Here is a 72089-nt window from a genome sequence, read left to right on the forward strand (position 1 = left end):
TCCACATTTCCACCAATCACTTTCTCCTCTATGTGAGGGGAACCCCTTAGATCTAGATCTTGGAGTTCTTGGTGTTCTCCTTCTTGTTCTTCCTCTCATTTCCCTCCCTAGCATTAGTTGCTTCGGTGGGATTTGAGAGAGAAGGACTTGGGCACTCCGTGTGCCCTTGCCATTGCATTTGGTGCATCGGTTTGAGTTCTCCATGGTGATACGTTGAAGTTACAAGTTGAGAAGCTTATTACTCTTGGGTGCTTGGTACCCTTGAGCTTGTTCCTCTTGGGTGCTTGGGCGCCCTAGACGGTTTTTGGTGTTCGGAGCTCAATCATTGTGGTGTAAAGCTCTGGGCAAGCGTCGGGGTCTCCAATTAGGTTGTGGAGATCGCCCCGAGCAATTTGACGGGTTCCGGTGACCGCCTCCAAGGGTTGCCAAAGTGTACGGGTTCGGTGACCGCCCCCAAGGGTTGCCATTTGTACGGGTTCGGTGACCGCCCTCAAGGGTCCCTTAGTGGATTCACGGCATCTTGCATTGTGCGAGGGTGTGAGGAGATTACGGTGGCCCTAGTGGCTTCTTGGGGAGCATTGTGCCTCCACACCGCTCCAAACGGAGATTAGCATCCGCAAGGGTGTGAACTTCGGGATACATCGTCGTCTCCGCGTGCCTCGGTTATCTCTTACCCGAACCCTTTACTTATGCACTTTACTTTGTGATAGCCATATTGTTTCTTGTCATATATCTTGCTATCACTTAGTTGTTTATCTTGCTTAGCATAAGTTGTTGGTGCACATAGGTGAGCCTAGTTGTTGTAGGTTTTGTGCTTGTCAAATTAACCGCTAGGTTTATTCTGCATTTGTTCAAGCCTAAACCATAATTATTTTAAAGCGCCTATTCACCCCCCCCCTCTCTAGGCGACATCCACGATCTTTCAGCTAAGCAACCTCGCAAGTCCCATAAGACTGCAGAGGCAAGAGACTTGGCGCCACTAGAGCTTATACATTCTGATCTTTGTGAGATGAATGGCGTGTTGACAAAAGGTGGAAAGAGATACTTCATGACGTTGATTGATGACTCCACTAGATATTGTTATGTGTATCTTCTGAAATCAAAAGATGAGGCTTTAACTTTCTGCAAAAACTATAAAGCTGAAGCAGAGAACCAACTTGATCTAAAAATTAAATGGCTTAGGTCTGATCGTGGTGGGGAGTATTTTTCCAATGAATTTGATTTGTTTTGTGCGGAACATGGTATAATCCATGAGAGGACGCCTCCCTACTCACCCCAGTCAAATGGGGTAGCCGAAAGAAAGAACCGAACTCTAACTGATATGGTTAACACCATGTTAGACACTTCGGGTCTCTCCAAGGAATGGTGGGGGGAGGCGCTAATGACTGCGTGTCATGTCCTAAACCGAGTTCCCACAAAGCATAAGACCATGACTCCATTTGAGGAATGGGAAAGGAAAAGGTTGAAACTCTCTTACCTACGTACTTGGGATTGTTTGGCGAAAGTCAATATACCAATTTCCAAGAAGCGCAAGCTTGGACCAAAAACCGTGGATTGTGTTCTTCTGGGCTATGCTTTTCATAGCATTGGTTATAGATTTTTGATAATAAAATCTAAGGTATCCGACATGCATGTTGGTACAATTATGGAGTCGAATGATGCAACTTTCTTTGAGGACATATTCCTATGAAGGATATGTCAAGTTCATCAAATCAGGAGATACCTACTCCATCTAGTGAGGAATCCGCTGTAATTCCTGAACCCACCATTGCGATGGAACACGTTGAGAATCCTGTTGAGGGTGACAATGGAACTTGTTGGGGATATAACTACTGGTATGACCCTCCCAGGAGGGGCCGGGTTATACCTATAAGTGTTCTCGAAGCCCAAGACCAAGGTTGAAGATGGCGGCTCAGTTAAGGGCCCAAAGCCCAGAGGCGACTTATGGCCCGTAGTGATAAAACCGCCATATGTACGTGACTTGTATTGTAAGGCAAGAATAGTTAAGAAACCCAGCCAGACACTGTTTATGAGCCGGCCGGGATTCTGAGAGCCGCTGGGCGTCAACCTCTGTATATAAAGGGACGACCCGGCGGCGGTTCAGGATAGGTAACATCAGATCGAGAGCTAGGTCAAGCGATTCACTCCCTGGTTATCGAGACATAAGCAACCCCACTCCAAACTGGATCGTAGGCTTTTACCTTCACCGTAAGGGGCCGAACTAGTATAATCCTCGTGTCCTTTGTCCCGATTTAACCCCTTTAAGCTTCCTAGCTGCGATGGCTCCACGACTAAGTCCTTTCATGAGGACTTCTGCCGTGACTATTCCACGACAGTTGGCGCCCACCATGGGGATGGCGCACGGTGGATTTGAGTTCTTGAAGGGCATCTTCGAAGGGCTCAAGGGATATGTTGTGGGCCGGATGACCAAGAGTCGTCGCGGCAAGCTTTACATCGACGACGCAGGCTGGGGCCCCGACGCCGACTCAATTGAGTATGGGTACCGGGTCCCCTTCGGCGGAATCCACGTTTTCATCGGCAAGATCGGTGAGTCGGGCCCTGAGCCGGACATCTGCACCGACCTCGTCGAGACGGCTCAGCGTGCGAGACCCGCCCGGACTTTGCCTGCTGTGAAGCGTGCCTTCGTGGGGTGCATCCATGGAGGACTCTCTGAAGGATCTGCATCTGGCGGTGAGACGGCCATCTATTCTGATGGTGAGTCGTCCACAGGTGAGACGGATTCGTTATATCAACTTCAAGACGGCGGGCTTGGGGGCTGTTCCGACGGCAACAGTATTCCGGATCCCTTTGAGCCGCCGAGCCGGGTTGGAATCTTCATGGCCGGCACGCAACCTATTCAAGACTCCACAGCCGTGGCAGCAATGATCTCCGGGTCTGTAGCAGCCGGGGCAGGAGGCCCTGTGCGCTTGCCAGCTCAGGTGCTGATGGATCTTACGGATAAGATGACCACCCTGTTAACTGCCGCGGTCAACCCGGCGGATCAAGCTCAACATGATGCGGAAGTGGCACAGTTAAAAATGGATATAGTGCAGGCCAAGGGAGATCTGGCAGCGGAAGGGGTCAGGATGGCCGCAGAGCGGGCGGCTCTGGACGCCCAGACTCAGCTGATTCAGGCGCAGACTTTCCGGCTTACGATGGATCAGAATGCGTCTAATAAGGTCATGAGAAGGAGATACCAGAAGGCTCAGTCCCGGCTCCCGCCGGCTTATGATCCTCGAAACCTATTCAATACGCCCGGTGCAGGGCCCAGTAACCCGCCAGAGATGAATCGGGTCGCGGCACCTGCGGTTGGAACCCTGGTTCAGCCACAAGTGATGGGGCCTCCCCGTGTGAATACTGCTCCACCTCAATATGTATCAACACCACCGGGTCATTATTCTAACCCATTGGAGAACATGATCGCTGCGGCGGCACGACTGGCGGCTCTCCCGGTCGAGGGCGACTCTCCAACAGCGGTTGAAACCCGCAGGGTCAGAGAACTTCTTCAGACGGCTTTGGCGCAACAGGAGGCATATTCATATAGCCGGGACAGGATTCATTCAACCCCTCGTCGAAGCCGGAGTCCGAGTTATAGCAGGCATATGGTTTCGGTGGCCGGCTCAAGCAACGCCCAGCGCCGTGACCAGACGGGTGGGCATGGCCCGGTGCACAATGGAGCTTTTAACGCGGTGGATCCGGACAGAGCACGTCAAGAGGCTGAACAGGCGGCTCAGCTGACAGCTTACCAGCCTCTTCCGGTTTACCCGACGGCTTCTATCGAGGCAGGCATAGCTATGAGGACCGGAGGTGTCCCCTGTCTGGTGCCGGCTCTCCGTAACGAACGTTTGCCCAAAGATTTCAAAGGACCTAGGAAGGTGCCTAACTATACGGCCGACTTACAGCCCGGAGCATGGATTGAAAGCTACGAGATGGCTATGGAGTTGCTGGAGGTCAGTGACGCTGCGATGGCCAAATACTTCACCATGATGTTGGATGGGACTGCTCGCACTTGGTTGAAGGGACTGCCGCCTAATTCCATCGGATCATGGGCAGAGCTGAAAGCCCGGTTCATTCAAAACTTCAAGGATACGTGCAAGCAGCCTATGTCAATTGTGGATTTGACTAGTTGCAAGCAGGAGGAAGGCGAGTCTACAACCCATTGGGTGCACCGGGTCAAGGAAATAATACATTCGTCTGATAAGATGGACGCCGGCTCTGCAGTCTTAATGTTGGAGAAAAATTACCGTTTTTTTCCCCTAAAGATGAAGCTTGGGCGGCTCAAGCGTGATTGCAATGATATGGGTACGCTGATGGCGGCTCTGGTGAAGTACGCCGACTCTGATAGTACCAAGGATCCCGCGTCTGATGATGAAAAGACAGGGAAGGGAAAGAAGAATGGCAATGGCAAGGGCCCTCAGCATAACCCGGCGAATCAAGGAGGTAACAAACGTAAGGCCGATGATAGTTTGGAATTTGTGGCTAACACCAATGGGCAGGGTAACAATCAACGATGTAAGGGGAGACCACCTCCCCGGTCTGGCGGGTCTGGCCCAACGCTTGAGCAGCTATTGAATGAGCCCTGTCCAAGGCATGGCACTAGGGAGAAGCCGGCCACTCATCTTTGGAAAGACTGTACGATCATGAAGGCTTTCAAGAATTCCTACATGTTCGACGGTAATAATGGGCAGGGCGGCGGCTCGGGTGGCGGCGGTTTTCATGGCCCGAGCGGCGATTCAAATTCCAATTTTCAGAATTCTCAAGGTAATCAAGGTGGTTTTAACCAGCAATCTGGCCAGGGCAATCGGCAGCAGCAGGGGGGATACCAGACCCATCCAAAGCAGCTCAATAGTGGACAATATCATGTGTTTACTACCAGTTTGTGCAAGCGAGACCAGAAGCTTCATAAGAGGGCTGTGAACGCTGTTGAGCCGGCGGTTCCACGTTACTTGTGATGGTCTGAGCAGCCTATTGTATGGAGTAGGGAAGATCACCCTCCCCGGGTTGACAATCCGGGTCACCTGGCCTTGGTGGTGGCTCCTCGGGTTGGTGGGTATAAATTCACTAAAGTGCTCATGGATGGAGGCAGTAGCATCAACATTCTCTATTATGAGACCTTCCGCCACATGGGGTTAATGGATAAAAACCTTAAGCAGTCCAGTACTGTTTTCCATGGCGTGGTGCCCGGTAAGTCGGCGTATCCAGTGGGCAAGATCGAGCTGGAGGTAGCCTTTAGAGATGAGTACAACTCCAGGGCGGAAAAATTGACTTTTGAGGTGGTCAAGATCAAAAGCCCGTACCATGCTCTGTTTGGGCGGCCGGCTTACGCCAAGTTCATGGCACGGCCGTGTTATGTGTATTTACAGCTCAAAATGCCGGGTCACAAAGGGACCATTACGGTTCATGGCAGCTGAAACATAGCTTTGGAATGCGAGGAAGGTGACGCGGCTTACGCTGAATCTGTTTGTGCAGCAGAGGAATTGAAGTTTTACAAGGATAATGTTGACCCGGCAGATATGACGTCTTTGAAAAAACCGACCACAGAGCATGAGCCGGTAATGAAATTTAAGTCGGTCGATGAGACTAAGCTTGTTGACTTTGTTCCAGGCGATTCATCTAAGCAGTTCATCATCAGTGCCAATCTGGATCCTAAATAGGAAAGCGCGCTCATCGAGTTCATCCATGAGAACCGGGACATCTTTGCATGGAAGCCTTCTAACATGCCGGGTGTACCGAGAGAACTCGCTGAGCACACTCTTAATTTTGATCCAAAATTTAAGCCAGTGAAGCAGTTTCTTCAGCGGTTTAATGAGGAGAGGCGTAAAGCCATTGGTGAGGAAGTAGCCCGGCTCTTGGCAGCTAGGTTCATCGTTGAAGTCTTTCATCCAGAGTGGTTGGCTAACCCGGTGCTCGTGCTCAAGAAGAACGGCACTTGGCATATGTGTGTGGATTATACGGATTTAAACAAAGCTTGTCCGGCTGATCCCTTCGCTCTTCCTCGTATCGATCAAATTATTGATGCTACGGCGGGTTGTGAGCGTTTGAGTTTTTTGGATGCTTACTCTGGTTATCATCAGATCAAAATGGCAGTTAAGGACCAGGAGAAGACGGCGTTCATTACTCCGTTTGGAGCCTTTTGCTATGTGTCTATGCCTTTTGGGCTCAAGAGTGCCCAGGCGACTTACCAGCGGTGTGTGCAGAATTGTCTTCATGATCAGATCGGGCGCAATGTTCATGCCTATGTGGATGATATTGTGGTGAAATCCAGAGAGAAGGAGACCTTAATAGATGATCTGAAGGAGACCTTTGATAATCTCCGGGTCTACAAGATGATGCTTAACCCGGCCAAGTGTGTTTTTGGCGTTCCTGCAGGTAAGCTCTTGGGTTTTCTGGTTTCTAACAGGGGTATTGAAGCTAACCCGGAGAAGATCAAGGCAATCACCTCTCTAGCTAAACCGGCATGCATAAATGATGTTCAGCGTCTGCCGGGTCGTATCGCTGCTTTAAGCCGGTTGGGCGAGAAGGCCATACCACTGTATCAGATGATGAAGAAAACAGATCACTTCGTCTGGAGTGATGCTGCCAATGCTGCTTTTGAAGATTTGAAGAGACAGTTAGTTGAGCCGCCAGTTCTTGCTGCTCCCATTGATAAGGAGCCCTTATTGTTATATGTGGCTGCTAACACACGTGCCGTCAGCATGGCCATTGTGGTGGAGCGCAAGGAGGCGGGTAAGGAACATCCGGTCCAGCGGCCGGTTTACTACGTCAGCGAAGTACTTATTGAGTCCAAACAACGGTATCCACATTGGCAGAAGCTCGTTTATGGGGTATTCATGGCAAGCCGGAAGCTTAAGCAATATTTCCAAGGCCACCCTATTACTATGGTCAGTTCTGCTCCTTTAGGAGATATCATCCAAAACAGAGAAGCCACAGGACGAATAGCCAAGTGGGCCATTGAACTTGGGCCTCATGGTCTAAAGTATGTGCCACGCACTGCTATCAAATCTCAAGCACTGGTGGACTTCATCAACGATTGGACAGAGCTGCAGATGCCTGAAGAGAAGCCAGATAAGACATATTGGACTATTCACTTCGACGGGTCCAGGCAATTGGAGGGCTCGGGGGCTGGAATCGTGTTAGCTTCCCCTCGAGGTGACAAATTTTGTTATGTGCTACGGTTGATGTTTCCCTGTACTAACAATGCAGCTGAGTATGAGGCCTTGCTCCATGGTCTTCGGATAGCTAAGGAGATGAGCTTAAGCCGGGTAAGGTGCTTTGACGACTCAGATTTGGTGGCTCAACAAGTATCAGGCAAGTGGGATTCCAAGGATCCCCTCATGGCGGCTTATCGCCGTGAAGTTGATGCCATTGCTGGACATTTCAAGGCTTACCAAGTGGAGCACATTGACCGCAGAAAGAACGAGGCGGCTAATGCTTTAAGCCGGCTGGGCTCTCAGCGTAAGCCGGTGCCGCCTAATACTTTCTTGGATATTCTGCATAACCCTTCTGTCAAGTTACCTACAGAGGAGGACTTGGCTGTTCCTGACCCGGAGGTGCAGTTGGTGGCGACTCTTCACGTCATCCCAGATTGGACAGTGCCATACTTGGCTTATATGACCCGGGGAGAATTTCCTGAGGATGAAACTTTGGCGAGGCAAATAACCCGGCGGTCTAAGTCAATGACAATTGCTAATGGCGAGTTGCATCATCGCAGTGTCACTGGGGCGTTTCAGCGTTGTGTTTCCCCTGAAGAAGGTCAAGAAATTTTGCGCGAGATTCACGAGGGGGATTGTGGCCATCATGCCGGCTCAAAATCCCTTGTGGCCAAGGCTTTCCGTCATGGTTTTTATTGGCTGACGGCTCATGCTGATGCAGAGGACTTAGTCAGTAAATGTGACGGTTGTCATAACTTCTCAAGACGTGCTCACGTGCCGGCTCAAGAGTTGAGGATGATTCCAATTACTTGGCCGTTTGCAGTCTGGGGGCTGGATATGGTTGGGCCTTTCAAAAGGTCCAAAGATAAGAAGACCCACCTCTTGGTGGCGGTTGACAAGTTCACAAAATGGGTTGAGGCAGAGCTAGTTAGTAAGTGTGATGCGACCAAGGCGGTTCAGTTCATGAAAAAGGTGATATTTCGCTTTGGTTTTCCACACAGCATTATAACTGACAATGGTACTAATCTGTCTAAAGGCGCCATGGAAGAATTTTGTCAACGGGAGCATATTCGGCTTGATGTGTCATCAGTGGCTCACCCCCAATCCAATGGTCAAGCTGAGAGAGCCAATCAGAAAATCTTGAAAGGCATCAAGCCCCGGCTTTTGGCCCCCTTGCAGCGGACGCCGGGTTGTTGGGTGGAGGAATTACCCTCTGTGATATGGAGCATCAATACTACTCCTAACAGGTCTACGGGTTATACGCCCTTCTTCCTGGTTTATGGAGCCGAGGCGGTTCTCCCTAGTGATATCCGTCATGACTCGCCCCGCGTGGCGGCTTATGTTGAGGCGGACAATGAACAAGCGCATCAGGATGCACTTGACTTGTTGGATGAACAACGTGATGTAGCAGCAGCTCGCTCGGCGATTTACCAACAAGACCTGCGCCGCTATCACAGCCGACGGGTTAGGTCCAGAACCTTTCAGGAAGGTGATTTGGTGCTCCGGCTCATCCAGGATCAAACTGATGCACACAAGTTATCCCCACCTTGGGAAGGGCCTTTTGTGGTTAGTAAGAACTTGAACAAAGGGTCATACTACCTTATCGATGTTCGAGAGCACAAAGACTCACGTAAGTCGGAGGAGGAGACCCGCCGGCCGTGGAATATCGCTCATCTTCGGCCTTACTATACTTGAGCCGCCGGCTCTCATGATGTACATATTTTTGACAATGTATATATTATGATAAATAATAAAGCAGGACCTCTGTCCTTTTTCCCCCTCAAAGGTAAATGTGTTATTGTTATTATCATTGTCATCTCACATGATCACTTGGGGGCTGATTGTATTCGAATCTCGCTTGACCCGTCTGATCCGGCTTATGATCGTATTCGAATCTAGCCGTTAAACATTATGATCACTAGGGGGCTTCTTGTCCAAACATAGGTCATATTCGAACCAAAGAGAACATAGCTGTCGGTACCCTTTTGATTGGCACACTGCCGAGCTCACTGGGGGGCTTCTTGATCGTATTCGAATCATAGCTCAACCCCTTTTGGGAACCGACTTTGATCGTATTCGAATCAGAGTCGTTAAAAAACTCTCAAGGTCATTAGGGGGCTTCCTGTTCAAACATAGGTCATATTTGAACCAAAGAGAACATAGCTGTCGGTACCCTCTTGATCGGTGCAACGCCAAGGCCACTGGGGGCTACATGATCGTATTCGAATCCTAGCTTAACTCCTTTGGAACGGTTTACTGATCGTATTCGAATCAGAAGCCTTGATTAGTCTATGTTCTATTTGGTTTCAAATTTTCTTTGCAAGCCGCTTTTATTTGACTTGAGACTTTTGAGGTTTCAAAAGTACAAGTGTGGTTAATTTTAACCCGGCTTGATGTTGGCTGATAAATCGCCAAAATATAAGAATCATCATACCTTTGGAAATATAGGTTTCCGAAGCTTGGGTTTTCACCCTCATTATCCGGGTTATATAGGCCGGTACTACAAATTTAGAAAGATTACAGATATACGATTACAGCTATGTTTCAGCATCATATGTTACAACAGGCTCATTCGTGTTGTATTTTTTCTATCTTAATGTTTCAAGTTATTATGACCCGCCTTGCGGTTAAGCCGTCAAGGGATCTGGTGATCTATTTTTCTATGCAGGACAGTTGAAAGATTTGGTCGAAGCATCAGGAAAGCAGATGACAAGTATAACACGGGTTAATATAACATGGCGGCTTAATAGTGCTCAGCGCCAAAAACGTGCACGATGGCACCGCCAAATCAAAGTTATTTCTATTCTATTACATGACTCCCCGAGTCCCAAAAATTCATATTGTTTTTCAGCACACCACAGGTATGAGCCGCCACGGCAAACTAGCTCTCATGATTGGCCTGAAGCATCCGGGTTAGCCCTCTCCGCTTCTTCGCCTTGTTCCCTTTCCTGGAAGGTTGACGATGACCAGTCAATGTTGTTCAAAGCTTCAAATTCAGCTTCATCATCAACTAGAGCCAGGTCAACGTCAGGGGCAAAGGTATGCTTACGAATTGGGGGGGTCAGGCTGATCACTTTATAATGCGGCGTTGGAATTCTCCGGTTCTCTTCGTCATAGCCCGCCTGGTACTTGGAGAGATCCACTTCGTCAGCTATCAGGGTGGCCACGGGGCGTACTTCTTTCACACAAGCGGTAAAGTCTTCTTGTTCAAACGAAGTACCATCCTCCTTTAGGCTTGGATAACCGATAGCGATGTCGGCCGGGTCTAACTCTGGTAGCCAAGCTTTGGCCTGGCTTAAAGCATTTACCGCCCCGGCTCTCGCCGCTGACCGCCTTAGTTCATTGAACCGTTCGGGCAGCACAGAAAGCTTCTTCAGTACATCCACCAAAAGGGTAGGCACTTCATTTGATAAAGCCACTGTGGCTAAGGCACGCTGAGAGCCGGTATACAGTTGCTCCACCAGTGTATAGACTGCCTTCAGCTTGATCAGCATATCTTGGTTCAGATTTGAACTCCTGGGGCCTGCATAGACATTATAAGGTGAGTCAAATCCAATTTATATGATAAGTTTAAAGTTGCAAGAATTTAACATTTACAGGGCGACTTACCAAAGATCGTTGAGACCATCTGAGAGATGTGGCGTTTTAAGCCGGATAGTTCATCAGTTGCTTCCTTAAGAGCCGCCTCTGCCTTCTCAGCTCGGTTCATCAGTGCAGTTCTTTCATCAGCCCAGGCGTTCCTCTCTTTTTCAAGTTCTTTCTTCAGCTTTTCTTGTTCAGAAACGCTGAATTTAAACTTGGAATCAGCTCTTTGAGTTTCCGTCTCTTGGACCTCAAGGCGGTTCTTCAGATCAGACACTTTTGATTCAAGCTGACTTACGGTGACCTGTACAAAGACCGGGTCAAAAATTAGGTCATTCATGATGCAATATTAAGTCCCAAGCCTTTTGCAAGCAACAACACTTGGCACTTGGGGGCTAATGCTTACTGAAGAGTTTTATTTAATATGGTGGTTAATGACAAGTAAGTCCCAAGCACTTTGCAGGCAACAATACTTGGCACTTGGGGGCTAATGCATATTGCAGTTCAAAGTCTTACAAGCATTTTTATAAACATATGAAGGACCGGTTCAACCATGCTGGTTAAGCCGCCCCTTGGGGACTACAGTGTAAGCCGGATTTCTTACATATTTTAGCCATTTAAGTTGCTAATGTTGTTAAGTTGTCTTCTAAGTCTACAGCATATTTATCATAAGCAATAGGCTTGGGGGCTGGCATGAGTAAAGATAAGTGCAGAGAAAGGGTTGTACCTCAAATTTCTGGTGCATCTACTTTACCAGATTAAATTCAGTGTCACGGCTGCTGTGCACTTGACTCATATAGCCGGAAAACACCTCGTCAACGCTCAGGTGACTATAGTCAGTGACATCAAGTTTGACCCGGCGGTGTTGCAGAAGTTCTTCCTTGGCAGAGCACTTGGCCAGTATGTTTGGTCTTCCCGGCTCAACAAAGCTGGTTCCGGTGATTTCAACATCAGCATTTTAAGGATCGTCCGTCCTGACCGGGCTAGGAGCCTCAAGGTTTTCTGAGCCATCAGCGGCTTGTTCAGTAGGCGGATCAGCAGTTGGAGTTGGCATGTCTTGAGCCGGTTCAGGCGGCGGCTCATGAGTTGATGATTCAGGCGCGGTTGTTCCAAGTACTGGCTCAGTCATGATGGTATCTTCAGCCGGCTTATTCTTCTTGCCCCTTTTACTGGGTTTGGCTTGGCCACTACATAAAATCATAAAAGTTAGGGCAAATGCAATGAATTGCAATGAATACAGGATAAACAGGTCATTATTACCCTGGCGCGGTCTTGAAAGCCGGCAAGTTAGACTACATTGAGTCGCCGGAAGAAGGGGAAGTTTCCTGATAATCCGAGTCAGAGGAATTGAGAGGTTGACGAGTGAGACCCGCCAAAGGATAAAGGAGATTTAAGTCAGAAATGACCTTGTTCCGACGCTTCTTTGGGGTGTTTGGCAAGCCGGAGGAGAGCTCTACGTCCTTGCTGGTCCGGGTTTGCCTCCGGTTCTCGAGTATCTGTCGCTTCAAAAGAAATTGAGGGTCTTGATAAGGTAAGGGATGAGAAAATCTTACTTTCCGGGTTACTCTGCGGATTTTCTGTGGCAAAGGCTCGGAGACGGAGGAAAGGATAGTTACCTCTTCAGTCTTGTTTTGGCTGGCTCCTGTGTCCTCCTGCTGAGAATCAGTGTCAATAAGATAGTTAAAAAAGGAGCCAAGAGAATCAAGGGCTACCTCCGACTCAGAAGAGTCTTCTAGCCGAAGTAAGTCAGAGGCGGTAGCTTTCTTGCCCTTCCTCTTAGCAGCCTCTTTCCTGGCGGCTTTCTTGGTTTTCCTGGCTTTCTTTGCAGCTTCGTGGTCATATTTGACCTTCCAGAATTTATCACCCACCTGAGAGAGTAACAGAGGCATGAGTATGGATAAAAATATTGAAAGACTTAAGTAATTTGTTCAGATGGGCGGTTTACCTTTGGAGCCGGGTTAGCTTCGCAGAAGGGGGCCAGGCCCACCCTACCGCAATCTGCCAAGCTCACGTTCAAAAGGGACTTTGTCATCTCATCGATAACATCTTCAGGCACGTCATCAGGGCTGTGCCGTAGAGGATCATCTTTCTTGCCTGAGTAGGTGCACATCAAGCCGGGGCGGCGGCTCAATGGAATAACTCGCCAGGCGAGCCAGACCCGGACCAGATCGATGCCAGTTAACCCGTTCCCCAGAAGAGCTTTGATCTTAGCTAAGGTGGGAGCTGAAGGAAATATGCCCTAGATGCAATAATAAAGTTATTATTTATTTCCTTATATCATGATAAATGTTTATTATTCATGCTAGAATTGTATTAACCGGAAACATAATACATGTGTGAATACATAGACAAACAGAGTGTCACTAGTATGCCTCTACTTGACTAGCTCGTTGATCAAAGATGGTTATGTTTCCTAGCCATAGACATGAGTTGTCATTTGATTAACGGGATCACATCATTAGGAGAATGATGTGATTGACTTGACCCATTCCGTTAGCTTAGCACTCGATCGTTTAGTATGTTGCTATTGCTTTCTTCATGACTTATACATGTTCCTATGACTATGAGATTATGCAACTCCCGTTTACCGGAGGAACACTTTGTGTGCTACCAAACGTCACAACGTAACTGGGTGATTATAAAGGTGCTCTACAGGTGTCTCCAAAGGTACTTGTTGGGTTGGCGTATTTCGAGATTAGGATTTGTCACTCCGATTGTCGGAGAGGTATCTCTGGGCCCACTCAGTAATACACATCACTATAAGCCTTGCAAGCATTGTGACTAATGAGTTAGTGCGGGATGATGTATTACGAAACGAGTAAAGAGACTTGCCGGTAACGAGATTGAACTAGGTATCGAGATACCGACGATCGAATCCCGGGCAAGTAACATATCGATGACAAAGGGAACAACGTATGTTGTTATGCGGTCTGACCGATAAAGATCTTCTTAGAATATGTGGGAACCAATATGAGCATCCAGGTTCCGCTATTGGTTATTGACCGGAGAGGTGTCTCGGTCATGTCTACATAGTTCTCGAACCCGTAGGGTCCGCACGCTTAACGTTACGATGAGAGTTATATTATGAGTTTATATGTTTTGATGTACCGAAGGTTGTTCGGAGTCCCGGATGTGATCACGGACATGAAGAGGATTCTCGAAATGGTCGAGACATAAAGATTGATATATTGGAAGCCTATGTTTGGACATCGGAAGTGTTCCGGGTGAAATCGGGATTTTTCCGGAGTACCGGGAGGTTACCGGAACCCCCCGGTAATTTAATGGGCTTTAGTTGGCCTAGGTGGAAGAGAGGAGAGGAGGCCAGGGCAGGGCTGCACGCCGCTCCCCCCCCCCCCAATCCGAATAGGACAATGAGAGGGGGGCGGCGCCCCCCCTTTCCTTCCTCCCCTCCACCTCTTCCCCCTCTCTCTCCTAGTCCAACATGGAAAAGGGGGGAGTCCTACTCCCGGTAGGAGTAGGACTCCTCCTGGCGCGCCTCTCCCCTTGGCTGGCCGAACCCCCCCCCCCCTTGCTCCTTTATATACGGGGGCAGGGGGCACCTCTAGACACACAATTGATCATTGATCTCTTAGCCGTGTGCGGTGCCCCCCTCCACCATATTACACCTCGATAATATCGTAGCGGTGCTTAGGCGAAGCCCTGCGTCGGTAGAACATCATCATTGTCACCACGCCGTCGTGCTGACGAAACTCTCCCTCAACACTCGGCTGGATCGGAGTTCGAGGGACGTCATCGAGCTGAACGTGTGCTGAACTCGGAGGTGCCGTGCGTTCGGTACTTGATCGGTCGGATCATGAAGACGTACGACTACATCAACCGTGTTGTGTTAACGCTTCCGCTTTCGGTCTACGAGGGTACGTGGACAACACTCTCTCCTCTCGTTGCTATACATCACCATGATCTTGCGTGTGCATAGAATTTTTTTGAAATTACTACGTTCCCCAACAGTGGCATACGAGCCTGGTTTTATGCGCTGATGTTATATGCACGAGTAGAACACAAGTGAGTTGTGGGCGATATAAGTCATACTGCTTACCAGCATGTCATATTTTGGTTCAGCGGTATTGTGAGATGAAGCGGCCCGGACCGACATTACGCGTACGCTTACGCGAGACTGGTTTCACCGTTGCGAGCACTCGTTGCTTAAAGGTGACTGGCGGGTGTCTGTCTCTCTCACTTTAGTTGAACCGAGTGTGGCTACGCCCGGTCCTTGCAAAGGTTAAAACAGCACCAACTTGACAAACTATCATTGTGGTTTTGATGCGTAGGTAAGAACGGTTCTTGCTAAGCCCGTAGCAGCCACGTAAAACTTGCAACAACAAAGTAGAGGACGTCTAACTTGTTTTTGCAGGGCATGTTGTGATGTGATATGGTCAAGACATGATGCTATATTTTATTGTATGAGATGATCATGTTTTGTAACCGAGTTATCAGCAACTGGCAGGAGCCATATGGTTGTTGCTTTATTGTATGCAATGCAATCGCCATGTAATTGTTTTACTTTATCACTAAGCGGTAGCGATAGCCGTAAAAGCAATAGTTGGCGAGACGACAACGATGCTACGATGGAGATCAAGGTGTCGCGCCGGTGACGATGGTGATCATGACGGTGCTTCGGAGATGGAGATCACAAGCACAAGATGATGATGGCCATATCATATCACTTATATTGATTGCATGTGATATTTATCTTTTATGCATCTTATCTTGCTTTGATTGACGGTAGCATTATAAGATGATCTCTCACTAAAATTTCAAGATAAAAGTGTTCTCCCTGAGTATGCACCGTTGCGAAAGTTCTTCGTGCTGAGACACCACGTGATGATCGGGTGTGATAGGCTCTACGTTCAAATACTACAGGTGCAAAACAGTTGCACACGCGGAATACTCAGGTTAAACTTGACGAGCCTAGCATATGCAGATATGGCCTCGGAACACTGAGACCAAAAGGTTGAGCGTGAATCATATAGTAGATATGATCAACATAGTGATGTTCACCATTGAAAACTACTCCATTTCACGTGATGATCGGTTATGGTTTAGTTGATTTGGATCACGTAATCACTTAGATGATTAGAGGGATGTCTATCTAAGTGGGAGTTCTTAAGTAATATGATTAATAGAACTTAAATTTATCATGAACTTAGTACCTTATAGTATCTTGCTTTTCTATGTTAATTGTAGATAGATGGCCCGTGCTGTTGTTCCGTTGAATTTTAATGCGTTCCAGAAAGCAAAGTTGAAAGATGATGGTAGCAATTACACGGACTGGGTCCGTAACTTGAGGATTATCCTCATTGCTGCACAGAAAAATTACGTCCTGGAAGCACCGCTGGGTGCCAGGCCTGCTGCAAGAGCAACACCAGAAGTTATGAACGTCTGGCAGAGCAAAGCTGATGACTACTCGATAGTTCAGTGTGCCATGCTTTACGGCTTAGAACCGGGTCTTCAACGACGTTTTGAACGTCATGGAGCATATGAGATGTTCCAGGAGTTGAAGTTAATATTTCAAGCAAATGCCCGGATTGAGAGATATGAAGTCTCCAATAAGTTCTACAGCTGCAAGATGGAAGAGAATAGTTCTGTCAGTGAGCATATACTCAAAATGTCTGGGTATAATAATCACTTGATTCAACTGGGAGTTAATCTTTCGGATGATAGCGTCATTGACAGAATTCTTCAATCACTGCCACCAAGCTACAAGAGCTTTGTGATGAACTATAACATGCAAGGGATGAATAAGACAATTCCCGAGCTCTTCGCAATGCTAAAGGCAGCGGAGGTAGAAATCAAAAAGGAGCATCAAGTGTTGATGGTCAATAAGACCACTAGTTTCAAGAAAAAAGGGCAAAGGGAAGAAGAAGGGGAACTTCAAGAAGAACAGCAAGCAAGTTGCTGTTCAGGAGAAGAAACCCAAGTCTGGACCTAAGCCTGAGACTGAGTGCTTCTACTGCAAGCAGACTGGTCACTGGTAGCGGAACTGCCCCAAGTATTTGGCGGATAAGAAGGATGGCAAGGTGAACAAAGGTATATGTGATATACATGTTATTGATGTGTACCTTACTAATGCTCGCAGTAGCACCTGGGTATTTGATACTGGTTCTGTTGCTAATATTTGCAACTCGAAACAGGGGCTACGGATTAAGCGAAGATTGGCTAAGGATGAGGTGACGATGCGCGTGGGAAATGGTTCCAAAGTCGATGTGATCGCGGTCGGCACGCTACCTCTACATCTACCTTCGGGATTAGTTTTAGACCTAAATAATTGTTATTTGGTGCCAGCGTTAAGCATGAACATTATATCTGGATCTTGTTTGATGCGAGACGGTTATTCATTTAAATCAGAGAATAATGGTTGTTCTATTTATATGAGTAATATCTTTTATGGTCATGCACCCTTGAAGAGTGGTCTATTTTTGTTGAATCTCGATAGTAGTGATACACATATTCATAATATTGAAGCCAAAAGATGCAGAGTTGATAATGATAGTGCAACTTATTTGTGGCACTGCCGTTTAGGTCATATCGGTGTAAAGCGCATGAAGAAACTCCATACTGATGGACTTTTCGAACCACTTGATTATGAATCACTTGGTACTTGCGAACCGTGCCTCATGGGCAAGATGACTAAAACACCATTCTCCGGAACTATGGAGAGAGCAACTGATTTGTTGGAAATCATACATACAGATGTATGTGGTCCGATGAATATTGAGGCTCGTAGCGAATATCGTTATTTTCTCACCTTCACAGATGATTTGAGCAGATATGGGTATATCTACTTAATGAAACATAAGTCTGAAACAATTGAAAAGTTCAAAGAATTTCAGAGCGAAGTTGAAAATCATCGTAACAAGAAAATAAAGTTTCTACGATCAGATTGTGGAGGAGAATATTTGAGTTACGAGTTTGGCCTACATTTGAAACAATGCGGAATAGTTTCGCAACTCACGCCACCCGGAACACCACAGCGTAATGGTGTGTCCGAACGTCGTAATCGTACTTTACTAGATATGGTGCGATCTATGATGTCTCTTACTGATTTACCGCTATCGTTTTGGGGTTATGCTTTAGAGACGTCTGCATTCACTCTAAATAGGGCACCATCGAAATCCGTTGAGACGACGCCTTATGAACTATGGTTTGGCAAGAAACCAAAGTTGTCGTTTCTTAAAGTTTGGGGTTGCAATGCTTATGTGAAGAAACTTCAACCTGATAAGCTCGAACCTAAATCGGAGAAATGTGTCTTCATAGGATACCCAAAGGAGACTGTTGGGTACACCTTCTATCACAGATCCGAAGGCAAGACATTCGTTGCTAAGAATGGATCCTTTCTAGAGAAGGAGTTTCTCTCGAAAGAAGTGAGTGGGAGGAAAGTAGAACTTGATGAGGTAACTGTACCTGCTCCCTTATTGGAAAGTAGATCATCACAGAAACCAGTTTCTGCGACACCTACACCAATTAGTGAGGAAGTTAATGATAATGATCATGAAACTTCAGATCAAGTTATTACTGAGCCTCGTAGGTCAACCAGATTAAGATCCGCACCAGAGTGGTACGGTAATCCTGTTCTGGAGGTTATGTTACTAGACCATGACGAACCTACGAACTATGAAGAAGCGATGGTGAGCCCAGATTCCGCAAAATGGCTTGAGGCCATGAAATCCGAGATGGGATCCATGTATGAGAACAAAGTATGGACTTTGGTTGACTTGCCCGATGATCCGGAAGCTATTGAAAATAAATGGATCTTCAAGAAGAAGACTGACGCTGACGGTAATGTTAATGTCTATAAATCTCGACTTGTTGCGAAAGGTTTTCGACAAGTTCAAGGGATTGACTACGATGAGACATTCTCACCCGTAGCGATGCTCAAGTCTGTCCGAATCATGTTAGCAATTGCCGCATTTTATGATTATGAAATTTGGCAAATGGATGTCAAAACTGCATTCCTGAATGGATTTCTGGAAGAAGAGTTGTATATGATGCAACCGGAAGGTTTTGTCGATCCAAAGGGAGCTAACAAAGTGTGCAAGCTCCAGCGATCCATTTATGGACTGGTGCAAGCCTCTCGGAGTTGGAATAAACGCTTTGATAGTGTGATCAAAGCATTTGGTTTTATATAGACTTTTGGAGAAGCCTGTATTTACAAGAAAGTGAGTGGGAGCTCAGTAGCATTTCTGATATTATATGTGGATGACATATTGCTAATTGGAAATGATATAGAATTTCTGGATAGCATAAAGGGATACTTGAATAAGAGTTTTTCAATGAAAGACCTCGGTGAAGCTGCATATATATTAGGCATCAAGATCTATAGAGATAGATCAAGACGCTTAATTGGACTTTCACAAAGCACATACCTTGACAAAGTTTTGAAGAAGTTCAAAATGGATCAAGCAAAGAAAGGGTTCTTGCCTGTACTACAAGGTGTGAGATTGAGTAAGACTCAATGCCCGACCACTGCAGAAGATAGAGAGAAGATGAAAGATGTTCCCTCTGCTTCAGCCATAGGCTCTATCATGTATGCAATGCTGTGTACCAGACCTGATGTGTGCCTTGCTATAAGTTTAGCAGGGAGGTACCAAAGTAATCCAGGAGTGGATCACTGGACAGCGGTCAAGAACATCCTGAAATACCTGAAAAGGACTAAGGATATGTTTCTCGTTTATGGAGGTGACAAAGAGCTCATCGTAAATGGTTACGTTGATGCAAGCTTTGACACTGATCCGGACGATTCTAAATCGCAAACCGGATACGTGTTTACATTGAACGGTGGAGCTGTCAGTTGGTGCAGTTCTAAGCAAAGTGTCGTGGCAGGATCTACGTGTGAAGCGGAGTACATAGCTGCTTCGGAAGCAGCAAATGAAGGAGTCTGGATGAAGGAGTTCATATCCGATCTAGGTGTCATACCTAGTGCATCGGGACCAATGAAAATCTTTTGTGACAATACTGGTGCAATTGCCTTAGCAAAGGAATCCAGATTTCACAAGAGAACCAAGCACATCAAAAGACGCTTCAATTCCGTCCGGGATTTAGTCCAGGTGGGAGACATAGAAATTTGCAAGATACATACGGATCTGAATGTTGCAGACCCGTTGACTAAGCCTCTTCCATGAGCAAAACATGATCAGCACCAAGACTCCATGGGTGTAAGAATCATTACTGTGTAATTTAGATTATTGACTCTAGTGCAAGTGGGAGACTGAAGGAAATATGCCCTAGAGGCAATAATAAAGTTATTATTTATTTCCTTATATCATGATAAATGTTTATTATTCATGCTAGAATTGTATTAACCGGAAACATAATACATGTGTGAATACATAGACAAACAGAGTGTCACTAGTATGCCTCTACTTGACTAGCTCGTTGATCAAAGATGGTTATGTTTCCTAGCCATAGACATGAGTTGTCATTTGATTAACGGGATCACATCATTAGGAGAATGATGTGATTGACTTGACCCATTCCATTAGCTTAGCACTCGATCGTTTAGTATGTTGCTATTGCTTTCTTCATGACTTATACATGTTCCTATGACTATGAGATTATGCAACTCCCGTTTACTGGAGGAACACTTTGTGTGCTACCAAACGTCACAACGTAACTGGGTGATTATAAAGGTGCTCTACAGGTGTCTCCAAAGGTACTTGTTGGGTTGGCGTATTTCGAGATTAGGATTTGTCACTCCGATTGTCGGAGAGGTATCTCTGGGCCCACTCAGTAATACACACACTATAAGCCTTGCAAGCATTGTGACTAATGAGTTAGTTGCGGGATGATGTATTACGGAACGAGTAAAGAGACTTGCCGGTAACGAGATTGAACTAGGTATCGAGATACCGACGATCGGATCTCGGGCAAGTAACATACCGATGACAAAGGGAACAACGTATGTTGTTATGCGGTCTGACCGATAAAGATCTTCATAGAATATGTGGGAACCAATATGAGCATCCAGGTTCCGCTATTGGTTATTGACCGGAGAGGTGTCTCGGTCATGTCTACATAGTTCTCGAACCCGTAGGGTCCGCACGCTTAACGTTACGATGACAGTTATATTATGATTTTATATGTTTTGATGTACCGAAGGTTGTTCGGAGTCCCGGATGTGATCACGGACATGACGAGGAGTCTCGAAATGGTCGAGACATAAAGATTGATATATTGGAAGCCTATGTTTGGACATCGGAAGTGTTCCGGGTGAAATCGGGATTTTTCCGGAGTACCGGGAGGTTACCGGAACCCCCCGGTAACTTAATGGGCTTTAGTTGGCCTAGGTGGAAGAGAGGAGAGGAGGCCAGGGCAGGGCCGCACGCCCCTCCCCCCCAATCCGAATAGGACAAGGAGAGGGGGGCGGCGCCCCCCCTTTCCTTCCTCCCCTCCACCTCTTCCCCCTCTCTCTCCTAGTCCAACATGGAAAAGGGGGGGAGTCCTACTCCCGGTAGGAGTAGGACTCCTCCTGGCGCGCCTCTCCCCTTGGCCGGCCGAACCCCCCTTGCTCCTTTATATACGGGGGCAGGGGGGCACCTCTAGACACACAATTGATCATTGATCTCTTAGCCGTGTGCGGTGCCCCCTCCACCATATTACACCTCGATAATATCGTAGCGGTGCTTAGGCGAAGCCCTGCGTCGGTAGAACATCATCATTGTCACCACGCCGTCGTGCTGACGAAACTCTCCCTCAACAATCGGCTGGATCGGAGTTCGAGGGACGTCATCGAGCTGAACGTGTGCTGAACTCGGAGGTGCCGTGCGTTCGGTACTTGATCGGTCGGATCGTGAAGACGTACAACTACATCAACCGCGTTGTGTTAACGCTTCCGCTTTCGGTCTACGAGGGTACGTGGACAACACTCTCTCCTCTCGTTGCTATACATCACCATGATCTTGCGTGTGCGTAGAATTTTTTTGAAATTACTACGTTCCCCAACAGGAGCGAGTGTTTTGCGTTCGGCGGCTGTAATCTTGTCTGGAAGCGGGTGGTTTGGCCCAAGACGTGTTGCGCGAAACCCGGGCAGAGGGTTCTCACCAGCCAGAGAGGTATCTTGGCAGTAAAACCACGTCTGATTCCAGTCTTTGGGATGACTCGGCGGGTTGGCATAAGGAAAGATTACGTCCCTGCAACGCTGGATCGAGACACCACCAAGTTCTAAGCTCTGGCCGTTGGCGCACTCATTCTGGCGGTTCAAATAGAATAACTCTCTGAAGAGTAAAATATTCGGTTCTTCTCCAAGATAAACTTCACTAAATACTTGGAAGTTGCAGATGTTAGACACGGAATTGGGTCCGATGTCTTGTGGGCGAAGATCAAAGAAGTGCAACACATCTCTGAAGAATTTTGAGCCGGGAGGAGAGAAACCCCGGTTCATATGATTCGTGAAAATAATAACTTCCCCCTCTTTGGGTTGAGGGAATTCCTCCTCCGGGTTAGGAGCACGATAAGACATGTCTTCCTTCTTCGGCAGATAGCCGGTCTTCACATAATCGTCAAGAGTGTTGTCTGTAACAATGGATTTAACCCAGTTGCAAGAAGTGGGAGCTTTGGGTGCCATTGTGATAGAGGCCTGAGAAAGAATAAAATACCGGTTCAAATTTAAGCCGGAAAGAAAAAATACGACAGATGGCGGCTTATGAAGGGGCCTAATGGTATAAGGATAATTATGTCAAGGTTATTTAAGCCGCCATAGGTTCTATAAGCCGTTATGATTGTTTAAACCGTCATGGGTGTTCAAGGTTATCAATTGAGCATTGTCTCTTTAAACCGGTGATAAGAGTCGCCATGGCTAGAGCGATCTAACAAGTCCAGATTTTTGCCTAAGTATGGCATAAACAGGTTTCACAAACTGCAGTTATTATTTTGGATCAAATGGTCGTTCAGAAAATAAATATTTCTAGACCTAAAAATATGGTACAGCAGAGTTCATGCGTTCTAATGAAGGTTCTGTACAAAGAAAGAGGATCTGCTAGCGCCAAAAAGGGATGCTAAACAGCTACCGCATGGGTTCCATATTATTCTTGGATCAAAAGAGGCCAGAGAGGAAGAACTACAAAGATGTTGTGATGAACTACGAAGAACACAGGAACCCGCGAAACCCTAATGCAGATCTAAGGTGCGAGAAGGAGAAAACTTACAGCAGCAGATCTACTGCGGAGGGGCGCCGCCGTTCTCTGGACAGATTCAGGTCGATGCAGTGGCCAAGGTCGACGAAAACGAGGTGCGCTGCGGCGGCGGCGGAAGCTCAAGCGGCAGTGGGGTTGCAAAAGGAAGAAGATGATGGAAAGGGAGAGAATGAAGAAAGACCAGTCGTGCCTATTTATAAGGGAAAGACTGATAAGTGGGCGCGAAAAATGAGGAGGCCGAAAAATTAAGTTATCCAGCTACAAGGACGCCTCGATTTTCGGGACGGTCATTAAGAAAAAGATCCGTTGAGATATATCGGATAAAATGTTCATTTATGACAGGTGACGTCATGGCGGGTTACTGCGGTTTCTAAGGATGACGTCATGGCAGGTTACAAACAATTTCATAAGCAAGAAGCAGAAGATTTTTTCTAAGTGTTGAAGATTGACATGAACCAGTCCAAATCAATCTGGGGCCTAATGTTGGGGATATAACTACTGGTATGACCCGCCCAGGAGAGGTCGGGTTATACCTATAAGTGTTCTCGAAGCCCAAGACCAAGGTTGAAGATGGCGGCTCAGCTAAGGGCCCAAAGCCCAGAGGCGACTTAAGGCCCGTAGTGATAAAACCGCCATATGTACGTGACTTGTATTGTAAGGCAAGAATAGTTAAGAAACCCAGCCGGACACTGTTTATGAGCCGGCCGGGATTCTGAGAGCCGCTGGGCGTCAACCTCTGTATATAAAGGGACGACCCGGCGGCGGTTCAGGATAGGTAACATCAGATCGAGAGCTAGGTCAAGCGATTCGCTCCCTGGTTATCGAGACATAAGCAATCCCACTCCAAACTGGATCGTAGGCTTTTACCTTCACCGTAAGGGGCCGAACCAGTATAATCCTCGTGTCCTTTGTCCCGATTTAACCCCTTTAAGCTTCCTAGCTGCGATGGCTCCACGACTAAGTCCTTTCACGAGGGCATCTGCTGTGACTATTCCACGACAGAACTCCTGTGAGGAGTAAGAGACAGAGGACTGCAAAGTCCTTTGGTGATGATTTCATTGTGTACCTCGTGGATGACACACCCAGGACTATTTCATAAGCATGTGCATCTCCTGATGCTGACTACTGGAAGGAAGTTGTTCGTAGCGAGATGGATTCCATCTTAGCTAACGGAACCTGGGAGATTACTGACCGTCCTTATGGGTGCAAACCTGTAGGATGTAAGTGGGTGTTCAAGAAGAAGCTTAGACCTAATGGTACAATTGAAAAGTACAAGGCACGGCTTGTGGCTAAGAGTTATACCCAGAAAGAAGGTGAAGACTTCTTTGATAGTTACTCACCCGTGGCTAGACTGACCACAATTCGGGTGCTACTATCACTGGCTGCCTCACATGGTCTTCTCGTTCATCAAATGGACGTTAAGACGGCTTTCCTCAACGGAGAGTTGAAGGAGGAAATTTACATGGATCAGCTAGATGGTTTTGTAGTACCTGGTCGGGAAGGAAAGGTGTGAAAGTTACTAAAGTCTTTATATGGCCTTAAACAAGCTCCTAAGGAGTGGCATGAGAAGTTCGAAAGAACATTAACTGCTACCGGCTTTGTAGTAAATGATGGTGACAAGTGTGTGTACTATCGCCATGGTGGGGGCGAAGGAGTTATTCTTCGTCTGTATGTCGACGACATACTGATCTTTGGAACCAAACTTGATTTAATCAAGGAGGTTAAGGATTTCTTATCTCGCTGCTTTGAGATGAAGGATCTATGAGTAGCTGATGTTATCTTAAACATCAAGCTGTTGAGAGACGAGAATGGTGGGATCACACTGCTTCAATCTCACTATGTGGAAAAGATCTTGAGTCATTTTGGGTATAGCGACAGCACGCCTTATCCAACTCCATATGATGCTAGTGTGTTGCTTCAAAAGAATCGACGGATTGCTAGAGATCAACTGAGGTATTCTCAGATGATTGGCTCGCTTATGTATTTGGCGAGTGCCACGAGGCCTGACATCTCTTTTGCTGTGAGCAAGCTGAGTCGGTTTGTGTCAAAACCGGGAGATGATCATTGGCGTGCGCTTGAGAGAGTTATGCGCTACTTGAAAGGCACTGCGAGCTATGGGATTCACTACACCGGGTATCCAAGGGTACTGGAGGGTTATAGTGACTCGAACTGGATATCTGATGCTGATGAGATTAAGGCCACAAGTGGTTATGTTTTTACACTTGGTGGTGGCGCTGTTTCCTGGAAGTCTTGCAAGCAGACCATCTTAACGAGGTCAACTATGGAAGCGGAACTCACAGCATTAGACACTGCCACTGTTGAAGCAGAGTGGCTTCGTGAGCTCTTGATGGACTTACCTATGGTTGAAAAACCAATACCCCCTATCCTGATGAACTGTGATAATCAAACTGTGATCATCAAGATAAACAGTTCTAAGGACAATATGAAGTCCTCAAGGCATGTGAAGAGGAGACTAAAATCTGTCAGAAAATTGAGGAACTCCGGAGTTATTATGTTGGATTATATCGAAACGTCGAAAAATTTGGCAGATCCCTTCACAAAGGATTTATCACGTAATGTGATAGATAATGCATCGATGGAGATGGGTCTGAGATCCACCGCATGAGTTGTCCATAGTGGTAACCCACTCTATGTGATCGGAGATCCCGTGAAGTAAAAGTGGGAGACAAGCTGTTGGTCAACTGAGAGGAGAGCATCCCTATTTTAATTATCCCACTCCATGAAGATGCAATACTCTCCTGATCTGCATGGCAGGTTGATACTTATCTTAATGTGTTCCAAGTGGCTTATTCGGGTAAGCAGAGATGTTGTCCTGCAGAACATCTCCCGAGGAACACACCTATATGAATTTGACTGTTAAACGTCGCAGTTTATGAGAATTGGGTATTCTCTAATAAATTCGTGAAAGGCCCTGGAGTATGACGTATACGCTCCACCCGCGGGGAAGCCTTGCGGCAGCCCAATATCGGTCAAGAATTTGTGTGAAACTAGTCTCACAGAAAACTTGTAGTTCAAGGCATAGTCCACTATTCAAGTTGTGATCTAGTGTAGCATAAATCTCTAAGTGGAAGTACAACTTCACAGTCTCCACTAAGCACCGGTATATAAACAATGTTTTGGAACTAAATGATGAGATGTGCCAATGAGACTTTGTAGGGGATTGTTGGAATTTTGCTAGTAGGCCTTTGGCCCAAAGCCCAACTAAAATTCTGAAATTCTCTTGGCCCATTCATGCACACATGTGAGTGAAGTGAGTGAGACTAAAGTTTAGTCCCACCCCGGAAGTTGAGAGAGAGTTGCACCTCTTTATAAGATGAGCTCTTCTACCACTTGTATGAGCATGAGAAGAAGAGACCTACACGCGCGTTCCTCCTCTTCGCTCGCCTCGCCACGCCACGCCTCATCACGACGCGCCGCAGGTTGCGGGATTGAGCCGAGCCAAGGACAGAGCTATGCCCTCTGTCTATATTTTTGCTTCTCGGGAAAAATTAATGAGTCATTAATTAATAATTAACGGACGAGTTAATTACTGAACCGTTTCCGATTCTTTTGGATCGTGACGACTCGGACGTAGGGTTTACTCCCACGACCTACCCGGCCCGCACTATATAGTCAGGCAGACGTCTACCCTAGCCGCAGCCGTCTCGCATGGTTTCGCACACCCGTTCCAGATCATTGCGCCGCCAAGCAAGTCTTCTCCATCCCTCCTTTCGGCGTGCACGGGAGAAGGGACAGCAGGCCTCCGGAACCCCGCCTCTCGTGATCCTGTACGGGAGAGGGGCGATCAGGTTTTTGGGGAGCGCACTCGCGCGACTGCTTTTTCCTCGACCTCGGCAACCTCATCCTCGACGACATGGGCGACAACGTCAACGCTGGCGGTGCTGTTCCTGCTGCACCGTATGTGATTCTATCCTTCTTGTTCGAGATCGTGGTAGAATTCATGTTTCTAGTATGTGCCCTAGATGTGATATGTCCATCTACTATGCTGGTTCGCATGATTAGTTTAATCTCTGCTATTGCTGTCATGATTTATCTTCCGTTTATTCGGATTAAATCTCGTAGTAATTTGCTCATATTTCCAACAAGAGCAAGACTAATAATATCATTTATTTCTGATTGACGGGTGAACGGAACAGAAAGATAGCACTACAAGCCGCGGCTCGTTCTAGCAATGACAGTTGTTGTTCAGTGCTTCAGATACCTCATTGTAATTTTATTACGTTTCGGATCCTCTACACTTTTGGTGAATCTTTATAATATATCTGAATCCTTTTCACAAAACAAAGATAGCACTACAAGCCAATAGCAAGAACATCCCTAATTTTTTGCATATAGTTTTTTCTCTCTAATTAGGTTCTTTCCAGTGTTGTACCTTGTACATATGCTAAGACTGTCAAGTAGGAGCGAACGACACTAAGCTCGTGTAGCTAGACGAAAACACAGTTTATACAACTAATTAAATGATGAAAACCAAGCACTTATGCATTGCGGAGCTTAGTTGCTAAACTCTTTTATGCACTTAGCACCACATCTAAGCATGTATGCACCGGAGAGGCCTTATGGTGTAGTTTGCGCCCATCATGACACAAAATATCATGTGATACCATGATACCATTCCACAAAAATCAAGTTTACATGTTTTTAAAAATTGAAAACATTTGTGAGTATCCACACGACATATGTCTACTATCCCTAAAAAATTGAGATCCAAAATCAAAACACACATTGAGAAAATAAGAAAGACAAATTCTGCATGAATAGTGCCACAAAAAGACAAACACAAGAATGGAAATATTCACATGCGGTTTTGATTTTTTTGTTTCTTCATGTATATTTCGATTTTGGATCTAAAGTTTTTAGGATTGCAGACTCATGTCTTGTGAACATTCACAAGAAAAATTCGAATTTTCTTATACACAAAATTTTGAGTTTTGAAGCATGGTATCATGTAATATGTTCCCTTTTGCCCCGGTGTCCTTTTTTGGCCCCAAATGTTTGGAAATAACCACACACTTCTTTCGTGTACCAAGAGAATAATTTAAATACGCACTAAAATACGTTCCAATATAAATTTAAGAGGCAACATAAAACTTAGTAAAGCGTTTATATAATATATTATATTTTGCCTTGAACTTTAGAACAGCATGGGAAAAAAATAGAACAACACGAAAAATTTATAAATTAATAAAAATGTGTCATAACAGAAAAAATAAAATAAGAACACCTCATACAACATGAACACATGCACCGACCACATCACACTCCCACACCTCTATACAGACCGAATTTGTGGAGCTTCAAAATCGGATAAATAGAGTTTTGCACGGAATATGGGCCTGAACAATGCAGTGGCCAGTATGAATCGGTAGGTGCAAACGGTGAACCGACACGGTTTCATGGGGAGCAGGTGGTGAGTGAACTCGGCTGGTGTCTGGTGATGCGCATGGCGGCATGGGATACCCGAGCTTCGGGCCGCTGCGGAACCACAACCACCACCTCGTACCGAAGCGCGGATAGATTCCTCCCCGTCCCGTGCCGTGCCGGCGAGCGAGCGCGTGGGCGCATGTCACCGCGCCACCAAGCAAGGCGCATCGCCCTCGCTCGGCCAGGCAGAGAGGCAGGCGCGTGTGGGCGCCGCTGACTCCGCCCGCGCGGTCACACCGAAGGTAACCCAGGCCGGGTCGTAACGGCCGGGCGCCACTGCCAGCCAGACCAGCCGAGGCGATCGATTTCGGGTGCCGATCTCGGGCGCACGCACGCCACATTCCCCGTCAACCGCAACCTAGCCACGGGCTACTACGCCTGCAGCGCCGCGTTGTCATGTCAGTCGGAGCACTCGGCACTTGAGTCATGAACTGCTCGTGACTAGTACAACTTACAACTCAGCTCGCGCACTGCACATACAGAAATTTTACAACAGGATAAGATACCAAATCATCAGAGGGTGTTGTGCCTGTGCTAGCTTGCCGACCGAATACCAGTACGCCGCCGTCTTATCCAGCACGCACGGTCACATCTCACCTCTCACGCTCTCTCGCCGGAGACGACGACGCGTACTAAATACAACACACACCGTAATCGTCTCCACAACCGCGAGGACTAAATTAGTTAATGCACCACTTGCATATACACATGGCTGACCCCGTAACGCCGACTGACAGGTACGCGAAACCACTGACAGGGACCGTGGATTAGCAAATGGACTCGACAAGGAAAACCAGGCCGTTACAGCGTCGCATCACGCCCAAGCAGAGCACGCCGGCGTCAGGTCAGCGCGTGAACTGCGTGTGTGTGATCGATCGTCTCTCCAGGAGTCAAGTGAGTGTGAAAGGGTACGGAACTGCAATGCGATCATAATAAGGGCTTTGCTGATCAATCACCTCGCTGATGTAAGATTAACACTAGTAATTCACGCAGGGCGGTGATGGTGCGCTTTTGTATTGGCAAAACGGCAGCACGGGTGGGGTCGGCCGTTTTCTTCTGACCGAGGTTGTTCTGCCCACTCTGGTCCGTGCACCAGCACAAGTGAAGTAAGTAATGAAGGATTACAGGGTGCAGCCATCGCATATTTTCGGTAACAAACTGCGTCATTTTTGCCCTCATAGCAATTTGGTTTACTTAACACACGTCGCTCCTTCCTAGAATTTGACAAGATGTAATAAGATTGGAGGTACACAAAATTGCTGCACAGATTGAGTCGTCCAAAAGGTTGTAAATGCAATGGATTTGTCCATGAACTTGAGTAACTGGTTTATTTTGGTACAAACCGAGCTAGGTCGAGTAAATTACGCTTGTGTGGGTGCCACACTAGCACGCGCGAAACATGTCCGGTTTTCCCACGCTTCATCTGAACATAAAAGTTTACAAATAGCCCCCTATGGTTTGTTTTAATCACATTAAAAGCCTTTCTCCTCTATTCCTTCCTCCTCCTAACCCTAGCACGGTGTTCGGGGCCAACGGCAGCAGTGATGGCCGCTGGAGCTTTTTGTGTTAGATTAATCCGAGGTGCACACTAGTCTACCGGCCAAGCAATCACATGAGGCACAACACCAAAAGATTTATTAATGATGTTCACCCAAACTCGGCTACATCCCGGTTCCCGAGCATGATTGTAGGCGCTTCTTCCCATTTATTCCACTACAATATCACACACCGACCACCCAAGTGTTAGTACACGCCACCAGCGTCCCCTGCATGTCTCTTTTATTTTATTGGCATAGGTTACATCGTGTATCTACCCTTCACATTATATAGAATACCTACTAGGATACACGTGTCCTACTCGAACGCGAGTCCGTACCTTATAATACCACTTTTTGTGTGTGAATATGTTTGCTTGCAAAAACGTCTTATATAATGGAACGAAGGGAATACCAAATAAAGAGAAGATTGAGCGCTAAGAGCAACTCCAACGGGCCGACCCAAACGGACGGCGCATTTGTCCGCTTTTTATCCGTTTGGGTTGGCCGCCCGCCCGGCGTCCGCCCAGTTTTGCATTTGGGTCGGCAGTGCGCCCAACGCGCCGACTCATTTCATGTCCGCACTCAACTTAAAAAAAAGCCCGCGGCCGATCATGCCAGCGGCCATGTCTCATGCCGGCACCATGCCAGCGCCGGCATACAATGCCGGCTTCAGAAAATATCACCACAGTTCATGCTGGCGCACTTGCCAGCCGGCCCGCACACATGCCAGCACACAAAAAAAGCGGACAAATGCGTTGGTGACCTCCTGCTGCGCGGCGGCGGCCATGGCGGCCTGCGCAGCGGCTTCATCCCTCACGTCTGCGGCGTGCCTCCGGTCCTTCCTCTTGGCCGACTCCCTTGCCCGCTGTGCGGGCATCAGCGGCTTCTTTGGCTTGGCCGCGGCGGCGGTCTTGCGCGGGGCACGAGGCTTGCCTTTTCCGAAGGGGGCGGCGGCGGCGGCGGACGAGACGAGGGAGGCGAGGCCGGCGGCGTAGTCGAGGTCGATGGCGTCCTCCATGGCAGGGCGTGGGGCGGGAGCGCGCGGGCAGGAGGGTTTTTGGGTGAAATGGGGGGAAATGGCGGTGGCTGACACCGACCGACGGGCCCGGGGAGAGGAGTAGGCGCGCGCGTCTGTCTCGTGTCCGCGCCGACGCAAATCCGGCTCAAAATTGGGCCGGGAATGGGTCGCCAAGTGGACGCGCGTCCGTTTGAGTCGGCGCGTTGGGCCGCTTTTTCTGTCCGCGCCGACCCAAACGGACGCCAGCGGATGAAATGTGCCGCCCCATTGGTGTTGCTCTAAGATAACGTAATAGTATTTCCTTGCAACTTTATCACTGAACACAACAAATAAAATAAAATAAACCTTATCACTGAACATGCCAAATTGATTTCCTATGTCACGTGTTAAAAAAAAGGATTTCCGACGGCATGCACGAGCGTCCATTTTTGTTCCGTGCAGCGAATAATCGGCTTCCTATTTTTGTTCCGTGCAGCGAATAATCGGCTTCCTATAACGGTCGAAAACAGGAGAGCGTACTGTGTTCAAAAAAGAATATGCAACATTGATTTTCTATGTCACTTGTTTAAAAAAAAGGATTTCCAACGGCATGCACGGGCGTCCATTTTTGTTCCGCGTAGCAAATAATCGGCTTCCTATTTTTGTTCCACGGAGCAAATAATCTGCTTCTATATATCCTCAAAAAAAAGAGGAGAGGGTACTGTGTTCAAAAAAGAACATGAAACATTGATTTCCTATGTCAAGTGTTAAAAAAAAAAGGATTTCCGATGGCATGCACGAGCGTCCGTTTTCGTTCCGGCTAGCAAATAATCGGCTTCCGATTTTGGTTCCACGTAGCAAATAATCTGCTTTCTATCACCCGTAAAAAAAATCTGCTTTCTATAACGGTCCAAAATAGGAGAGCGGAAATGCTAAGGGCATGTACAATGGTTGATAAGATAGTCTTATTTTAAGTCTTGCATGTAATTTAGAGTTGACAAAAAACATATCTACAATGGATCATATCTTAGTCTTATCTTCAATAACTAGTTATTCCTGAAAACGTGGTGAGACATATTGTGCTAAGAGATCATCTCTTGTCTTCCCTTAAATAAGAGAAAACGGGCCTTTTTTATGAATTCTCTCTCCTCCATCTCATCATTTATCCTACATGACATTGTTAAGATAGAATCATTGTACATGCCCTAAGGATGCAACTAACTAAATTCATATTGTGGGGTTTTCCAGAACAGTGTAGTAACTGACCTGGATATGGATAATCCTCCGATCCATTCGAAAGGCGCAGGTACTGAAAACGAATATGCTGCGTCGGTTACTCTGCAACTCTGACATTCCTTTTTTCTATATGAGGATAAGGAAGAAATCAGGAGTAGCACTTCGGAGTTCAGTAATACGTACTCCGTATTATTTTTTCCAAAAAACAAAACTTAGATCTATTATAAAAATTCACACAAAGCATTCAAACATAATAAAAAGATACATCGAGGTCCCTGGACTACCAAATGACAACTGCCACTGACGTGCCGTTATCGTCGTTCTCATATCGCCGCCCTACAAAGACTAAAAGGTTAACCTATTTGGTAGCTGGAGTTATAATTTTTTTTGCGAAAATGGTCCAATCTATTATCAAAGTTCGGCGGAAATACAAAGCATCTTGAACATGGTAAAATTACATTGAAATTTCAGGACCCAAACAACCACTATTGCCGCTGTCGCAGCTCCCCTACCGGAGCCGGTTTGACCTTGTCAATGACAGCCGGAAAGTCTTCATGCACATGCCCCTATGGGCCAACGCCCTGGAGCCGCTGTTGAACCCTTGCAAAGATCTGAAGCACTTGACACCAAATCTCGCCACAAGACGAGAAAACCTAACCTCACCGCCCCGAAGAGACGACAGGAATCTATGCCAGAGCTCCGTCGACTACGTCTAGACGGGCGAACTCAAGGAGGATCGAAGCACGGAAGACAAACTCGAAGAAGTAGCGCCGCCATCTGCCCGAGCACCGCACGTGCGAGAACTAAAAAAAACCTAACCTAAACTACTAACCGAAGCAAAGACACCGGGATTCCGCTCCCCGCCACCGGCCACCAGAGTGGCAGGCAGAGGGGAGGCGAATTTATGGGCTCGTCAGCGAAGTTTGGAGGATAGAGTTTGCCCTAGCCGCTTAGGGTTAGGGAAGAAAAACAGGGAGCCAGAGTTTTAATAGCAAAATAAAAATCGTGGACCTATTTACGTATATTGTAGCGTGGTTTTATAATAAACATCGTGGAGTGTATATTACATAGTCTAATCATAAATGGACTAGCAAAGTATTTTTCTTAATGTAGAAGTATAGTCTTAAAATCGTCTACATGTTATCCCACACGCGCTAGATTTTTTGCAAGCGGATCGCTTACGTATCAATGCTTGAGATTTATTAGGACACGGACGAGAGGAATTAAATCCATTTGAGCGCGTATGTAGAAAAAGGAAGGCATTAAATTCTTTAGGCCTATATTTTTGTAGTGCTAAAAATACACAGGACGTATTAAATCAGTGCCAAATATTACACACGTCTCAACGTCAGCCGTTGGATGGAGGAAACCCACAGCATCCAACGGCGCAGGGCCCAGGGTGGGTCTATATAAACCCCCTGTGGCCACAGCCCTCTTCCCTAAAGCCACCACCGTCTTCCTCCCGTCCGTTTCTCGCATCGGGAGGCGAGAATGGCACCGCACTCCCCCGCCGTGAAGCTCCAGTCCCGCGCCGCGCCGGCGCCGTCGTCGGCGATGGGCGCGCACCGGTGGTCCCGCCCCATCGCGAAGGGCCCGCCGCGCAAGATCAGGATCGTGCACGTCCTGGCGCCGGAGGTGATCAAGACGGACGCGCGGCACTTCCGCGACCTCGTGCAGCGCCTCACCGGGAAGCCGAAAGGCGGCGCAGGGTCCTCCTCGTCGTCCTCGTCGTGGTCGGCCGAGTCTTCGTCCCAGCAGGCGGCGGCAGGCGGCTCGTCGTCCGACGCCCGCGCCGTCGCCGTCGCGGTCGCCCCGGAGGCGGCGGCGGCGACCGTCAAGGCGGAGGTGAAGGAGGAGGAGGGGGACGCCGCGTCGCCGGAGGAAGGGTTCGGGCGCGCGTTCGGGGAGGCAGGGGGCACGACGACGAACGACGCCTTCTTCCAGGACCTCGACGAGTTCCTCCTCGGCGGATGGCTTTAGTCTCTGATCGGTCAGCGGCCCGCCCCCATTAGAGCTAAGTCCGAGAATTTTTTGCCCCCTGCTGTTGTTGCGTAGGACGACGGTGACGGTTCGGTTCGGTTGACAGAGAGATCCCCCATTTCGGCCTGGAATTTTAAGTTATAGAATTGGGTTTCCTGCGTCTGTTACTTCTCCAAGTTTGTTGATATTTCAGTTGTGTTATTCAAATTTGAACCCGCACATGGAATGGAAATGCAAGATTAGTTTGGTTGTTTTGATGGCATTGGGTGTTTGATTCCAACCTTGTTTTCTTTTCGTCTTCTGGGATAGAGATAGAGATAGGCAGGCGCATGCTCTGAACTGAACTGACGATGAAGGAAGACATGGCAGAATTGTTTGCAGCGTCAGCCTGTCAGGACAGGAGTGGTTAGGTGCAGGACTAACAAACCTTGCGCTGCACCTGCACGCACGTACAGGATGATCGCAACACGATATTTTAAAAATAAAAGACTGTTTCTCACGAGGAACTAAACATTCAGGTAGAATGCCCTCCTCTAGCCTGTGAGGAATGACATATTATACTATGATTATTACTCCTGATGCGAACAAGGGGAAGATTTTACAATGGCCGTAATCACCGGTCCGAAAATGCAGTCGCTGGCATGTGGCTCCATGATCCACATTTCATCTTCTTGCTGGATGTTTGTATTTGAGATAGTATACCAAGCTAACTTTGGTGTCATTTGCGCCGATGCAAAGCTGGGTGCTGGAATTATATGGAACAAAACAAATTACAGTAAAGAGTTATTTACTGCCCATTTTGCATATCTAATTTTTCATCGCATCTGAGTGCTCAAGTATTGCTCAACTCCAGGATAGCAGTAACTACTCTAGCCAGCAGCAAAAAGGAGCTTGAGTTTACACACTCAAGTGACTGCTAACATATGCACTACTTTTTCATGTATGTGAAAACCTGGAAAGTGGTAAGACAGAAAAGACATCTCTGAAAAAGTTAACCATAGTGCTCCGGTAAGTGCCCAAACACTAGCTTTGATATTCGGGGATCACTACATCTGGCGTGTTCTCCATTGGATTTGGTTGCGGCCCTTCTAGTTTTGTCAGGACATCAGGTGCTCCAGCAGCATCTCGGATAATCTAAATGAGAAGACAGAACAACCATGAGAAGTTGCGACTTTTCGATCCTTCCAAAATACTGTATTAGTAGGACGGATAATATGAGATTTCAAACCATTCATTCTGTACTTTGTGGAACATGATTAGATTGACTTGTCTAGAAGAGAGGATCGAACTGACGCTACTGTATTGGTAGGCTGATTAGATTATCAGCATCTTAAACTTGCAAATGACGTTGATAAATGCCATAAATCTGGCTTCTTATCGATGATTTTTAACAACAACAAAAGCTGACAAATATGTGCATTTTTTCTTCTGGTCTTGCGTACGGGATGCTCAACATTCTCAAGAAGATACCATGGACTGGTACTTCAGAGGATTAAGAGCCTTCATTTCCACTGTATAGATAAAATGATGATGCTAAACCTGTGCAGCATTCAAACTCAGTATGTCATCAGCTTTTATTTTCTCTGATATTAATGTGTTTATGGGCCAAGTACAGAATCAGGTATGTTTTCTCTAAAAGAACTAGGTATAGTCCAGTAATTATGTTCAACATGTGACACTTAGTAAGACATATGGTACAACTCAAGCGTGGAAGCTATAAAAGTACTGATTCCATCTTTTGTGTTAGTTCATACAGTAGATAAAACCAAGGGGTTACTTCCAAGATGGATGGTGGATGCCATATGGTCACAGTGTAATGTACACAGGTACAAATGCATGTTATCACGATATGATTTTGGTGTTCACTTTAGTGTGTGATAAACTGATAAACATACCAGTATTTCTTCATCAAGGTAGGAAATCATGAATAAGCGCTGGTACATCCCATCTGTAATAAAAAAAGGGGCCATGCAACGGAATTAATCAATCCATGTAACATACATGACAATTATTAAAGATTCATGGCATCACAGAATGAAAAATAGCATAACTATATTGAACCATCCTGTGATGGTGCACTAAATACTGCAGGCAGACAAAAGTATTGCAGATGGACAACATGGATAGAGAGAACTAGCTACCGTGATGTCATGAATACTGTGAGCATTCCTTTCTTGTCATGGTTGGAAGTCAAATTTCAGAAGAAACAAAAGGCAGCATTCCAATAATTTAATATTTTTGGCAAAAAAATCAGTGATTACAAATGCATTGAAGCAAGCAGCAGTTTTTTAACAAGAAAAGGTCAGTAATAAATCCTGCGGTTGCGTTGTATGAATTGGCAGTATGTCCTAATAAAAATGGAAAAGTGATGCAATAACAAGAAAAGGTCAGTAATCAAGCCTTATGTACTTACTAAGAGGTAGCTTAACCCCCTCCGAAACAGCATCTCTTATAGAGGCAGGAAGTTGCTGTAGAGCTCCTGCAGTTTGTCCAAGTAAGCCCTTCAGTTGTTCAGGTAGTGTTTCTTCACTGATTTTGGGAGTTTCCAAAAATGCCTCGACGTATTCCTCTTTCATCCTGATAGGCCCCTCCACGGACAGTTGAGTGGTCAGCACGAATCTGTTTTGTATCTGCATACACAAAAAGGCGGTAAACTGTGAGGCATGAATGGAACAACAGAACAACATGGCCATATACAAAATATACAGCTCCTGGATAAGACAGATAAATGGCTGCCAGCAATGCCTTAGTATGAACGTGGGATCTTGGCATCTTGCCACATTACAAGAGCTACTTCTCAGAATTTCATTTGAAGAAAAAAATTAGCTATGCATGCTGTAGGCAGGTATATAAATGGCACAGACATTGCAAACATGAGGTAGTTGTAAAGGCAGATCCAAAAACGCACAAGGGTTGTAGGCGACTTCCCACAAGTTTTGAAATTACCGTATTCAACAGCTTGACGTTCGAGGAAATTTTGCAGTAGCCATCCCTGATCACCACATCAAGCCCCGTAAAGTGTGCGACACTTGTAGGTGACCTCCTACGAAAAGAGTATACTCGCTATGTGATACACATTTTTGCCAGAGAAAGATCAATTTAGATTTATGTATTTGCAACACACTATGACAATATAAATTTTACAAACCAGGTAACTTATTCTTATGAGAATAAAGTAAGGAGAGCTCTAATTAAAATGGTGAGTTCATTGTAATGTAACTTGCATCCAGAAATAGTGGCGTACTCAAACAAAAGCTTGGATGCAAATGTTCCAGGACTGCTATCACCAAACCATTCAATGTTCCATCGACCTTCCAGATAGGGTGATCTGAAAAATGAAGCATACGGTTAATGAATAAGGACCAACAAAATGTCCATACACAACAACTATTTTAATCAGAGATGATGGAGTTCCTCATGTATATGCGACATGAAAATGCTGAGATGAATGGAAGTGATTAGTTCCTAAACTGAATATAATGAAAGCATATTGATCTTATTTTGATGATGGTCCGCTTGTTGAGAACTGCACGGACCCCTTCTTGATAGAAATTCCATTAATTAGTGCCACCCTTTAAACTTCTGCGCTGTTGTGGAAGCTACTCAAATAAGCCACAACACATGATACATTTCTTCAGCTATAGCACTTAGTCACTTACGTCGTGGGTCGAGGAGTGGGGTTGAGGCGTTCGAGGCCGACGATGCGCTCATTGACGTCGATCTTCTGCATCTCCGTGGTCTTGCCACTCACAAAGGATTCGAAGCCTCCAGAGTCCCTGAACTGAAATGGGCAGCAGTTTAAGTACTCAGGCCGTGAATGCAGAACCCAACTGTCAACATGCAGACACGAACACTAATAAGCTCATGATTCGGTGGGCTCTGCAAAATCGAGGCGTTTACTCGGCAATCAAATCGAAAGCGGTGCAAAAACTGAGTGTCGCTGGGCACAATTGGCTTATTGAGAAACTGATAACGAAATCAAATCGACAGCCGCGCACTGGGCAGCGGATACGATTCGTATGGACCAGCACGGCAGTACGGGGCAGGCCGTGGCCATTCATTCTGCGAGGAAGGGGAACAGGAGAGTGGGAGGCGGCTCACGGCGAGGAGGAGGGACTCCTTGGCGGAGAGGCGCTCCATCTCGCGGGCGTAGCTGGCGGCGGGGCCGCCCTGGAACTGCGCCGTGGCCCTGCAGCGGCACGCGGCGGCGCGGCGGGGCGCGAGGCGCAGCCGGCCGCAGACGGCGGGCAGCAGCGGAGGGGAGGCCGGGGCGAGCGTCGCTGCGGCGGCGGCGGCCATGCCGGAGGAGGCGACTTTGCCGTGCGTGAGCCGAGGGGAGGAGAGAAGAGCGGAGAAGAGCTCGAGATGTCGTGGTGGTGCTGGAAGCGCTGTGCTGTGTAGGCCAGTCCACGTAGAACAAAGGAGAGAGAAATGACCGTCGGAGGTGTAACTGGCCCCACATGTCATTGACACCACTGGTGTACACCACCTCAAAAGTCAAACTTTTTATGTTTGACCAAGTTTACATATAAATGTCAAGATCTACAATAGCAACCAAATAAATAAAATTTGAAAACATAATTAATGATAAATTTTGTATGGTAAAGTTTGATATTTTTCTGTTAAAAGTTAAGAGACTTGAAAAAAATACTCAAAAAGCAATCATTATATTTTTGGAATTTTGGAACGTAGGTGTATTATGTAGCATCATAGAACATAACCTGAGAATCAACAGAGGAATCAGTGACCCATCTGCTGTCAACACAACTGGATAATCACCAAGGACTGTGAAGCAGCCGCCAAATAAAAATGCAAGGAGAAAACTCAAAAGGTGACTAACTACACTGGGATGACAGCAAGAAAGTTCTGAAGCATATTTCATTCAAAAAAGCTGAATCTAAATCACAATCCATAGAACCAAAATACAACAGGCCTAATCACCTAGAGCCAACAGCAAGGGAGAACAGAATAGTCACAGTAGCAGCACAAGAAGGAGTGAGGATCCACCGCAGCAGCGGTGTCATCAGACGGCAGCACCCTTCCGCTGCTCGGTCTCGCCGTGGGCGAAGTGGCAGCGCTCGCCGAACGTGCAGGTGCCCTTGAGGAAGTTCTCGCATATCTTGGTCTTGTAGTTGCTCCTGCCTCCAGGCCCACCGCCGCCGCCGCCTCGGACTGCGGGAGCCGCTGCGCCTGCAGGGTTCTTCGACGGCGTGCTGGCGCTGATGCTGGCAATGAGATCACGCACCATGTCGTTGGCTTGCTTTATCTGGTCAAAACTGCCTTCCAGCTCAATGTTCTTCAGGTCTGGGTTTGATTCGTGGTCGCGTATCGAGAGCTTGACCCCCGTGATGCGGCAGATCTGCTTCGTGTTGACCCCACCCTTCCCGATGATGCCTCCGGCGAGAGCAGCATCAACACTGACCTTGCAGGTGGACGAGGCGCCAAAGTTTCCAGCTGGAGGGCCCATCGAAGCTGGCGGAGGTGGTTCGTGCCGACCTCCATATCGACCACCCATAGGAGGAGCATAGGAACTTTCCTGGGACATGTAGGAGGATGGTGCCCTGCCAAGCTCCCTCTCGCCATGGGCGAAATGGCACTTGTCACCAAACTTGCAGCCTTCTGCAGTGTTGTACTTGGTGCACATGCGTGTTTTGACACCAGAAGCAGCATGATCCGCAGGAGCTCTTGACGGTGCAGACACAGCAGCATGGCCTAGGCTGTGTGATTTTGATACTGCCTGGTATCCACCAGGGACAAAGTGCGCAAAGTGACATCCCTCACCAAAGGGGCACCCAACAGTGCTGCATCATTCAAAACAATACAGATTATGTACTGATCTTGCAATAACAAATACAGTAAGTAATGATAGCTGAATGAGCAATGAGAACTGAGCGAACTTAGTTACAAAGGACGGTTGTAGTGCTGTATACCAAGACAGAAGATTTCTCATAACAAGATAACAGTGTTCAAATGCAGAAGATCACGTGTATGACATGTTATCAGTGCAAATGGCCCAAATTGACATAATAACAGAAACATAATTGTAAAGTTGCATGAAATCCTGTCTAACAATTTTCAGTATATAGGAATCCAGGCAGGTGCGAGATTGAACCAAGATCCACAGAGACCACAATACTGCATATGACATGTATATGTGTGTGCTTAAAAGGATGCTTTCATTACTCAACATTACTAAACCATGTTAGTGCAGACTCAATTACCAAGTAATAGAGAAGAAGGCCCTATCTAGAGAACAAAAAAAACATGAACCAAATGTGAATTGAGGTACTATTATTATCTTATTTATTTAAACGCTATGAAAGAAAAATATTAAACGTATCTACTTTGATCATTTGGCAACACTGCGGTGCATGAATTACAATTTGCAACAGTTCGTAAAGCTTCTGCACCAAAATAAAAGTAGAAGGGAAGAATTTAATTCGTAACTGCAATACACAGTAAAAATTAGAAGGTACCGTTCTGATGTTATTTTGGATAGGTTAAGATTTGAACCTGAAAAACTTGGTGCAAGGCTTCGATTTGCTTGATAGACCAGTTTGTTGTGACTCCGATTCTGTTGCATGAAATTAATTACATTTTTCCACTTGTTAGAATTTGCATTGTTGATCTTCTATTCAAGTAAACATATACAATTTGCGTCCAATAAATGTGATGAATGAACATAATTTTAGATAAGATAAAGATGATATTCAATGGTGCTTATCCTGCAGAAAACGGTTATGGTTACACCGACGCTGCATATTGTTGAAACATGATAACTAGAAATAGATCATAATATTCATCAATGATGTTTAACTTGTGCTGCCATGTTTCTCTTCTTGCAATGGAGTCCTCCAATTCCATTTTGATCAAAAGCAGGTGGTTTGCTTTTCCAAATTTGTTTCCCATCACCATCACCTTTCCCACGTGTTCTTTCCTTCTTGTCAAAGAAACCTCGTCTTGATAAACTTTTTAGTACGTCCTGCTCTTAGATGAGTTGGTTCAGACTTGGGTTGTCAAGCTATTTTTTTCTGTACTGGATAGGTATTTCATTACGGTAGCAGACACGATGCAGGTGGGTCTTAATTCCACTCGACCGCAAGGAGCTGTACCGGCGCGAAGAGGGCATCCCATGGATTTGGCATAATTATCAACCTACCGCAGGGATTTGCCGGCACTACAGCATGGATACTTCCGCACATGAATACTGTCAAGCAAGATGCAGGCAAATCTTATCTTATACAGAGGATAACGGCACGACACGCTCGCGGACCAGAACCTAGAGGTACTCTAGAGAGAGCCGAGGCTGCAGATCCAGCGGCAGGAGCCACACGACAGGACGAGACCCAGCGACGAGACCTATAGAAAGCATATGAGGGGGCGGGGAGAGACGGGAAAGCGGGGCCTTACCTCTCGAGCGCTTCCCGCCTGCGGCGCCTCCGTTGGCGGACTCCGGCCGGGATCTCTTGCGGGCGGCGGCATCCATGGCGAGCCCTCCGCGTCGAGGCGGAAACCCTAGCTTGCGGTTTGGCGGAGGCGGAGTGGGGCGCAGCGGAGGGAGGAAGAGGCCAAGTGCGAAATCGCTTCGGTCGAGTTAACGGCCAGAGTCGTGGGTGTGCAGGTGGCTCTTTCGGTGACTGGGCTTTATAAGCCCAGGTTTTGGGGCTCGGCCCTCGAACCGGATTGGGGGGCTCCCGAACTCCGACGGGGGAATTCGTATTTCGGCCCAGTTACGTAGACGCTTCTGTCACCCAAATCGGCTACACTTTCTCAACAAAAAAAAGCCAAATCGGCTACACTTTCTCAACAAAAAAAAGCCAAATCGACTACACTTTCTCAACCCCTCAAAAAAAAAAAGACTATGCTTTCTCAACAAAAAAAAATCGACTACACGGCATCAATCTCTCCCCCCCCCTCTAAAAAAAACTACACGGCATCAATCTGAGCTCGATTTTCTCAACCAAAAAAAAAAAAGAACAATCTCAGCTCGAGGAGGCAAAGATATTTTTTGTTAGAGAGCGGGCTTTATTCAAATCTCAAAGTTCGTAGGCATACATTCTAAACAAAAAGTTCATATCATACAAATGATATCAGGTAAATTAGAAAGCCAAACATGGCGCCCAATGAAAAGAGAAGAAGAGGCTTTAGCTAGAGCATGTGCCTAAGTCATTGTTATCCCGCATTTTATGGCCAAAAGAAACCTTCTTGAAAGAAGTTCGACTTTGATCTACCCCGTGAAGAATGGTTGCATAGCAAAGCCTCTGGATAGTCCCCCATCGGCATAGATCTTCGCAACATCTCTATATGGCAGAAGTCAACTGCCTTTTGGAAGTGAGCTCTCAGCTATACGCAAGCCTATTTTAAGATTTCCATGCATGTGCCAATTGAAGATCGTCAACAAATCTTGACGTGCTCAAAGGACTTTGGAACTCATCATCGTGTAACAAGTACCAGCACCCGAGCAAGTTCATCCTGATTGAACATATCGAAGAGCTAGAATAGCCAAAGTATCGCATCCATAGTATGGTCTGAAATGACAAGTTCAATTAGCCCCTCGTCAGCCATTTGATAGTCGATCAAAGAATGCCTCAATGACACTTATGAAAAAACGATATCATTGAACAGTTGTTATGGCTTGCGATTGTTATTTATTGTAAATACCTTGATTTTTATGTATCAAGTTTGCATCTTAACATGTCGTCATGTGTTGAGAAGTTCCCTTTATCTAGTTTTTCCTTCAATGCATGCATGCAAAGATAAACCAAGCTGCTAATGAAATAAAAATGATGCTAAATGTGTTTCCCCTATGAAGGATCTCATATTCTCATTTGTTTCCCCACAGGAATCTAATTCATATATGATTCGCTTGATATTTTCCATGAGTCCCAATGGCAAGTCATTTAAATCTATGTGTTACGCGTGTGATTATTATTGGTAGCTTATACTGCACATCTATAGTTTTTATACTTCTACACTTCTCGAGTGCAAGTTTAAATCAAATCTAGGCTCGGTTTTTCATAAAAACAAAAATGTCTTCAAAGTCACCAAAATGCTATGGTGGAAAACGTCATCAGTCTTCCTTGTATGGTCGGCTGAGGACCACATTATGCCCTGTCGGGTTGTAGGGGTACTCGAAGTCGATTTCCTTCCACCTCTCTCCTCTTAGAGAACTAGTCTCCCATTGGGAATTTCTATTGGATGCACATTGTGTCAAATTGCTTCTGTTTCGCACATAGCTAGCAATTCCTTTTATGGGTCGGCTCATTTAGTCATTAGGGATCCCAGTCCTGGGAACCTTCTAGAAGGTTCTTAACCAGTTCAGGTTTCTCTTTTTTACCTTTTCATGTTGTTTCTTTTACCACATTTTTTCTTCTTTCCAAAAAGTTCCATTTTTTAAAACATTTGAATTAAAAATAATGTTTGTGTTTCTATAATTTCTTCAAAAATTCAAAAAAAATGATACTTTTTTAAAAAATATAAGGGAGTGCGGAAAAATTTGTGTTTTCAATTGTTTGGAATTAAAAAAACACATGTTTTGAAAATTTGTCACAGATTAAAAATATTCATAATTTTCATAATATGTTCATGTTTTCACAAAATGTTAGGAAATTTCAAAAATTGTTCGCATTTTCAAAACATATTTGCTATTATACAGAGATATTCACATTTTCAAAAGTTTGAAATAAACCAAAGCATTCAAAAAATTGGCCGACGACAAAGACGGGCGTCCAAAGACGATGATGCAAATCAATCACCTTCCGGTAGGCTCGATTATAAACCATGAGCAGAAGTCAAGGGGGGCTCTCGTGAAGCATTGAGGGTGAAGGAAATATGCCCTAAAGGCAATAATAAAATTGTTATTTATATTTCCTTATATCATGATGAATGTTTATTATTCATGCTAGAATTGTATTAACCGGAAACTTAGTACATGTGTGAATACATAGACAAACAGAGTGTCCCTAGTATGCCTCTACTTGACTAGCTCGTTAATCAAAGATGGTTAAGTTTCCTGACCATAGACATGTGTTGTCATTTGATGAACGGGATCACATCATTAGAGAATGATGTGATGGACAAGACCCATCCGTTAGCTTAGCTTAACGATCGTTTAGTTTTATTGCTATTGCTTTCTTCATGACTTATACATGTTCCTCTGACTATGGGATTATGCAACTCCCGAATACCGGAGGAACGCCTTTTGTGCTATCAAACGTCACAACGTAACTGGGTGATTATAAAGATGCTCTATATGTGTCTCTGATGGTGTTTGTTGAGTTGGCATAGATCAAGATTAGGATTTGTCACTCCGAGTATCGGAGAGGTATCTCTGGGCCCTCTCGGTAATGCACATCAATATAAGCCTTGCAAGCAATGTGACTAATGAGTTAGTTACAGGATGATGCATTACGGAACGAGTAAAGAGACTTGCCGGTAACGAGATTGAACTAGGTATGATGATACCGACGATCAAATCTCGGGCAAGTAACATACCGATGACAAAGGGAATGACGTATGTTGTTATGCGGTTTGACTGATAAAGATCTTCGTAGAATATGTAGGAACCAGTATGAGCATCCAGGTTCCGCTATTGGTTATTGACCGGAGATGTGTCTCGGTCATGTCTACATAGTTCTCGAACCCGTAGGGTCCGCACGCTTAACGTTCGATGACGATTTGTATTACGAGTTATGTGATTTGATGACCGAAGTTTGTTTGGCGTCCCAGATGAGATCACGGACATGACGAGGAGTCTCAAAATGGTCGAGAGGTAAAAATCGATATATTGGAAGGTTACATTCGGACACCGGAATGGTTTCGGGAAGTTTCGGAGTACCGGGGGTTACTAGAACACCCCCCCGCCCCAGGAAAGTTTTGGGCCAACATGGGCCTTAGTGGAGGAGAGAGGGCCGGCCATAGGAGGTGGCACGCGCCCCCCTTGCCAATCCGAATTGGACAAGGGGTGGGGGCGGCGCCCCGCCTTTCCCTCTCGTACTCCTTCTCTTTTTCCCCCTTTGCTACTCCGAAAAAGGAAAAAAGAGAGGGGAATCCTACTAGGACTAGGGAGTCCTAGTAGTGAAGGAAATATGCCCTAGAGGCAATAATAAAGTTATTATTTATTTCCTTATATCATGATGAATGTTTATTATTCATGCTAGAATTGTATTAACCGGAAACATAATACTTGTGTGAATACATAGACAAACAGAGTGTCACTAGTATGCCTCTACTTGACTAGCTCGTTGATCAAAGATGGTTATGTTTCCTAGCCATTGACATGAGTTGTCATTTGATTAACGGGATCACATCATTAGGAGAATGACGTGATTGACTTGACCCATTCCGTTAGCTTAGCACTCGATCGTTTAGTATGTTGCTATTGCTTTCTTCATGACTTATACATGTTCCTATGACTATGAGATTATGCAACTCCCGTTTACCGGAGGAACACTTTGTGTGCTACCAAACGTCACAACGTAACTGGGTGATTATAAAGGTGCTCTACAGGTGTCTCCGAAGGTATTTGTTGGGTTGGCATATTTCGAGATTAGGATTTGTCACTCCGATTGTCGGAGAGGTATCTCTGGGCCCACTCGGTAATGCACATCACTTAAGCCTTGCAAGCATTGCAACTAATGAGTTAGTTGCGGGATGATGTATTACGGAACGAGTAAAGAGACTTGCCGGTAACGAGATTGAACTAGGTATTGAGATACCGACGATCGAATCTCGGGCAAGTAACATACCGATGACAAAGGGAACAACGTATGTTGTTATGCGGTCTAACCGATAAAGATCTTCATAGAATATGTGGGAGCCAATATGATCATCCAGGTTCCGCTATTGGTTATTGACGGGAGACGTGTCTCGGTCATGTCTACATAGTTCTCGAACCCGTAGGGTCCGCACGCTTAAAGTTTCGATGACGGTTATATTATGAGTTTATGTGTTTTGATGTACCGAAGGTTGTTCGGAGTCCCGGATGTGATCACGGACATGACGAGGAGTCTCGAAATGGTCGAGACATGAAGATTGATATATTGGAAGCCTATATTTGGATATCGGAAGTGTTCCGGGTGAAATCGGGATTTTACCGGAGTACCGGGGGTTACCGGAACCCCCCCGGGGGGGTTTAATGGACCATAGTGGGCCTTAGTGGAGAAGAGGAGAGGCGGCTTGGGCAGGGTCGCGCGCCCCTCCCCCTCTAGTGCGAATAGGACAAGGAGAGGGGGGCGGCGCCCCCCTTTCCTTCTCTCTCCCTCCTCTTTCCCCCTTCTCCTAATCCAACAAGGAAGGGAGGGAGTCCTACTCCCGGTGGGAGTAGGACTCCTCCTAGCACGCCTCCTCCTGGCCGGCCGCACCTCCCCCCCTTGCTCCTTTATATACGGGGGCAGGGGGCACCCTAGAGACACAACAATTGATTTGATCTTTTAGCCGTGTGCGGTGCCCCCCTCCACCATAGTCCACCTCGATAATACTGTAGCAGTGCTTAGGCGAAGCCCTGCGTCGGTAGAACATCATCATCGTCACCACGCCGTCGTGCTGACGAAACTCTCCCTCAACACTCAGCTGGATCGGAGTTCGAGGGACGTCATCGGGCTGAACGTGTGCTGAACTCGGAGGTGTCGTGCGTTCGGTACTTGATCGGTCGGATCGTGAAGACGTACGACTACATCAACCGCGTTGTGCTAACGCTTCCGCTTTCGGTCTACGAGGGTACGTGGACAACACTCTCCCCTCTCGTTGCTATGCATCACCATGATCTTGTGTGTGCGTAGGAATTTTTTTGAAATTACTACGTTCCCCAACAGTGGCATCCGAGCCTAGTTTTATGCGTAGATGTCATATGCACGAGTAGAACACAAGTGAGTTGTGGGCGATATAAGTCATACTGCTTACCAGCATGTCATACTTTGGTTCGGCGGTATTGTTGGATGAAGCGGCCCGGACCGACATTACGCGTACGCTAACGCGAGACTGGTTCTACCGACGTGCTTTGCACACAGGTGGCTGGCGGGTGTCAGTTTCTCCAACTTTAGTTGAACTGAGTGTGACTACGCCCGGTCCTTGCGAAGGTTAAAACAGCACCAACTTGACAAACTATCATTGTGGTTTTGATGCGTAGGTAAGAACGGTTCTTGCTCAGCCCGTAGCAGCCACCTAAAACTTGCAACAACAAAGTAGAGGACGTCTACCTTGTTTTTGCAGGGCATGTTGTGATGTGATATGGTCAAAGCATGATGCTAAATTTTATTGTATGAGATGATCATGTTTTGTAACCGAGTTATCGGCAACTGGCAGGAGCCATATGGTTGTCGCTTTATTGTATGCAATGCAATCGCCCTGTAATGCTTTACTTTATCACTAAGCGGTAGCGATAGTCGTAGAAGCATAAGATTGGCGAGACGACAATGATGCTACGATGGAGATCAAGGTGTTGCGCCGGTGACGATGGTGATCATGACGGTGCTTCGGAGATGGAGATCACAAGCACAAGATGATGATGGCCATATCATATTACTTATATTGATTGCATGTGATGTTTATCTTTTATGCATCTTATCTTGCTTTGATTAATGGTAGCATTATAAGATGATCTCTCACTAAATTTCAAGATAAAAGTGTTCTCCCTGAGTATGCACCGTTGCCAAAGTTCGTCGTGCCCAGACACCACGTGATGATCGGGTGTGATAAGCTCTATGTCCATCTACAACGGGTGCAAGCCAGTTTTGCACACGCAGAATACTCAGGTTAAACTTGACGAGCCTAGCATATGCAGATATGGCCTCGGAACACTGAGACCGAAAGGTCGAGCGTGAATCATATAGTAGATATGATCAACATAATGATGTTCACCATTGAAAGCTACTCCATTTCACGTGATGATCGGTTATGGTTTAGTTGATTTGGATCACGTGATCACTTAGAGGATTAGAGGGATGTCTATCTAAGTGGGAGTTCTTAAGTAATATGATTAATTGAACTTAAATTTATCATGAACTTAGTACCTGATAGTATCTTGCTTGTCTATGTTGATTGTAGATAGATGGCCCGTGCTGTTGTTCCGTTGAATTTTAATGCGTTCCTTGAGAAAGCAAAGTTTAAAGATGATGGTGGCAATTACACGGACTGGGTCCATAACTTGAGGATTATCCTCATTGCTGCACAGAAGAATTACGTCCTGGAAGCACCGCTAGGTGCCAAACCTGCTGCAGGAGCAACACCAGATGTTATGAACGTCTGGCAGAGCAAAGCTGATGACTACTCGATAGTTCAGTGTGCCATGCTTTACGGCTTAGAACCGGGACTTCAACGACGTTTTGAACGTCATGGAGCATATGAGATGTTCCAGGAGTTGAAGTTAATATTTCAAGCAAATGCCCGGATTGAGAGATATGAAGTCTCCAATAAGTTCTACAGCTGCAAGATGGAGGAGATGTCCTAAAGAAAGGACTTAGTCGTGGAGCCATCGCTACGGGTTAACTTAAAGGGGTTAAAGCGGACAAGGGACGCAAGAGAGTTTTATACTAGTTCGGCCCCTTACGATGAAGGTAAAAGCCTACGTCTAGTTGTGATGGAATTGCTGGGGTTTCGATGACCAGGGAGCGAATACGCTTTGCCTGAGTCTCGAGTTGTTGTCTGTTCTCCTTGAACCGCCGCCGGGTCGTCCCCTTATATACATGGGTTGACGCCCGTCGGTTTACAGAATCCCGAGGCCGGCTCATAATCGTGTCCGGCTCGGTCTCTGCTACTTCTATCTTATAACACAAGTTTACATATCAATGCCGGTTTATGTCTACGGGCCTTAAACCGGCTTTGGGCCCTAGGCCTTCATAAAGCGTCACCGTCTGTCTTCATGGACTTCAGATACACATGAACTACTTATGGGGTTAACCCGGCCTCTCCTGGACGGTTTACGCCCAGTGGTAATATCCCCAACATTAGGCCCCAGATTGATTTGAACTGGTTCATGTCAATCCTCAATACTTAAGAAAATTTCTTCTTCAACATCTTCACATGATCTTGTGAACCGCCGTGACATCATCTTCTAGGATCATGGTAAACTGCCGTGACGTCACCTGTTATTTAAAACTGTGTATAATCCACCTTCATTAATGAGCCTCCGACAATCGAGGCGACAGCTCCGCCTCATATCCAAAATTTAGGCCCCTCGATTTTCGCGCCTGACACTTATCTTTCTACCCTTATAAATAGGGCCAGGGGGTCTTTCCATTTTCCCCCTCGTGCCTCTTCGCGTCGTCGTCTTCCTCGCGCCGACCGACCCTCCAGCTCTGCCGCCGTCGTCGTCCTTCGCCTCTGCTTCGACAAAGGCCGCTGCATCAACCTGATCGTATCAGAGAAAAGTGGTGATCCTCTGCTGCTTCCTCCTGCACCAGTAAGTCCCTCTTCTTCTCGCCCTAGATCTGCCATTAGGGTTCGGTGTTCTTCATAGCTTGAAGCTGTTCTTCCTTCGGTAGCACCAATGGCCGGTTAGATCTGACTATTTTCAGCGCCTTTTGTAGTTTAGACTCCTTTCTTCTTGTTAAGGCACCTGCTTGATATCCAACTCATCTGAACCCACTGAACTTTTTGAGCGCTTGATATTAGACCAGAGTATATTTTGATTATCCAACGCACGGCAGATCTTAAATTCTCATGCCAAACTGTGAAACTTGTTTTTCCCTTCACTTATACATCTTTATACTTATACCTTTAATGTCAAATTAGGCGGTTTAACTTCACAGATAAAATGATAACCCGGTAGATACCATTAGTCCCCTGTTGAACTGCCAATGCATTATATTGTTTCCATTGTCAGACTCCGGTTTACGTATAACCAAATCCAGTTTATCAATATGCTTGTATCCTTATACCGCTGTATAGTTGTCCACTGTAAATCTTAAACCGGCAATAATCATGTTTCAGATTTCCATTGCCATGGCCAAGCAAGTCTATGAATGCAATTGGGCTCCCTCTCGAGTAACCGAAGAGCAGTTAAACAATCTTGTTAAAACGGGCGCTTTAGCCAAAAAAGATGTCATCCACTGGAGGGTCCCTGGCCCGGAAAGTCCTCCTACACCGAAGGACGGAGAGGTAGTCGTGTTTGCTGATCATCTCGGACGAGGTTTTAGCCCTCCCGGTTCAAAAAATTTCCGAGATGTACTAGCCAATTTTCAGTTGCGCCCTCAAGACATCGGTCCCAATTCCGTGACCAACATCTGCCACTTCCAAGTCTTCTGTGAGGTTTATCTGCAAGAGGAACCTACAGTCGAACTGTTTAGGGATTTCTTTCACTTAAACCGTCGCACAGAGTTCTCGGATGGACCCAATACGGAACTGGGCGGAATGGCGGTTCAGAAAAGGAAGGAAGTCACCTTCCCTCATCCCAAACTCCACAGTCACCCCAAAGAGTGGAACCAGACTTGGTTTTACTGCATGGATACATCTCCACCTGATGAAAACCCCCTGCCGGGTTACCGCCCTGAACGTCTTAGCAACACACATCCTTTTCCTCAGAGGTTGACGGCAAAAGAAAGGGCCAACTATGCTCCCCATATCAAAGCTTAGAGCCTTCATGGCGAACGGTTTGACAGGAGTTGATCTTGCTCGTTGCTGGATAAGCTGGAGTATTCTGCCCTTAAGCCAGCGCTCCGGTTTGATGTGTGAGTATACGGGGAGTTTGAAGGATGCTCAGCGGCACATTGACATTCAGCTTACAGATGCAGAAGTCACTGAGGCTGTAAAGAAAATGCTGAATGAACCGGAGGCTGTCTGTGCCCAAACCGGACTACTCCCTTTCTGGGCTTTCAACAAACCGCCAGCTGTAAGAATCATATAATCTTTTTAGCTGAAGTTGCTTTTGTCCAAATATTCTCTGAAAGTGTGATTTTTTTCTGACAGGGTGATGATCCATTCTGGAACAAGAAACCACCACAAGACAAACCGGTCAAGCTGCAAGATAAACCGGTGAAGCTAGTTCGTCCAAAGACCAAGGTTATCAAAAAACCTGCCAAGAAAAGGACCACTGCATCCTCCGAGCTACCAGCTGATGACGATGTGGGTAATCCGGAATCAGATGTAGAACTTGACTCTCTTGGTTCATTTTTCGTACATCTCAATGACAATGATTATTATCAGGACGACGCTGAAGGCAGTCATGCTGATGATGTAGAGGTAACCATTCTTTCCTCCGATTCAGATCCTCTGCCAACATAAAAAATCCGTCAAGCAAACCGGAAAGTAAAATTTTCTCACCCCCTTGCTTACTTGGACCCAAACTTTCTTTTGAAGACGCAGCAGCACGAGGCTCGCCGCACAACCCGGCACAGCGGCCAGGTAGTTACCTCCGCCGGTTTACCGAATAGTCCGGTTCGGAAACGCCGATCAGAGGTCTCTTATCCCATTGATACTTCATGCCCCAAAGCAGGTTGTTTCGGCTAACCTCTTAACCCGTCTGATTCAAATTATCAGGGTACTTCTCACTCATCTTCTGGCGAGTCGTCGGCCACAAAACTTCCACCCCTCAAAACGGTTCTTGGGTGAGCTATACACTTGTTGTTATCCTTGATGTTGCTATTTTGATATACTGTACTGATCCTCATGTTTATTTTCCTCAGCGCCAAGCTCAGACCCAGCAAGAAAGCTCGGTTGAATAAACCGGCTGATGAAGATGTGGCTGTTGAACCGGAGAAAACTCCAGATCCTGAAGAGACCAACATTGATGCCATACTGAATGACCCACCGCCTCAAGACCATGACTTCGTTGCTGAGCAGGCAGAAATTGACACCACAAGCCATGCTGACCAGCCAACCAGCCCTGTCCGAACTGACAATAAACCGGCAAGTCCAGTTAAAAATACTGACAAACCGCCAACCCCAGTAACGGCTGCTGATGACAAAGATGATGACATTATGATTACTGGCACTGGCCATACCGCTCCGGGCAATCCTGTCGCTTTGTCAAAGCATACTGCCAAAGATGAGCTCTGTGCAATTGGCAAAGGCAAATGGAATGCCGATTTGTCATATTATGCCCATCTGAATGCTCAAGACCTTCACTCTGGCTTCCTGAACGGTCTGTACACCAGCCGTGACTATGAAGCCGGTTTGGTAAATATGATGAAGGAGCGATATGAGGTAACTTCATAAGTGTTTCTCTCTTATATTTAATTGCAGTTTATCAACTCCAGTAGCCCCAAGTGACGGTTTAAGATACCAATTTAAACCGGGACTTAGTAAAAATTTCATGTTTGCAACCATGCACCTTAACTTCACTGATGTAGCCCCCAAGGGCCGGTTTAACTTTATAAAGATGAACCGGTACTTTGTAGAAGAATTCCCATATCAGCATTTTATGAGCAAATACACATTAGCCCCCAAGTGCCAAGCTTAATACTTGTATTGTGCTTGGGAATTGTAAAAATTTCTGATAAAGAGCAAATATGCATTAGCCCCCAAGTACTAAGGGTATAACTTGTTATGTACTTGGTACTTCAAATATGTACTGTCAACTTATTATATATATGTCTCTTTGTAGGATGAACTGAGCAAGAAGGAAAGCCAAACCGCTGATCTGCAAGAGAACCTCAAGTCCCAACAAGCTGAAACCTCCAAAGCGAAGGAAGAATTGACCTGCGCTCTAGGCGCTATGGAGAAACTGAAAGAGGGCTTCAACAAAGAGCGGGCGGTTTGGGAGACTGAAAAATCCGCTTTGATAAAAAGGGCTGAAAAAGCAGAAGCCGCTCTTAAACCGGTGGTTGATGAACTGACCGGCGTAAAGCGGCAGATTCATGCCATGACTGCTGCTGTGTTCGGTAAAACATATTTTCCTTAATACTTTCAATATATCTCTCCCGTGTGTTGTCGGTTTACTGATGTGTACAATGGTGCAGGAACTCGCATTAGCCATCTGGGCTCTGATGTACAAAAGAAGTTGAAAGCGGCCTATACTCTGATAGAGTAGCTGTATACCGGTGCCCAGCGGATCATCTGCATCGCTTCACACAATAAACCTCCTCCAACATTGATCAAGGACACCTTAGAAAGGCTATCCATGCTGCCTGCCCGGGTTGAAGAACTAAAGAAAGCTGCGGCAAGGGCCGGAGCTCTGACCGCTCTAACCCGGGCAAAGGCGTGGGTGCCTGATCTTGATCCGGTGGACGTGGCTAAAGGCTTCCCAAGCTTAAAAGAAGACGGATCAGAATTTGGCCAGGAGGATCTCCGCGCCATAAATCGGGAAGTACGTCCACTGGCTTGTCAATTGGCTGAAGAAGCTGATCTCTCATACTATCAGGCAAGTTATGATGATAAGAACAAACGGGTTGCTGCACCAATTCCGGAAGCGCAAAATCTGATCCCTCCAATCCGTAAGCACACTTATGCCCCTGATATTGAACCATCAACCCTTATAAGCGATGAAGCTGTGTTCCAAGCTTTAACTGGGATCGACTGGACAACTATTGACTTCCAGCCGCTGGGTAGAGACGAAGAGGATGAACCGGTGCAAGATGATCCGCAGCCGTCAGGGCAAGCTGGTGATCAATCATAATTCGGAGGCCGGTTTAGCCTTCTACATGCTGCAACACGTATTTGAGAAAACCATTATCCTTTTGGGCACTGAAACGCCTTGTAATAGGCTAGTTAAAACACTTGGTCTGTTATGCCTTCGTGCATATTTAGCTGCAACTGATGTGTGTTAATCCGCCATGCTTAAGATATAATGTTCATAATCCATAGCTATTTATTCAAGTTGTTCCTGCAGATAAGAAGCTTAAAGCGCCCTGGCGGTTTACCACCGGGCGGGTCATGATACCCAAATATATATACGACCAAGGTTTATAACCAAGGTTGTAAAAGATAACCAAATATGGAAATATATGATACCTGTGACCTTTAGGCATAATGTTGGCTGACCAACTTTGTAGTGAGGGTCATAACCCTAATCTGGAGTATAAGTAACTCCTGTTATATGATATTGGTTGACAATAAAACTGTTCCGGGTTATGATAAACACCGGTTTATTCTATACTGGTGACTTTGAGTCAAAACCAGACCAGGCTGATAGTCCCCGGATTATAACTTGATCATGTACTGACAACTTGTAGTTGACAGCCTAACCGGGTTGATAAACACCGGTTTGAAAACATCACAAATCTTATCAAAAGAAAGAAAAACTTAGCAAAAGGCAAATAAAACCGTTGTAGTCGAGGCTTTTCACGGGCTGCCAGGCCCCAAATTCGAGGCTTTTCATGGGCTGCCAGGCCACTGAGTTAAACCATTTTTGCAAAGCCTTTTAAGATGGTCATCAATCTTTAACCAATCATCGTTTTAACTTGACAAATTCAGGGTCTTCATTTTAGAGTAACTTGTCAAAGTTCGAAGGGTCATACCAGGTTTACCTGGGTGGAGTGACTTACTTAAATAGGCAGGTTAACCCGGGGTTTTAGGTGTATACACCAGGCTTCCAAGCCATGGCTTGATAGCCTGTTACAAGTGTAGATTCTTAGTTCATTTCGACAGCAAAGAATCCCCAAGCAACATTGTGAGCTGTGCTTAGTGGGTGCCTATGTTTGAGCTGTTGTTTTACAACACTCTCTTTGGCCCCGGATTGATGTGGCTTTGAGCCGATCAAGAGGTGTGACTGTGGTTCGGATACGACCAAGCCCCCAAGTGATGTTGTGGCATTGCACCGATCAAGAGGTGTAGCTATGGTTCGGATAAGACCAAGCCCCCAAGTGATGCTGTGGCATTGCGCCGATCAAGAGGTGTAGCTATGGTTCGGATACGACCAAGCCCCAAGTGATGCTGTGGCATTGCGCCGATCAAGAGGTGTAGCTATGGTTCGGATACGACCAAGCCCCAAGTGATGCTGTGGCATTGCGCCGATCAAGAGGTGTAGCTATGGTTCGGATACGACCAAGCCCCAAGTGATGCTGTGGCATTGCGCCGATCAAGAGGTGTAGCTATGGTTCGGATACGACCAAGCCCCCAAGTGATGCTGTGGCATTGCGCCGATCAAGAGGTGTAGCTATGGTTCGGATACGATCAAGCCCCCAAGTGATGTAACATAAAGCTTTGAAAAGCTGAATCAAGGGGTAAACCGGATGCTGCTTTATAAACAGAAGCTCCATGTAACCACACATGATGTAAGAAAATCAACAGATACCCCGCTTTAGCTGAGGTTCCGGTTTATTATATTGATCATAATATACACATTGTCATAATATGTACATAAGCAGAGCCTATGGCTCAAGTATAGTAAGGCCGAAGATGAGCAATATTCCACGGCCGGTTGGTCTCCTCCTCCGATTTACGTGAGTCTTTGCGCTCTCGAACATCGATTAGATAGTATGACCCGTTGTGTAGATTCTTGTTGACCACAAAGGGTCCTTCCCAAGGGGGGGATAGCTTGTGCATGTCCGTCTGATCCTGGATGAGTCGAAGCACCAAATCGCCTTCTTGAAAGGTTCTGGTTCTAACCCGGCGGCTATGATAACGACGCAAATCTTGCTAATAAATCGCCGAACGGGCTGCCGCCATGTCACGCTCCTCATCTAACAGGTCAAGAGATTCTTGCCGTGCCTTCTCGTTGTCAGCTTCAACATATGCCGCTACACGAGGTGAGTCATGACGGATGTCACTAGGAAGAACCGCTTTCGCTCCATAAACCATGTAGAACGGTGTGTATTCTGTCGATCTGTTGGGTGTGGTATTGATGCTCCATAACAAAGAAGGTAACTCCTCAACCCAACAATCCGGTGTCCGTTGCAAAGGAACCATAAGCCGGGGTTTGATGCCTCTCAAGATCTCTTGATTGGCCCTCTCCGCTTGACCATTGGACTGGGGGTGAGCCACTGATGACACGTCAAGCCGGATGTGCTCACGTTGACAGAACTCCTTCATGGCACCCTTTGACAGATTGGTACCATTGTCCGTTATAATGCTGTGTGGAAAGCCAAACCGGAAGATCACCTTTTTGATGAATTGAACCGCCGTAGCTGCATCACACTTACTAACTGGCTCTGCCTCCACCCACTTCGTGAACTTATCAACCGCCACCAAAAGGTGGGTCTTCTTATCCTTGGATCTCTTGAAAGATCTCGCACGCTGAGCTGTTTCGACGAGGTCGGTGCAGATGTCCGGCTCAGGGCCCGGTTCGCCGATCTTACCAATAAAAACGTGTATGCCACCAAAGGGGACCCGGTACCCGTACTCGATTGAGCCGGCCTTGGGGCCCCAGCCTGCATCGTCGATGTAGAGCTTGCCGCGATGACTCTTGGTCATCCGGCCCACAACGTAACCCTTGAGTCCTTCGAAGTTGCCCTCCAAGAACTTGAAACCATCGTGCGATAGCCCCAAAGTGGGCGCCAACTGTCGTGGTTTTGTCACGACAGATGTCCTAGAGAAAGGACTTAGTCATGGAGCCATCGCTACGGGTTAACTTAAAGGGGTTAAAGCGGACAAGGGACGCAAGAGAGTTTTATACTAGTTCGGCCCCTTACGATGAAGGTAAAAGCCTACGTCTAGTTGTGATGGAATTACTGGGGTTTCGATGACCAGGGAGCAAATACGCTTTGCCTGAGTCTCGAGTTGTTGTCTGTTCTCCTTGAACCGCCGCCGGGTCGTCCCCTTATATACATGGGTTGACGCCCGTCGGTTTACAGAATCCCGAGGCCGGCTCATAATCGTGTCCGGCTCGGTCTCTGCTACTTCTATCTTACAACACAAGTTTACATATCAATGCCGGTTTATGTCTACGGGCCTTAAACCGGCTTTGGGCCCTGGGCCTTCATAAAGCGTCACCGTCTGTCTTCATGGACTTCAGATACACATGAACTACTTATGGGGTTAACCCGGCCTCTCCTGGCCGGTTTACGCCCAGTGGTAATATCCCCAACATGTACCTTACCAGAGCTCGCAGTAGCACCTGGGTATTTGATACTGGTTCTGTTGCTAATATTTGCAACTCAAAACAGGGACTACAGATTAAGCGAACACTGGCCAAGGACGAGGTGACGATGCGCGTGGGAAACGGTTCCAAAGTCGATGTGATCACCGTCGGCACGCTACCTCTACATCTACCTTCGGGATTAGTATTAGACCTAAATAATTGTTATTTGGTGCCAGCGTTGAGCATGAACATCATATCTGGATCTTGTTTGATGCGAGACGGTTATTCATTTAAATCAGAGAATAATGGTTGTTCTATTTATATGAGTAATATCTTTTATGGTCATGCACCCTTAAAGAGTGGTCTATTTTTGATGAATCTCGATAGTAGTAATACACATATTCATAATGTTGAAACCAAAAGATGCAGAGTTGATAATGATAGTGCAACTTATTTGTGGCACTGCCGTTTGGGTCATATTGGTGTAAAGCGCATGAAGAAACTCCATACTGATGGACTTTTGGAATCACTTGATTATGAATCACTTGGTACTTGCGAACCATGCCTCATGGGCAAGATGACTAAAACGCCGTTCTCCGGAACTATGGAGCGAGCAACAGATTTGTTGGAAATCATACATACAGATGTATGTGGTCCGATGAATGTTGAGGCTCGCGGCGGGTATCGTTATTTTCTCACCTTCACAGATGATTTAAGCATATATGGGTATATCTACTTAATGAAACATAAGTCTAAAACATTTGAAAAGTTCAAAGAATTTCAGAGTGAAGTTGAAAACCATCGTAACAAGAAAATAAAGTTTCTACGATCTGATCGTGGAGGAGAATATTTGAGTTACGCGTTTGGTCTACATTTGAAACAATGCGGAATAGTTTCGCAACTCACGCCACCCGGAACACCACAGCGTAATGGTGTGTCCGAATGTCGTAATCATACTTTACTAGATATGGTGCGATCTATGATGTCTCTTACTGATTTACCGCTATCATTTTGGGGTTATGCTTTAGAGATGGTTGCATTCACGTTAAATAGGGCACCATCGAAATCCGTTGAGACGACGCCTTATGAGCTGTGGTTTGGCAAGAAACCAAAGTTGTCGTTTCTTAAAGTTTGGGGCTGCGATGCTTATGTGAAAAAGCTTCAACCTGATAAGCTCGAACCCAAATCGGAGAAATGTGTCTTCATAGGATACCCAAAGGAGACTGTTGGGTACACCTTCTATCACAGATCCGAAGGCAAGACATTCGTTGCTAAGAATGGATCCTTTCTAGAGAAGGAGTTTCTCTCGAAAGAAGTGAGTGGGAGGAAAGTAGAACTTGATGAGGTAACTGTACCTGCTCCCTTATTGGAAAGTAGTTCATCACAGAAACCGGTTCCTGTGACGTCTATACCAATTAGTGAGGAAGTTAATGATGATGATCATGGAACTTCAGATCAAGTTGTTACTGAACCTCGTAGGTCAACCAGAGTAAGATCCGCACCAGAGTGGTACGGTAATCCTGTTCTGGAGGTTATGTTACTAGACCATGACGAACCTACGAACTATGAAGAAGCGATGGTGAGCCCAGATTCCGCAAAATGGCTTGAAGCCATGAAATCTGAGATGGGATCCATGTGTGAGAACAAAGTATGGACTTTGGTTGACTTGCCCAATGATCGGCAAGCCATTGAGAATAAATGGATCTTCAAGAAGAAGACTGATGCTGACGGTAATGTTACTGTCTATAAAGCTCGAGTTGTTGCAAAAGGTTTTCGACAAGTTCAAGGGATTGACTACGATGAGACTTTCTCACCCGTAGCGATGCTTAAGTCTGTCCGAATCATGTTAGCAATTGCCGCATTTTATGATTATGAAATTTGGCAAATGGATGTCAAAACTGCATTCCTGAATGGAAGAGTTGTATATGATGCAACCAGAAGGTCTTGTCGATCCAAAAGGAGCTAACAAAGTGTGCAAGCTCCAGCGATCCATTTATGGACTGGTGCAAGCCTCTCGAAGTTGGAATAAACGCTTTGATAGTGTGATCAAAGCATTTGGTTTTATACAGACTTTTGGAGGAGCCTGTATTTACAAGAAAGTGAGTGGGAGCTCTGTAGCATTTCTGATATTATATGTGGATGACATATTGTTGATTGGAAATGATATAGAATTTCTGGATAGCATAAAGGGATACTTGAATAAGAGTTTTTGAATGAAGGACCTCGGTGAAGCTGCTTATATATTGGGCATCAAGATCTATAGAGATAGATCAAGACGCTTAATTGGACTTTCACAAAGCACATACCTTGACAAAGTTTTGAAGAAGTTCAAAATGGATCAAGCAAAGAAAGGGTTCTTGCCTGTGTTACAAGGTGTGAAGTTGAGTAAGACTCAATGCCCGACCAGCAGAAGATAGAGAGAAGATGAAAGATGTTCCCTATGCTTCAGCCATAGGCTCTATCATGTATGCAATGCCGTGTACCAGACCTGATGTGTGCCTTGCTATAAGTTTGGCAGGGAGGTACCAAAGTAATCCAGGAGTGAATCATTGGACAGCGGTCAAGAACATCCTGAAATACCTGAAAAGGACTAAGGATATGTTTCTCGTTTATGGAGGTGACAAAGAGCTCGTCGCAATTGGTTACGTCGATGCAAGCTTTGACATTGATCCGGACGATTCTAAATCGCAAACCGGATACGTGCTTACATTGAACGGTGGAGCTGTCAGTTGGTGCAGTTCTAAACAAAGCGTCATGGCGGGATCTACGTGTGAAGCGGAGTACATAGCTGCTTCGGAAGCAGCAAATGAAGGAGTCTGGATGAAGGAGTTCATATCCGATCTAGGTGTCATACCTAGTGCATCGGGTCCAATGAAAATCTTTTGTGACAATACTGGTGCAATTGCCTTGGCGAAGGAATCCAGATTTCACCAGAGAACCAAGCACATCAAGAGACGCTTCAATTCCATCCGGGATTTAGTCCAGGTGGGAGACATAGAAATTTGCAAGATACATACGGATCTGAATATTGCAGACCCGATGACTAAGCCTCTTCCACGAGCAAAACATGATCAGCACCAAGGCTCCATGGGTGTTAGAATCATTACTGTGTAATCTAGATTATTGACTCTAGTGCAAGTGGGAGACTGAAGGAAATATGCCCTAGAGGCAATAATAAAGTTATTATTTATTTCCTTATATCATGATAAATGTTTATTATTCATGCTAGAATTGTATTAACCGGAAACATAATACTTGTTGAATACATAGACAAACAGAGTGTCACTAGTATGCCTCTACTTGACTAGCTCGTTGATCAAAGATGGTTATGTTTCCTAGCCATTGACATGAGTTTTCATTTGATTAAGGGGATCACATCATTAGGAGAATGATGTGATTGACTTGACCCATTCCGTTAGCTTAGCACTCGATCGTTTAGTATGTTGCTATTGCTTTCTTCATGACTTATACATGTTCCTATGACTACGAGATTATGCAACTCCCATTTCCGGAGGAACACTTTGTGTGCTACCAAACGTCACAACGTAACTGGGTGATTATAAAGGTGCTCTACAGGTGTCTCCGAAGGTACTTGTTGGGTTGGCGTATTTCGAGATTAGGATTTGTCACTCCGATTGTCGGAGAGGTATCTCTGGGCCCACTCGGTAATGCACATCACTTAAGCCTTGCAAGCATTGCAACTAATGAGTTAGTTGCGGGATGATGTATTACGGAACGAGTAAAGAGACTTGCCGGTAACGAGATTGAACTAGGTATTGAGATACCGACGATCGAATCTCGGGCAAGTAACATACCGATGACAAAGGGAACAACATATGTTGTTATGCGGTCTGACCGATAAAGATCTTCGTAGAATATGTGGGAGCCAATATGAGAATCCAGGTTCCGCTATTGGTTATTGACCGGAGACATGTCTCGGTCATGTCTACATAGTTCTCGAACCCGTAGGGTCCGCACGCTTAAAGTTTCGATGACGGTTATATTATGAGTTTATGTGTTTTGATGTACCGAAGGTTATTCGGAGTCCCGGATGTGATCACGGACATGATGAGGAGTCTCAAAATGGTCGAGACATGAAGATTGATATATTGGAAGCCTATATTTGGATATTGGAAGTGTTCCGGGTGAAATCGGGATTTTACCGGAGTACCGGGGGTTACCGAAACCCCCCGAGGGTTTAATGGGCCATAGTGGGCCTTAGTGGAGAAGAGGAGAGGCGGCTAGGGCAGGGCCGCGCGCCCCTCCCCCTCTAGTCCGAATAGGACAAGGAGAGGGGGGCGGCGCCCCCCCTTTCCTTCCTCTCTCCCTCCTCTTTCCCCCCTTCTCCTAATCCAACAAGGAAGGGAGGGAGTCCTACTCCCGGTGGGAGTAGGACTCCTCCTGGCCGGCCGCACATCCCCCCTTGCTCCTTTATATACGGGGCAGGGGGCACCCTAGAGACACAACAATTGATTTGATCTTTTAGCCGTGTGCGGTGCCCCCCTCCACCATAGTCCACCTCGATAATACTGTAGTGGTGCTTAGGCGAAGCCCTGCGTCGGTAGAACATCATCATCGTCACCACGCCGTCGTGCTGACGAAACTCTCCCTCAACACTCAGCTGGATCGGAGTTTGAGGGACGTCATTGGGCTGAACGTGTGCTGAACTCGGAGGTGCCGTGCGTTCGGTACTTGATCGGTCGCATCGTGAAGACGTACGACTACATCAACCGCGTTGTGCTAACGCTTCCGCTTTCGGTCTACGAGGGTACGTGGACAACACTCTCCCCTCTCGTTGCTATGCATCACCATGATCTTGCGTGTGCGTAGGAATTTTTTTGAAATTACTACGTTCCCCAACAAGTAGGACTCCCCACACTTGGCACGCCCCTAGGGGGCCGGCTTCCTCCTCCTCCCTCCTTTATATACAGGGGCAGGGGGCACCCCAAAGCACAACAAGTCTTCTTTTAGCCGTGTGCGGTGCCCCCCTCCACAGTTTACCACCTCGGTCATATCGTCGTAGTGCTTAGCCAAAGCCCTGCGCCGGTAACTTCATCATCACCGTCACCACGCCGTCGTGCTGATAGAACTCTCCCTCGTCCTCAACTGGATCAAGAGATCGAGGGACGTCATCGTGCTGAACGTGTGCAGAACACGGAGGTGCCGTACGTTCGGTACTTGGATCGGTTGGACTTCCGCTTTCGGTCTACGAGGGTACGTGGACACACTCTGCCCTCTCATTGCTATGCATCTCCTAGATAGATCTTGCGTTATCGTAGGAATTTTTTTGAATTACTACGTTTCCCAACAGTGGCATCCGAGCCAGGTCTATGCGTAGATGTTATATGCACGAGTAGAACACAAAGAGTTGTGGGCGATAATAGTCATACTGCTTACCACCAACGTCTTACTTTGATTCGGCGATATTGTTGGATGAAGCGACCCGGACCGACATTACATGACCGTGTTCATGAGACTGGTTCTACCGACGTGCTTCGCACACAGGTGGCTAGCAGGTGTCTGTTTCTCCAACTTTAGTTGAATCGAGTTTGACTACGGCCGGTCCTTGTTGAAGGTTAAAACAGCACACTTGACGGAAAATTGTTGTGGTTTTGATGCGTAGGTAAGAACGGTTCTTGCTAGAAGTGTTGGGGAACGTAGTAATTTCAAAAAAATCCTACGCACACGCAAGATCATGGTGATGCATAGCAACGAGAGGGGAGAGTGTTGTCTACGTACCCTTGTAGACCGTAAGCGGAAGCGTTATATCAACGCAGTTGATGTAGTCGTACGTCTTCACGATCCGACCGATCCAAGTACCGAAAGCACGGCACCTCCGAGTTATGCACACGTTCAGCTCGATGATGTCCCCGCCTTCTCGATCCAGCAAGAGGGGCAATGTAGTAGATGAGTTCCGGCAGCACGACGGCGTGGTGACGGTGTTGGTGAAGAACAATCTCCGCAGGGCTTCGCCTAAGCACTACGAAAACTATGACGGAGGATAAACTAGAGGGGACGGGGTTGCCGGCACACGGCTTGGTGTTTCTTGATCTGTCTTGGGTGCTAGCCCTACCCCTCTATTTATATGTTGAGCCTTGGGGTCGAAACTTGGAGTAAAAGCCTCCACAAAGTTGGTTTCACCCGAAAGGCAAGAGTCCTTCTCGGACTCCAGGGCCAGACGCCAGGGTTCCCGGCGTCTGGACCCTGGCGTCTGGCCCCTGGACTCCGCAAAACTTCCTTTTGCGCTTTCCAAAAACCTCGTGGGCTTTCCCCTTTGGCCCATATAAAGTGTTCTCGTGCCCAAACATTTCGGGAAACATCCGGAACCCCTTCCGATGGATTCCGGAACCTTTCCGGAGATCAAACACTACTATCCACATATCAATCTTTACTTCCGGACCATTCCGGAGTTCCTCGTCATATCCATGATCTCATCCAAAACTCCGAACAACATTCGGTCACCAACATACATAACTCATAGTACTATATCGTCAACGAACGTTAAGCGTGCGGACCCTACGGGTTCGAGAACTATGTAGACATGACCGAGACACCTCTCTGGTCAATAACCAATAGCGGGACCTGGATGCCCATATTGGCTCCTACATATTCTACGAAGATCTTTATCGGTCAGACCGCATAACAACATACGTTGTTCCCTTTGTCATCGGTATGTTACTTGCCCGAGATTCGATCGTCGGTATCTCAATACCTACTTCAGTCTTGTTACCGGCAAGTCTCTTTACTCGTTCCGTAATACATCATCCCGCAACTAACTCATTAGTTACAATGCTTGCAAGGCTTATAATGATTTGCATTACTGAGTGGGCCTAGAGATACCTCTCCGACAATCGGAGTGACAAATCCTAATCTCGAAATACGCCAACCCAACAAGTACCTTCGGAGACACCTGTAGAGCACCTTTATAATCACCCAGTTACGTTGTGACGTTTGGTAGCACACAAAGTGTTCCTCCGGTAAACGGGAGTTGCATAATCTCATAGTCATAGGAACATGTATAAGTCATGAAGAAAGCAATAGCAACATACTAAATGATCGAGTGCTAAGCTAACGGAATGGGTCAAGTCAATCACGTCATTCTCCTAATGATGTGATCCCGTTAATCAAATGACAACTCATGTCAATGGCTAGGAAACATAACCATCTTTGATCAACGAGCTAGTCAAGTAGAGGCATACTAGTGACACTCTGTTTGTCTATGTATTCACACAAGTATTATGTTTCCGGTTAATACAATTCTAGCATGAATGATAAACATTTATCATGAAATAAGGAAATAAATAATAACTTTATTATTGCCTCTAGGGCATATTTCCTTCAGTATCCCACTTGCACTAGAGTCAATAATCTAGATCACATCGCCATATGATTTAACATCAATAGTTCACATCACCATGTGATTAACACCCATAGTTCACATCGTCATGTGACCAACACCCAAATGGTTTACTAGAGTCAATAATCACCCAAAGAGTACCAAGGTGTGATCATGTTTTGCTTGTGAGAGAAGTTTAGTCAACGGGTCTGCCATATTCAGATCCGTATGTATTTTGCAAATTTCTATGTCTACAATGCTCTGCACGGAGCTACTTTAGCTAATTGCTCCCACTTTCAATATGTATCCAGATGAAGACTTAGAGTCATCTGGATCAGTGCCAAAACTTGTATCGACGTAACCCTTTTACGACGATCCTTTTGTCACCTCCATAATCGAGAAACATATCCTTTATCCCACTAAGGATAATTTTGACCGTTGTCCAGTGATCTACTCCTAGATCACTATTGTACTTCCTTGCCAAAATCAGTGTAGGGTATACAATAGATCTGGTACATAGCATGGCATACTTTATAGAACCTATGGCTGAGGCATAGGGAATGACTTTCATTTTCTTTCTATCTTCTGCCGTGGTCGGGCTTTGAGTCTTACTCAATTTCACACCTTGTAACACAGGCAAGAACTCTTTCTTTGAATGTTCCATTTTGAACTACTTCAAAATCTTGTCAAGGTATGTACTCATTGAAAAAACTTATCAAGCGTTTTGATCTATCTCTATAGATCTTGATGCTCAATATGTAAGCAGCTTCACCGAGGTCTTTCTTTGAAAAACTCCTTTCAAACACTCCTTTATGCTTTGCAGAATAATTCTACATTATTTCCGATCAACAATATGTTATTCACATATACTTATCAGAAATGTTGTAGTGCTCCCACTCACTTTCTTGTAAATACCGGCTTCACCGCAAGTCTATATAAAACTATATGCTTTGATCAACTCATCAAAGCGTATATTCCAACTCCGAGATGCTTGCACCAGTCCATAGATGGATCGCTGGAGCTTGCACATTTTGTTAGCACCTTTAGGATTGACAAAACCTTCTGGTTGCATCATATACAACTCTTCTTTAAGTAATCCATTAAGGAATGTAGTTTTGACATCCATTTGCCAGATTTCATAAAATGTGACAATTTGCTAACATGATTCGGACAGACTTAAGCATCGCTGCGAGTGAGAAAATCTCATCGTAGTCAACACCTTGAACTTTGTCAAAAACCTTTTTCGACAAGTTTAGCTTTGTAGATAGTAACACTACTATCAGCGTCCGTCTTCCTCTTGAAGATCCATTTATTTTCTATGGCTTGCAGATCATTGGGCAAGTCAATCAAAGTCCATACTTTGTTCTCATACATGGATCTCATCTCAGATTTCACGGCCTCAAGCCATTTTGCGGAATCTGGGCTCATCATCGCTTCCTCATAGTTCGTAGGTTCGTCATGGTCAAGTAACATGACCTCCAGAACAGGATTACCGTACCACTCTGGTGCGGATCTCACTCTGGTTTACCTACGAGGTTCGGTAGTAACTTGATCTGAAGTTACATGATCATCATCATTAGCTTCCTCACTAATTGGTGTAGTAGTCACAGGAACAGATTTCTGCGATGAACTACTTTCCAATAAGGGAGCAGGTACAGTTACCTCATCAAGTTCTACTTTCCTCCCACTCACTTCTTTCGAGAGAAACTCCTTTTCTAGAAAGGATCCATTCTTAGCAACGAATGTCTTGCCTTCGGATCTGTGATAGAAGGTGTACCCAACAGTAACTTTTGGGTATCCTATGAAGACACACTTTTCTGATTTGGGTTTGAGCTTATCAGGATGAAACTTTTCACATAAGCATCGCAACCCCAAACTTTAAGAAACGACAGCTTAGGTTTCTTGCTAAACCACAGTTCATACGGTGTTGTCTCAACGGATTTAGATGGTGCCCTTTTTAATGTGAATGCAGCTGTCTCTAATGCATAACCCCAAAACGATAGTGGTAAATCGGTAAGAAACATCATAGATTGCACTATATCCAATAAAGTACGGTTATAACGTTCGGACACACCATTATGCTGTGGTGTTCCAGGTGGCATGAGTTTGTGAAACTATTCCACATTGTTTTAATTGAAGGCCAAACTCGTAACTCAAATATTTTTCCTCTGCGATCATATCGTAGAAACTTTTATTTTCTTGTTTACGATGATTCTCCACTTCACTCTAAAATTCTTTGAACTTTTCAAATGTTTCAGACTTGTGTTTTATCAAGTAGATATACTCATATCTGCTCAAATCATCTGTGAAGGTCAGAAAATAATGATACTTGCCGTGAGCCTCAACACTCATCGGATTGTATACATCAGTATGTATTATTTCCAATAAGTCAGTTGCTTGCTCCATTGTTCCGGAGAACGGAGTTTTTAGTCATCTTGCCCATAAGGCATGGTTCGCAGGCATCAAGTGATTCATAATCAATTGATTCCAAAATCCCATCAGCGTGGAGTTTCTTCATGCGCTTTACACCAATATGACCTAAATGGCAGTGCCACAAATAAGTTGCACTATCATTATTAACTTTGCATCTTTTGGCTTCAATATTATGAATATGTGTATCATTACAATCGAGATCCAACAAACCATTTTCGTTGGTGTGTATGACCATAGAAGGTTTTTATTCATGTAAACAGAACAACAATTGTTCTCTAACTTAAATGGATAACCGGATTGCAATAAACATGATCAAATCATATTCATGCTCAACGCAAACACCAAATAACACTTATTTAGGTTCAATACTAATCCCGAAAGTATAGGGAGTCTGCGATGATGATCATATCAATCTTGGAACCACTTCCAACACACATCGTCACTTCACCCTTAACTAGTCTATGTTTATTCTGCAACTCCCGTCGAGTTACTAATCTTAGCAACTGAACTAGTATTAAATACTGAGGGTTGCTATAAACACTAGTAAAGTACACATCAATATCATGTATATCAAATATACCTTTGTTCACTTTGCCATCCTTCTTATCCGCCAAATACTTGGGGCAGTTCCGCTTCCAGTGACCAGTTCCTTTGCAGTAGAAGCACTCAGTCTCAGGCTTAGGTCCAGACTTGGGCTTCTTCACTTGAGCAACAACTCGCTTGCCGTTCTTCTTGAAGTTCCCCTTCTTCCCTTTGCCCTTTTCTTGAAACTAGTTGTCTTGTCAACCATCAACACTTGATGTTTTTCTTGATTTCTTCGTCGATTTCAGCATCATGAAGAGCTTGGGAATCATTTCCGTTATCCCTTGCATATTATAGTTCATCACGAAGTTCTAGTAACTTGGTGATAGTGACTAGAGAACTCTGTCAATTACTATCTTATCTGGAAGACTAACTCCCACTTGATTCAAGTGATTGTAGTACTCAGACATCCTGAGCACATGCTCACTGATTGAGCTATTCTCCTCCATCTTTTAGGCAAAGTACTGTCAGGTGTCAGAGGTCTCATACCTCTCAACACGGGCATGAGTATGAAATACCAATTTCAACTCTTGGAACATCTTATATGTTCCGTGGCGTTTCAAAACATTTTTGAAGTCCCGGTTCTAAGCCGTAAAGCATGGTGCACTAAACTATCAAGTAGTCATCATACCGAGCTTTTGTCAAACGTTCGTAACGTCTGCATCTGCTCCTGCAATAGTTCTGTCACCTAGCGGTGCATCAAGGACATAATTCTTCTGTGCAGCAACGAGGATAATCCTCAGATCACGGATCCAATCCGCATCATTGCTACTAACATTTTTCAACTTAGTTTTCTCTAGGAACATATCAAAAAATAAAACAGGGGAGCTAAACGCGAGCTATTGATCTACAACATAGATATGCTAATACTACAAGGACTAAGTTCATGATAAATTAAAGTTCAATTAATCATATTACTTAAGAACTCCCACTTAAATAGACATCCCTCTAATCCTCTAAGTGATCACGTGATCCAAATCAACTAAACCATAACCGATCATCACGTGAAATGGAGTAGCTTTTCAATGGTGAACATCATTATGTTGATCATATCTACTATATGATTCACGCTCGACCTTTCGGTCTCAGTGTTCCGAGGCCATATCTGCATATGCTAGGCTCGTCAAGTTTAACATGAGTATTCTGCGTGTGCAAAACTGGCTTGCATCCGTTGTAGATGGACGTAGAGCTTATCACGCCCGATCATCACGTGGTATCTGGGCACGACGAACTTTGGCAATGGTGCATACTCAGGGAGAACACTTTTATCTTGAAATTTAGTGAGAGATCATCTTATAATGCTACCGTCAATCAAAGCAAGATAAGATGCATAAAGGATAAACATCACATGCAATCAATATAAGTGAAATGATATGGCCACCATCATCTTGTGCTTGTGATCTCCATCTCCGAAGCACCGTCATGATCACCATCGTCACCGGCGCGACACCTTGATCTTCATCGTAGCATCGTTGTCGTCTCGCCAATCTTATGCTTCTACGACTATCGCTACCGCTTAGTGATAAAGTAAAGCATTACAGGACGATTGCATTGCATACAATAAAGCGACAACCATATGGCTCCTGCCAGTTGCCGATAACTCGGTTACAAAACATGATCACCTCATACAATAAAATATAGCATCATGTCTTGACCATATCACATCACAACATGCCCTGCAAAAACAAGTTAGACGTCCTCTACTTTGTTGTTGCAAGTTTTACGTGGCTGCTACGGGCTGAGCAAGAACCGTTCTTACCTACGCATCAAAACCACAACGATAGTTCGTCAAGTTAGTGTTGTTTTAACCTTCTCAAGGACCGGGAGTAGCCACACTCGGTTCAACTAAAGTTGGAGAAACTGACACCCGCCAGCCACCTGTGTGCAAAGCACGTCGGTAGAACCAGTCTCGCGTAAGCGTACGCGTAATGTCGGCCCAGGCCGCTCATCCAACAATACCGCCGAACCAAAGTATGACATGCTAGTAAGCAGTATGACTTATATCGCCCACAACTCACTTGTGTTCTACTCGTGCATATGACATCTACGCATAAAACCAAGCTCTGATACCACTGTTGGGGAACGTAGTAATTTCAAAAAATTTCCTACGCACACGCAAGATCATGGTGATGCATAGCAACGAGAGGGGAGAGTGTTGTCTGCGTACCCTCGTAGACCGTAAGCGGAAGCGTTATATCAACGCAGTTGATGTAGTCGTACACGATCCGACCGATCCAAGTACCGAAAGCACGGCACCTCCGAGTTCTGCACACGTTCAGCTCGATGACGTCCCCGCCTTCTCGATCCAGCAAGAGGGGCGAAGTAGTAGATGAGTTCCGGCAGCACGACGGCGTGGTGACGGTGTTGGTGAAGAACAATCTCCGCAGGGCTTCGCCTAAGCACTACGAAAACTATGACGGAGGATAAACTAGAGGGGACGGGGTTGCCGGCACACGGCTTGGTGTTTCTTGATCTGTCTTGGGTGCTAGCCCTACCCCTCTATTTATATGTTGAGCCTTGGGGTCGAAACTTGGAGTAAAGGCCTCCACAAAGTCGGTTTCACCCGAAAGGCAAGAGTCCTTCTCGGACTCCAGGGCCAGACGCCAGGGTTCCCGGCGTCTGGACCCAGACGCCAGGGACCCTGGCGTCTGGCCCCTGGACTCCGCAAAACTTCCTTTTGCGCTTTCCAAAAACCTCGTGGGCTTTCCCCTTTGGCCCAGATAAAGTGTTCTTGTGCCCAAACATTTCGGGAAACATCCGGAACCCCTTCCAATGGATTCCGGAACCTTTCCAGAGATCAAACACTACTATCCACATATCAATCTTTACTTCCGGACCATTCCGGAGTTCCTCGTCATATCCGTGATCTCATCCAAAACTCCGAACAACATTCGGTCACCAACATACATAACTCATAGTACTATATCGTCAACGAACGTTAAGCGTGCGGACCCTACGGGTTCGAGAACTATGTAGACATGACCGAGACACCTCTCTGGTCAATAACCAATAGCGGGACCTGGATGCCCATATTGGTTCCTACATATTCTATGAAGATCTTTATCGGTCAGACCGCATAACAACATACGTTGTTCCCTTTGTCATCAGCATGTTACTTGCCCGAGATTCGATCGTCGGTATCTCAATACCTAGTTCAATCTCGTTACCGGCAAGTCTCGTTACTCGTTCCGTAATACATCATCCCGCAACTAACTCATTAGTTACAATGCTTGCAAGGCTTATAGTGATTTGCATTACTGAGTGGGCCCAGAGATACCTCTCCGACAATCGGAGTGACAAATCCTAATCTCGAAATACGCCAACCCAACAAGTACCTTCGGAGACACCTGTAGAGCACCTTTATAATCACCTAGTTACGTTGTGACGTTTGGTAGCACACAAAGTGTTCCTACGGTAAACGGGAGTTGCATAATCTCATAGTCATAGGAACATGTATAAGTCATGAAGAAAGCAATAGCAACATACTAAACGATCAAGTGCTAAGCTAACGGAATGGGCGTTTAGTTTTACTGCTATTGCTTTCTTCATGACTTGTACATGTTCCTCTGACTATGAGATTATGCAACTCCCGAATACCAGAGGAACACCTTGTGTGCTATCAAACGTCACAACGTAACTGGGTGATTATAAAGATGCTCTACAGGTGTCTCCGATGGTGTTTGTTGAGTTGGCATAGATCAAGATTAGGATTTGTCACTCCGAGTATCGGAGAGGTATCTCTGGGCCCTCTCAGTAATGCACATCACTATAAGCCTTGCAAGCAATGTGACTAATGAGTTAGTTCGGGATAATGCATTACGGAATGAGTAAAGAGACTTGCCGGTAACGAGATTGAACTAGGTATGATGATACCAACGATCGAATCTCGGGCAAGTAACATACCGATGACAAAGGGAATGACGTATGTTGTTATGCGGTTTGACCGATAAAGAGTTTCGTAGAATACGTAGGAACCAATATGAGCATCCAGGTTCCGCTATTGGTTATTAACCGGAGATGTGTCTCGGTCATGTCTACATAGTTCTCGAACCCATAGGGTCCGCATGCTTAATGTTCGATGATGATTTGTATTATGAGTTATGTGATTTTGATGACCGAAGTTTGTTCGGAGTCCCGGATGAGATCACGGACATGAGAGGAGTCTCGAAATGGTCGAGAGGTAAAAATCGATATATTGGAAGGTTACATTCAGACACCGGAATGGTTTCAGGGAGTTTCGGAGTACCGGGGGTTACCGGAACACCCCCCCCCCCCGAGAAAGTAATGGGCCAACATGGGCCTTTGTGGAGGAGAGAGGGCCGGCCATAGGAGGTGGCGCGCACCCCCCCCCCCCCCCCCCCTCAGTGGCGGAGGACGAATTTTTTTTGAGGTGGGGCGAACTCTTAAGCATATACTCCATCCGTTCACAAATATTAGATGTTGTAGTAGATTTTTTCTGAACTGGATGTATATAGACATATTTTAGTGTGTTTGTTCACACATTTCAGTCCCTATATACTACTCCCTTCGTCCCAAAATATAAGAACGTTTTTTATATTGTGCTAGTGTAAAAAACGTTCTTATATTTTGAGACAGAGGGAGTATGTATTAAAAAAAAAATCCAAATCTCTTATATTTAAGAACAGAGGGAGTATATTTTTTGATGCGGCTAACAACTACCAGAAAATTTTATTTTCAAATATGCAATTCATCACAAAAAATGCCACTAATCACTATATGTAGATTGTCAAACCATTATCTAGAAAGAT

At 45.9% G+C, this 72089-nt stretch overlaps 3 protein-coding genes across 3 annotated transcripts; 1 reads left to right on the forward strand and 2 right to left on the reverse strand.

Annotated features, from left to right (window-relative positions):
- The first annotated feature begins 33555 nt into the window (after nucleotides 1-33555).
- Nucleotides 33556-34240, forward strand: LOC109758677 (uncharacterized). The gene has a single exon (XM_020317546.4). It carries the CDS (start codon nucleotides 33590-33592, stop codon nucleotides 34076-34078), a length of 489 nt encoding a protein of 162 aa, XP_020173135.1. The 5' UTR covers nucleotides 33556-33589; the 3' UTR covers nucleotides 34079-34240.
- A 608-nt stretch (nucleotides 34241-34848) lies between these two features.
- On the reverse strand, nucleotides 34849-38484 carry LOC109758682 (probable plastid-lipid-associated protein 9, chloroplastic). Its single transcript, XM_020317549.4, has 7 exons — nucleotides 38180-38484; nucleotides 37738-37859; nucleotides 37323-37406; nucleotides 37025-37121; nucleotides 36492-36708; nucleotides 35974-36026; nucleotides 34849-35212 (listed from the first exon to the last, which is right to left on the reverse strand). Exons 1-7 carry the CDS (start codon nucleotides 38375-38377, stop codon nucleotides 35102-35104), a joined length of 882 nt encoding a protein of 293 aa, XP_020173138.1. The 5' UTR covers nucleotides 38378-38484; the 3' UTR covers nucleotides 34849-35101.
- Nucleotides 38485-38928: 444 nt separating this feature from the next.
- Nucleotides 38929-41701, reverse strand: LOC109758679 (zinc finger CCCH domain-containing protein 31). The gene is made up of 3 exons (XM_020317547.4): nucleotides 41489-41701; nucleotides 40592-40652; nucleotides 38929-39879 (listed from the first exon to the last, which is right to left on the reverse strand). Exons 1-3 carry the CDS (start codon nucleotides 41562-41564, stop codon nucleotides 39102-39104), a joined length of 915 nt encoding a protein of 304 aa, XP_020173136.1. The 5' UTR covers nucleotides 41565-41701; the 3' UTR covers nucleotides 38929-39101.
- Between the last annotated feature and the right edge of the window lie 30388 nt (nucleotides 41702-72089).

Source organism: Aegilops tauschii, chromosome 2, assembly GCF_002575655.3.
Source record: "Aegilops tauschii subsp. strangulata cultivar AL8/78 chromosome 2, Aet v6.0, whole genome shotgun sequence".
NCBI classification, from domain to species: domain Eukaryota; kingdom Viridiplantae; phylum Streptophyta; class Magnoliopsida; order Poales; family Poaceae; genus Aegilops; species Aegilops tauschii.

Excerpts from the sequence above, each read along its gene's own strand:
- LOC109758682 (XM_020317549.4), bottom strand. The coding sequence starts at position 38,377 with ATGGCCGCCGCCGCCGCAGCGACGCTCGCCCCGGCCTCCCCTCCGCTG. Across the intron at positions 37,122-37,322 it reads GCATCCAAGCTTTTGTTTGA|GAGGTCACCTACAAGTGTCG; the intron begins GTACGCCACTAT and ends CTCTTTTCGTAG. Across the intron at positions 36,027-36,491 it reads GGGGGTTAAGCTACCTCTTA|ATGGGATGTACCAGCGCTTA; the intron begins GTAAGTACATAA and ends TTTTTATTACAG.
- LOC109758677 (XM_020317546.4), top strand. The coding sequence starts at position 33,590 with ATGGCACCGCACTCCCCCGCCGTGAAGCTCCAGTCCCGCGCCGCGCCG.
- LOC109758679 (XM_020317547.4), bottom strand. The coding sequence starts at position 41,564 with ATGGATGCCGCCGCCCGCAAGAGATCCCGGCCGGAGTCCGCCAACGGA. Across the intron at positions 40,653-41,488 it reads AGGCGGGAAGCGCTCGAGAG|AATCGGAGTCACAACAAACT; the intron begins GTAAGGCCCCGC and ends TTCATGCAACAG. Across the intron at positions 39,880-40,591 it reads CCTTGCACCAAGTTTTTCAG|CACTGTTGGGTGCCCCTTTG; the intron begins GTTCAAATCTTA and ends TGAATGATGCAG.